General features: G+C 38.3%; 2 protein-coding genes across 5 annotated transcripts in view; one reads left to right on the top strand and one right to left on the bottom strand.

Annotated features, from left to right (window-relative positions):
- The window catches only part of GAL (galanin and GMAP prepropeptide), a 7,761-nt gene extending 6,886 nt beyond the window's left edge, over positions 1-875 (top strand). For both annotated transcript variants that reach the window (XM_021555105.2, XM_021555103.2), the window contains exon 6: positions 563-875. In XM_021555105.2, the coding sequence (XP_021410780.1) occupies positions 563-615 (53 nt within the window). In that variant the 3' untranslated portion in view covers positions 616-875. The remainder of the gene's footprint in view (positions 1-562) is intronic.
- Positions 876-30,119: 29,244 nt separating this feature from the next.
- On the bottom strand, positions 30,120-64,871 carry CPT1A (carnitine palmitoyltransferase 1A). 3 transcript variants are annotated; one of them, XM_021555115.3, is made up of 20 exons: positions 64,759-64,871; positions 52,256-52,336; positions 51,960-52,114; positions 50,835-50,974; positions 50,277-50,448; positions 47,066-47,167; positions 46,260-46,397; positions 45,319-45,396; positions 44,546-44,653; positions 43,658-43,745; positions 41,148-41,343; positions 40,405-40,593; positions 39,315-39,420; positions 37,457-37,573; positions 36,447-36,611; positions 35,884-36,018; positions 34,671-34,823; positions 33,504-33,608; positions 31,820-31,912; positions 30,120-30,356 (listed from the first exon to the last, which is right to left on the bottom strand). In XM_021555115.3, the coding sequence occupies exons 3-20, from the start codon at positions 52,098-52,100 to the stop codon at positions 30,270-30,272; spliced, it is 2,313 nt and encodes a 770-aa protein (XP_021410790.1). In that variant the 5' UTR covers positions 52,101-52,114; positions 52,256-52,336; positions 64,759-64,871; the 3' UTR covers positions 30,120-30,269. The 3 variants fall into 3 exon arrangements, with proteins under 3 accessions (XP_021410790.1, XP_077640362.1, XP_021410791.1); XM_077784236.1 differs by lacking the exon at positions 64,759-64,871 and adding an exon at positions 64,160-64,180; XM_021555116.3 differs by lacking the exon at positions 64,759-64,871 and adding an exon at positions 60,792-60,860.
- Between the last annotated feature and the right edge of the window lie 7,218 nt (positions 64,872-72,089).

The raw sequence follows: 72,089 nt of genomic DNA, 5'->3' as shown, positions 1-72,089 counted from the left end.
CCTTCAACACATTTGCTTAAATGAAACTTTACTGCATTAAATGCATTGGTTTAGATATGTTCCTTGGTGGGGGAAGGGGGAACAACCCCACTCATGGGATTCAGATTCAGGCAATAGTTATTCAGATTAGATATACCTTTTAATCTGCAAGAAAAAGGCAGCTAAGAAATACCATGGTAATAACTAAAAGTGGCCTTCATCTTTTTAAGTGCTTCTCATAAAGAGCAACATGTAGAATGGCAGCTCTAATTAGATAATATTAAGTCTTATGAGATGCTGGGATCCAGCAATATCAACTGACATAATAAAATTAATGTAATTGTTGTTCTGTCGCTGCTGTTTCTAAAATGTTGAAATTATATCAGGAAGATATTATTGACATTCAAAAGAATATACCCCAGTATTTTATAAATTAAAATATGACAACTTCAAAGATTTGTCTTTTATAATTGAGAAAAGTATTAAAAATTATATTACTGAAACTGGATTTCATTACTTAACTGCTAAGATAAATATGCATGTTTACATGTGTGTTAATTATCTCTTTTTTTCTGTTTTTCAGAGGTGGGAGCACTTGACAAGCTACCTACACCAGAGGAAGTGAACCAGTCTTGAAGAATGAATTTTTATTTTGTTGCAGTGTAGATTTAGACTGAATCTAAACAAAAGACCAAAATGACCTGAAGTTAAGAAGTATAGTTTGCACTTATCTGATAAATGGTAAACAATGTTCTGCCCTCTGGTTGGTTTGTTGGATTATTTTTTGCCTCTTTTTTTTCCCTTCCCTCCCTCTCCTGCGATGTCATTGTGTATAATTTTGCTTTGGTAAATATTTTCTGTAGGTAAATGATAAAATAAAAATAAAGAGCAACAAAGTTGTTTCATTTTAAAAGTATGTACATACCAGCACACAATGCATAATATAGAAAGCCTGGGGTAAATTGTAAGATTATACTGCATCTATACTCTGCAATATTAGAGTATAATAAAACATATATACACACATATATATATTTGGTACTTTAAATAACAGAAAAACAACTTCAGAGTGCTGCCATGCAGAATCATTTTAAGTCACAGATCTGTCAATACTTCTGTGCTTCAAGGAACCATTGCATCCTGTTCATATTTTCATAGACAAGACATAAACTCCTGTGCATAACAAATTTCGTATTATTCACCTGTACTACACCATTGGCTGGAGCATACCTTGATGCAATGCAAATTTAAGTGTTCTGTGCAGGTTTCCACAAGTCTTATGTGTGGTGTTCCCATGTCATTGAGAACACTGGGGCTGCAATCTCAATGGAGAAAAGCTCCTGGCTGCTGCAAGATTAAAAATACACTTCATGAGAGGCTTCACTCTGAGCCCAGCAAAGCACTTGGATCCATGTTTAAGCCATGCAAAACAGCTTTGATGTACGGGACCAGGATGCTTGGCCTGCACCCAATAAATGTCAGATCGAGACTGGGGAAAGGTTTGAGAGGTTACAGAACCTTAGAAAGGTTTTTCATATTCAGATGACTTTCAGCCTCTGCACAGTGCAATGAAATATCATCCTTTCAAAATGCTGACGTGCACTGGAGTGCACAGACCGACAGAAAATTTGCAGACCTTTATTATCTAATCTGTTTTTCACTTTCAGCATAGCAGAATTCTAAAATCCAAGCCACTAGTGTGTGCTTTGTACCCACCCAGCTATTCAGGCTGTGCTCTTCCTGTGATAGTCACTCAGCCTCTGATCTCATGTCTGATGTTCTCACTTTCCAAAGTGTGAAAACACACTTCATATCACATCCTGTGAACGTCTGAGCAAACCCTTCACACTATGATTTACTGGATTTCTTTTTGTTTTTTTTCAGAGTATACACTGCTAATATACATGCTGCTAGTTCAATGTTATTTGGCAAATTTATGGGCTTCCCAAAATGTGAAAAAAACCACCAAAATGAAGTTTAACCTCTGTACATTAGCATAGCTCAGTAAGTCCAAACTCTCATTTCCACCAGTAATGCCCACGCTTCTCACACAACCTTGAAATAGAGCTCACAAAAATCAAGAGGTTTTCTTTTCATTGACTTCCATGGACTTTGCTCATTGACTGATAAATCCAGGATCTATTTGAAGAATTCAGTAGCAATCCATCTCTGGCAAAGCAGCTGAATCTATGATCAAATAAAAGGAACTTAATTTTCGTTCATTTTAGAATTTCTTTCCTTTTAAAAAAATAAATTTTTAGAAATAATAGGATAGAATTAGAAAACAGTTATTACTTTGATCCAATTGGCATACCTTCAGCTCCTTAGAGTTGGAGTCATCCTGTTAGAACAATTATTCAAAATCCTGAAATTTGAAATTATTTGAAATAGTGGAAAACTCATAGAATCAGGAAGATTTACAGCACTGTCTGAACAGGGAAGCTCACAAGGTTTTACATTGTGCTGCACTGTTATATATATTATAGAAACCAGATTATTATAAACTAATTACCAAAAGCAGTCCACATACTTTCATTTAATAATTTCTGCATTCAAACACATATTGATAATATTCTGAAATACAGAAAGGATAAATTTTCAGCTTTTTTTTCACCCTTTTAATGCCTCTTATCTTTGCAAATATGAAGTGGGGAAACCACAGTAAGGAGTTCTTCTGGATCAATTTCAGAAACATTATTATTTTCAGCAACATTTTTATTTTATTAATTTTATTTTATCTATTAATATATAAATATATTAATAAATAAATATATCTTAAATCACTTAATCTCAAACATAAATTCTGCAAATATTTGTAATAATATCTCCATAATGAACCTCTTGGACAAACACCCAATAAAAATGTCCAATGTCCTTTAATCCACAATTTGAAAACAGGAAATTTCAATGGGGCAAATGGACAATAAAAAAATGTGACATTTCTATAGAAAATAAGAATTAAAAAATCCCCTTTTCTATATTATAGAATTCATTGCTTATTTGCATATATTCTATTCCATTGTCATGTAGGATTAGGTTAAACTTATATTTACACTACAGACAAAAGCCAAATAAAAAAACCCCAAAAGAGTAAGTATTTCTTGTAATGTTTGCCAGTGATATGGAATTATCCTTCATGCAAATTTAACTCTGACAATGAACAGAAGGCTTGCATGATGCTGAATGACTGGACAATAAAATGGGAGATGAGATTAAATGCTGATGCAAGCAAATTATGTACGCAGAGAAAAACAACTCTAATTTTACATGCACATACTGATGCTCCAAATTATGTCTGGAAATATAACTCAGACTCATTGTACACAGTCCTCTAAAAATGTTTTTTTTTTAAACCTCAACAGCAGAAAGAAAGTCAAAGGGAATAGTAGGAATTACAGTGAAAATATACCATTCCCAATTTTTCTACCAACCACAGTTCTGGAGAACTTTTTCACTGCAGAGAAAAAATCACTGTCAGGCCAGAAAAGCCATAGGAAAAAGACAAATATACAAATATATTTACAGTGACTTTCATACACAGAGAAACTGAATATGTGGGAGATTAATCTTAAATGTTGTGCTCAAAATGCTTTTTCTTGTAACTCAAGATATAATGATTAGATGCCAAATGATGATAAAATTATCAAGTAACACTTTTAAACTCCACACCCAGAAAAAGCCAGAAGGCTTTTCCATACATCTGTCGATGAAACTGTGGCACAGGACTTTGTGGAAGCCATAGGTTCTGAAACAGTTCTATTCATGAAAGAAAAGTCCTTCAAGGTTCAAATGTTTAATTAAATTTTTTTTCAGACCAAATTAGGTACGTGAGAGCACAGAACTATAAAACAACCCTTAGAACCTGTTCCAGGGATCACAATTAAACAAGACTCCTTCAGCTGCACAGAATCTGATGCCAGTTTACAACAGAAACTTGGAAGTCACATATATTTGGCTAAAAATTCTGGAGAAATACTGAATTCTGAGCACTACCTATAACAAAAAGCCCTTATAATTTTATACAATGTTTCACCTACCTGCCAGGTAGTCTCATTAAAACTTGTTTAAATGCAAATCGGTTCAGCATAAAAGGGGAATTTTTGGTGGCACAGCTGGCACAGAAGAGTCTATTCAGATGAGGAAGTCATCAGGGAGCTGACAGGATACATGTATTTTCCCACCTGTCTACTCATGTAAAGGTCAGACTGCAACATTAGCATAGAAAAATTAGGTAGGACTCAGAGTACTGAGGACATTTGTTGGGGTTTGATATTGGGGTTGCCAGAATCCTGCTCCCTTTTTCCTGAGGTCATAGAGAAGCTTGGTGTGATTCTGTTTACAAAAGATCCCGACATATCCTTAAGTGCTTTTTTGTATTTCCGAAGATATGAGGATATATGATATGAGATAGCATGTGAAGAAACACATTAATAACTCCCAAAAAAAGTGGAAAAAGTATTTTAACTTTATTTAAAATTATTTAAACAATATTTAATTCAAATTATTTAAAATATTAAAAATTATTTTAAAATTATGTGACACAAAATGGAAGCAAGTTAGAGACGTATTTTGCATTTTGCCCAGAATGCAGATTACCTCAGGAGTTTCCTAAGCTTAAAAGGGTTAACTGAAAGTTTAGACTCAAGTGTTAATAGCAGAACTATTTTTCACCAATACACAGAGTACATTAATGGTGCAGTACTTCTGTAACTATTTTGTGTTCTTTCACTTATTTTTAATAATAATAATAATAACTCTGATACTTAATTGTATGAGGACTGAGTGTGACCCAACCATAGAAAACTACAGCTCACTGATCCCTTTATTACCCAGATTCAGCAGCTGGGTATACAAATATAAAGTTGTTAAGGTTTTTAACACCTCAAAGCACTGGACATTTGTCAATGCATGTGCCACACTCAGAACTTCCCAGAGTTGAGCTGTGAAAAGCCAGAGCTGAACCAAAGATGGGAATTATTTTACCTCCTTGCTTGTAGAGGAGCAAAAATGGTATTAAAAGACTTATTCCCTAAAACGTTATCAAATTCCCTTCAGATTCTACTTACGCATTTCTAATTTAATTTATCTCCACAGAGTTTCTTCTAATTATGTATATATAAATCATACAGCCTTTCTGAGTGCTAGGAGACACGAGTCTCATATAGAATGCCTGCCTGAAAAAAATTCTAAAATACCTGTTACCATTCAGATTGGATTTTTTTACAGTTTCTGAAATAAATTTTGCCTATGTATCACTTACCAACACAAATATAATTAATTCAGAACATAATGCTTCTATAATTTCCCCTTCAAAAAGTTCATGAGATATTGCATTTCCTTGAAATTATTCTATTCCATTAAAAATCATTCTACTGGAAAATAATTGACCAGATTTATGAACATTATGGCTATTATTTACATTTATCAATATTAAAGCTAGCATTTCGTGACAAAACCTAAAACTGATGCTTCAATTATTTACATCAATATAAGTTCCTCAGTTACATCTTCAGGAATGCTCTTGGCTTACTATTCATTTAGATAATAAATAGGGAATCACACCCTGCTTCCCTAAGATCTTTCTGCAATTTGATTTTGTTACCTGATTCTTCTTCAACTTCTGATCTAAAAGATGGTAGATTGAGGAATCATTAGCTTTCTGACAGTTTTCATATCTGTTGCTCTTGGCAGCAATTAAAATCCTTCCTAAAGTATTCTCCAAAGGTTTCTGTGAGAATTTGATGCATGTTTCCTGCAAATCAGAGTTTGAGGACACTTAGATTGAGTAAGTGCTGCTAGAGCTCTCTACAGTCTCTGGGCTCTAGAAATGAAGAGGGCAGTTCTGAAAAATGAAATTTGAATCTGCTTCCTGCTAGCAGAGTGTGGGTGCTGGCTCTGGATCCAGAGCACCTTTTAAATGAGACATTTGGATTTCCTCCTTCAAATCAAGCAGAATGATCCCAGGCCCTAAGGCTTAGAGAACCAGTAGAAGCAGACAGGAAAAATAACCATGTTTTTACAGTTAAATGTTACATTTTTGCACCACTTTTCAAAAGTCAGTTTTGCAAATCGTGCCTGCTTGGCTTTCCTGCTGATTACCCACTTAGCCACTGTTTAAAAATAAAGCTCATCAAATACAACACAAAAGGGCTAAATCCTGACCTATGAAACTAATTGCAGTGGTGCTGTTGACCTCAAAAGTACATTTACTTATATTAGCTAAGGTTCGACTCCATCCAGTGCAGCAAAGTTATTAAAATAAATTAATTTTAAAAAATCTCAGATCTTACATAAAAAAAGTCAGAAATAAAATTATAGTGACCCTTATTCTATCAGTAATACTCCTTTCCTCCTGCTGTCAAGCATGCTGTTCATTAATTGCTACTGTCACTTTGTGCTATCAGAACCATCTACTGATTCCAGCCATTAAAGAAATTATACTCTGTATATTATTTATTTCATTTTACTTAATTTCATTTAGTTCAAACTATCTAACACTTTTCCCCCCAAAATATTTACACTTTTCTGTCTAATCAATTTTTATTTGAATTCCTTTTGCAGTGCACATTATAGATGGTATTTTATTGTTCACCAGAGCCCTCAACCATCTGTTTAATTAGACATAATAATTTTGTCATGTTAATCATTACTTTGATATTCTTCTCCCCATTCTAGCTATATTTTAGCATAAAACATAGTAATTTTCAAAAAATATTTTTTGTGACAGTGTTGATAAATCAGATATTGCCGACTGGATAAAGGGAAGAAGATGTAACTTGCTTTTTTCCTTCTATCATTTGTAGTAGTTATTAACCATAAGCTTTATTCTTCGCCTCAGTCAGACAGAAAGGAGGCTTTCCTTTGTGGGGAAAAAACCGAGTATTTTTTACCACACTACCTTTTGTGAATTCATAGTGGAGTCACATCTATTGATAGACTTGGGATACATTCTTCAGAAGCATTAAAGCAATAAAGGATTTTAATCCTTTATTTTTAAGAATGATTTGAGGATTTTTATTTTGGAGGTGTTATTTTGAGATGCAGAAACATACTTTATTGGATCCATTAGACTATGCAAAGAAGTCAAGTATTGGATTACCAATAAGATTTGAAATTTTAATTAGTTATATGAAATATGAACCATTATTAAAGCAAGAACATTTGTGCAACTATAAATTCAGCTTTATACACGTCTTAATCTTAGGATGGCAAAATAAATCCCCTCTATAGGTGAAAGCATGGAGAACACTAATAACTTATACTATCAAAGTTTTGGCTGTGTTGCTATCGGTTTACCTATTTCTCAGCAAAAATGAGATACTATCCAGCAAATAAAATGAACTCACTGACATCTCAAGGGCAAAAACCTGCCAGGAAAGTGTCAAGAGCAACGTGACTGCAGGTTCTGGGCCAGACAACACAGGGCACCCTGCACTGGCAGCCACAAGGCTCTGCCTGGGCCCCCACACCTGGCTGGGTGATGCAGGCATCACCAGAATTTCCTCTGAAATATTACAAGACTTTGGCACCATAATGCTTAAAATTGTGCTAGGGACTCACATCGCCTTCTGAAAACCTTACCCTTGTGCTATCCAGACTGGGAAAAATTCTTATAGGACTTTCAACTCCTGTTAGGGTTAATAATGCTAAAATCACATAAAAAGCTGAAATTATAGCCTGCAGCAGGAAGGACCTTCCTTTAGAAGAAGGAAGCTATGAATAAAAAGATGAACTCTGAATGCACAGGTGTGTTCTGAAAAGAGCCAGGAAACTCTGGTTTTGGTTATGGCATTTCCCTTCTGAGCTCCCTGCTGCCATGTGCCAGCAAAATTACATGGAGGGGACAGTACACTCTATTCCTGGCCTCATCATCTCTTCAGCTCTGCCTTTTCTACCAAGCAGTTTGTTGACCATGAACATGGGAATAATTTTTCCCTTAACTGTTACTAAATCAGTGTGTTTCAGGAGAGTTAATATGCCCTGTCTCACAATCCTTTTGGACTATTTTTTCCTAAAGGTAAAAAAAACACACCTTGCTAAACATTGGTAAGCTTCAGATAAGTTTCAGATATTTGGAGGATCAAGGTTTCTGGCTTTGTTTGTTTGTTTGTTTGTTTTTTTTTCTGATTTAAAATATTATATAGATCATGTTAGGGCTGTTTGTTCTTAATGCTTTAGTCTCAGGTTTTGTGCATGCAGGTGAAAGAAAAGATAAAGCAAAGAAGGTTGACAATTTAGAAGGCTGCAATATACTCCAGCACTGTTCTTCTGAGTGTAATAGATGGCTTAAATAGCCACAAGGTGGTAATAGTGTTCTTCATGGAAAAGCTCAGGCAAGCAGGGTTAACCCTACAGAGATGTCTGATTTGCTGAGAATGATAACTACAAAGAACAGGAGTGCCTTTGGAAACGAGGGGGTGAAAACTTCCAGCAGAACTCTCTGTGCTGGCTAAGAGAAAAATGCCCTGGCTCAGTGATACCCACTGACAGAAAAATGTGATTTAAAAAATGCCCTTGTTGTAGCACGACAAAGATTAAGTCAGGTGATAAAATCCACAAGAGTTGTGCAGCGGCTGTCTGGGTAAATTGCCAAAGTTTTAGTGAGAAAGAACAGAGAAAAAGCACTCATAAGTTCTGCATTAGAAATAAGTAAGCTTATAGCTTCTTCTGATTTGAACTAAGGTATAGTTAGTTTTCTTCTCAGTGGCTAATATGAGGCTGTGTTTTTAATCTCTGCTGAACACAGAGCTGATAATATAGATCTGTTTTTGTTATTGCTGAGCTTAAAAGTGCTTAAAAGCACAAGGAAAAAATCCTATATATATAAAATAGGTATTTATTTATATACATCTGTTTTATGTAAGGAAAACCTACTGATTTAGAGATTAATAAATTTGGATTCTTGGTCTTGTAGACAGTGTATCAGTCCCAGGCATAAATCAATTGTCTAATCATTCACACAAATCAACAGAAACATTGCCAACTTAGAACACTGTTCTAAAATATAGCATATGTCTGTGGACTCCAAGGAGCACCCTGGTGTTAAAGTTGCATGAAAAAAAAAAATCCAGATGATGGATGGGTGCTATATTCATGCAGAATAAAAATTGTGCCATGCAAAGTGACACTTCAACTTCTAATCACACATCTCAGCAATTATTATGTGGGCAAGCAATTTCATTACAAGGGTTTACTTACTCTAAGATGATACTTGAAGAATATTATTGCAATGCAATTTAAAATTTATTTCACATCATTTCACAGGGGATCTGTAATTCTTTTTGTGTTCTGCTTAACCCCTGCTAGCCACAGCAGACTTTACAGCACAGTGTCTACACAGGCCAGAACAAAAGGAAAATTATGAATTTAAATTTTACCATCACTTCTGAGTCCAGACTTTTAAATCAATCATACCATGTAAAGTCAAGGCACTATTTCCACAACTAGATACTATCTCCACTAAAAGTTTTAGAGTCAGGCCTTTTATCCTTGACCAAATAAAGAAGGATTGCATCAATTGCCTGTGATATTAGATTATTGAATCATGTGAGTAATAGTTCACTCATCTTCTGGCTGTCTGATCCATGGTGAGTGAATGCTCTTCATGCTCTTCAGTCCAAAAGGACTCAACTCATAAATTGCTGCCCATTTGTGAGGGAGTTAATTTAGTCTGAAGAAACAGATTTTGCAATGATGTGACTTTTATGCTTGTCATCTCTGCAAAAGGTAGCAAGTCAGTGGAAAAAAAAGCAAATCACACTATCTTGACCCACAGCAATTTTCTTTTGTCTTGGTATAAAGAGATTCTCTCTTAAGCATATAACAGGACAGAATTTAGTCTACTTTATCAAAAGGGGTTTCCTTTTTTTCCTCATCTCCTTAAGAAGACCTCATATATGCTGTTTCTCTTCAATCATATTTTTTTAAAGTCTTAATTATAATTTTACAACCTTTTTTCCTCTTGTGACTTCCCTGACCCATTTAAAGATCTTGGCTTTAACCACTCTGAGGTTTACAATACCTCTTTCTGCAGAAGAGGTAACAATGGCCTTCAAGCCTGTAAACAGGGAGAAAGCAGACTGCCTGCAGGGTGTCCAGCACTTGAATTTGAACCCTTTGACTGGTTCTCAGAACAAGGACCTCTCATTCTCAGGAGTGCCAGTTGCAGCAAGAATAAACAACTTTTAGGTAGAGCAAGGCAGAGTCAGACATCAGGACTGGGCAATGGGCATGCAGAATTGCACAGCACACCTTTTCTCTCGGGGATGGTACAAAACAAAAACTCCTTAACCCACCAAATTCAGTCCTTTGCTTTTAGTAACAGTGAGCTCACATAATCCCTTTGCTTGTTAATAAGATAGAGCTGCCCACATGTTGAGAAATAAGAAATGTTTAGCATAAGTACATTTAGTGTCAAATGAGTTGCATAGATTTGTATTACTGTGTGACTTAGTCTGTTCTTGGCTTCACTTTACCTGCTCAGCAGGAGCAGTGTGATTTGCTCCAACCTTAGGCTGCAAACTGTGAGCTCACACCTATATATATTTTCAGCTGGAACAGAATAAATATTCTTACTAATTTTCCCACTATCTGGTACAGTTCTGTGTTTTGTCTTTAGTATAAGGAAATTGGCAACACACTTACTTTTTGGTTGTTGCTAAGTAATGTTTATATGGAGTCCAAGGCTTTTTCAGTTTTCCATGCTCTACCAGCAAGCAGGTGCACAGAAGCACAAACAAGATAAGGGTGCCATAACCATCAGCAGGAGCTGCAACTTGACAAGAACAGGGTATGGTCTGCCTGCATGAACACAGAGAAAAAAAAATCCAACAAAGTGTTAAAAGACCCCAGACCAAAAAATTACCATTCCACCAAGAGGTACATGCATAGCTTGAAGAGCAGAGGAGAGGTGGGTACATGAGTTATAGAGGTATAATTGCCTTAATTATTTCTTTGTTCTGGGTCCCTTTGCAGAGGCACCCAACTCAAGCTGACCTGTACCATGCTATTAAATTATTTATTTTTATAAATCCAGTGCCTGGGATTCTGCTCCTGGGGACCCAGGGCCAAATCCATAAAAAAAGGAAGTGCACAAGGACTCAGGTCACAGCAGGTAAAGTCCTGTGGTGACCTGTGTGCAACTGCTCAGGTAGAGGCTTCTCCTTTAGCATAAATGTTATTCCTCACTGTGTCTACACGTACTCAAATTAGGCTACCTGGAAAAGGTTAAATCAAACAACAGCTCAGTGGAGTTCATTCAGGATGCAACATTTCTGACAGAGATTAAAGGGGCTGTGAGTGCCCTTGGCTCTTTCCTTATAAAAGCATATTCTGTATAGGTAAATGCCACATTGTTCTTTTGTGCAGCGAATACATTGGTATTGTGTCACATTGTGTTATTAAATTCTTCTTGTCCTGAAATGGTCATCCCAATAGAGATGCTGTGAAATAGCTAGTTCACAGAAACCAATTAAAAAAGTTGTGTCTTCCTTTGTCACAATTCATCTGATGTTCCTTCTGTATCCATCACAGTAACATAATCAACCCCCTTTCAATCCAGCATTAAGAGTATTAAAAGATAATTAACCTAAAGAAGAATTTATGAGTGGATACTGAGGAAAGTCCTGCCAATTCTGGGTAATAATTAGGTTATCATTAGTGTGTGGGATGGATTATCTGAGATTAAAGTTTTAATAAATTATCAAAGCTGTGACTTAAATGACCTATGGGAGCTTGTCTGGATAAATTGTTACAGATCACTACAGGTTGCCTAAAAAAAAAAAAAAGTCAGGAAAGAAAAAGAAGTTCTTTTCTTCATTTTCAGAACTTCAGCTAGACAGCACTTCTGTGGGAAATTTGGGAGAAAGATATTCCTGTATTTCCCTCACCTTTGGTATTTTTCTGTTGCCAGGCCTGCTAACAGAAATAAAAAGTTCTGAGTTTCACTTGCTGCAGTTAAGACATAGAAAGTGATCCCATTTTCACTATTTGCATATTTGTGTTCCATCACTGCACAGAGTACAGTGTACAGCACCTTGTGCATCAGCACACATCATCCTTAAAACAATGGGGAATGCCTGACATTTTGTCAACTTCTGTGTTATGATTTTTTTTCTTTCAGGTACAGATTATTTCCAGATCTCCTGGAGCCAACTACCATTAACTACTCTGATATAATGCATCTTGGCACAAAACCAGAAAAGTAGGTTAATATCTTATATGTAATTTTCACAAACTAATCTGCACATAAACACTGTGAGACAAAAATCTGGGAAGGACCAAGGCCACCTGAACTGAGATTTATATATTTTATGATCTTCAGCTATTTTACAGGCTAAATGCTTGGGCAGTGTTTGAATGGCAGAAGGGAGTGCCAGCAGATGCCATAGAATGATGAGATTAGAACACAGCTAAGCCCTACTTTTTATCTTATGTTTCTCCTTGTAATCAAGCTTTCAAAAACATAATTAATTGCCTGTTCTTTTACCATGAAACAGAACTATGCACCTTATTGCAGGGTTTAAAACACCAGTTCTGAGGCCTTTTAAGGCTACCAAGTAGGTAGGTAGTCTATTTTTTACAGCTACTTAAAAGAACCTACATGGTATGCAACCTTCTTCTTATATCAAAAAGATGCTTATATTATTATATTAACTGAAAAAAGACAAGTGCTTGTGAGTAATGATTGAGTGGAATGTGAAGTTTGCTGCTGCTTGACAACAGAATGTCAGTGAGTAGGCAGCCTTTCTACAAGTATCTTTAAAAGCAAGACATTTGAATTAATAAGTCACTTAAAGAACAGAGAATGCTACAGCTACTTCAGATATTATTCAGGTGGTATTTGCTCTAGAGACTGTGGATTATATCTGACCTACTGTTGACTTTTAAGATTTATGTACAATATCTTGGGAACAATTTCAAGGAGTGAGTGATGATCCAGCAGTCACCCCTGTAATTCTCTATATCCTCTGGTTTTTCAAAAGTTAGTCAGTCTTGCCTGAGAAGTTTTATTTACTACAATGATCTTGGAGCAGTTCAACTTAAAATCAAAATACTTTAAAGATGTATATACATTAATCCTGAGCTGAGTTTAAACAGCCATGGGATTATTTGTCAAAGCAGGATCATCCTTGACTAGAATTGAGATGTTAATAATGCCATATTCCAGTTGCTTCTTTTTCACTGGGACACTGAGTGCCAGGATAAGGAGTAAATCACAGTTGTAGTAGATGTCAGAGAAACTTTAAGGAATCGTAGCAAGTTATAATCTTCTCCACACTTTTGAATCATCTGTGCTGGCAGAAAACCAGTGCAGGCCAAGAGAGGTAGTCTAATACCTATTGCCTTGAACTGGCTACTGTGTTGATGGAGTAGTTTTCCTGAATTTTGTTTCTTGTTCTCATTATTACTAGATGACAGAAGATACACCTCTGATAATGATGGACAATATTACAAGCTTATTCTGGAGGATTTTTATTTTCAAAAGCAATTTTAAAAGAAAAACTCTACACAATTTACCAGTATACAAGCTACATATCCATTGCTTTTTATCATATGAAAAGTGAAATACTTTTCTAATGGTGTAAGTAGTTTTAACTACATGGGATTATTCACACTAAAGAGAATCCATTCCTTGGTTTGGTATGCTGTCTGAAATCTACAGGATAACAGAGGGGTGTCAGGATTTTTCAAAGTGGTCTGAATTATTCTATCTCTGCTGTGTCATGGTTTGACACTGGCACAATGCCAGTGCCCCCATGAAAATGTAACCTATCCATTGAATGCTGTGAAGTGGAATCGAGAACAGAGCAAAGCAGGCCCAAGCTTAATAACAGAAGAAAAACCTTATTAAGCTACTACTACAAAAGGGAAAAAAAGAAAGGAAAAAGGAAAAAAAAAAGCACACAAAGATCCAAATGAAAACTTTGCAAAGCATTCCTCCCCCCACCACCCAACTCCAACAAACCACAGTGAGACACAATCTGGACCCCAATCAGGTTTCCACCCTCCAGACAATCGATACTCAGTCCATCGAGGGAACAGAGTCTCTCCTGTGCCACAGACCCCCCAAGAAACACAGCTCCACATCCTGTGTCTCCATGTCACACATGGCACCGCCCGGAGAAAAGTTTGCCATGGTGACCCTTCTCCTTTCCATGCACAGTGCTCTCACCACCAATGCATGGATGGACAGACTGCTTTTAGGATTTTTCCTTTCAAGGATGCCCTGCCAAGAGGGGAGAAAACAACAGTTCAGTTTTTCATTGTTTGGGACCACAGTCCCCCCCATTTTTCCATTTCCCCTGGGGCCAAGGGTCCAAGAACAGAGATCTTCTTCTCTTCTCTTTTTGAGGACAGGGGGCACCACCACAAACCCCCTAACCTTTTCTCTGTTCACTCCACTTCTGTCTTTTCCCAGCTGAAGCAGGTCTCTTGACTCACTGGCATCCTCCCAAAACACAGTCCCTCTTGGAGGAGAAGATTGGTTCAGGTTGTGGCTAACACTGAAAAGTCCAGCCAAAAGCCACTCCTTGTCCCCCTCCCATCTAGAATTCCTCCTTCTAACATCCCAGGGTCCAAGGTGTCCCTCTTCCTCTCTTTCAAACTGAGGAGGGGAAGGAAAAAATTCACAAGCTTTCATTTCTCAAGGAAGGGTTAAAAGTCCGAACTCCCAGGATGGCTCGATGCCCGGACATCCAGCAACTCCCACACAACTGGGCACCTTGCAGCAGCTCCCCCAGCTCCTCCTTCCTCGCGGTGGAATTGCTGACAAAACTGCTGCTGTTTCTTTCTCTCTCTCCCTCTCAGGAGAGAAACTCTGGGTGGGGGGAACGGAGACATCCCAGATTTCTCCACCCTTCCATCTGCAGGGTGTTCCAGTCTCTCCACCCTGGGACCCACCTCAGTCAGGCCATGGGCCTTCCCCTCCCCACCCAGCCACAGCCAGGCAGGGGAGAGGCTGCACCGCGGCTGACCGGAACCAAAAAGAGCGAGTTCTCCTGGGAATTCTGCTTTTAACACCTCTGTGTTCTCAGAGGCGTGTCCACCTTCAATTGGTCAATATCCAAATTGACCTCCTCCTTCCGGAAAAAAATTATTTTCCCGTGTCAAACCACGACATGCTGCCAGTGCCAATCTGAATTCTCCAAGAGCGTAATTCACTAACCACACTGTGCTGCTCTCTCTCCAAAACCAGTGGTATTCTAAGAATTCAATTATTTGTTGGAAAAAAACCCCACCAAGTTTGAAGATTGTGATTTTTCTGTGTATCTGAAGTACAGAAAAGGCTGTTTCATGTACTTCCCACATCCACAAGAACAGCAGCAGCATGACAGCAGAAAACAGAAACAGCCCTGACAAGATAAGGATGCTGTGAAGCAGAGTAGATATCACAGAATCATAGAATGATTTGGGTTTCATCTCCTGGTATGGAGCCAGATAAATAGATGCTTTCAAGGCTTAGCAAGAACAACACCCCCAGTTTGTAAGAAAAACAGCTGAACATCTGCAGCAGCTGCTGTGCAGATGTAGGACCCAAACCCAGCACCTGCATGTCAGAGGAAACTTCTTGTTCTCAGTGCAACAATAATAAGTTAGGAAAAGAAATCATAGATACCAAGCAGTGCTCTCTGCAGATTGCCCAGGAAATACATGCATTTTTGGTTTTTTTTCTGGTTTGGGCTTTAGACTAAAAAACCTGAGTTCAACACCAAGGAAAGTTCTGAACATCAAAAGAAGATTTACAGTACAATATACACACATAAGCTGCTTTTAATAAAACAAAGCTTTCCTGATGTTTGCTGCAAACCTTCCTCACGCTGAAAATCAATAATTAAAAAAGTCAACTGAATGCAACTATTGTGAATCACAGTGTAGTTTCTTAAAAGATCAGAAAGTGTTAAATCAATTTGTTCCAGGATGAAACTTCATTTTAGATCATTAAAGTTACATTTGACAGTTATGAAAGCTAAAGGCTTACTAATATGGCTCATCTTTCCTTCTCCTTACATTATGCATGAGAAAATATAAGTAAATGAAAAGCTTATAGCTCTCCACATAATTTCCAAAATTGTCTGTGGGAAGCACCAGTATTGAAAATATCAGATAAATACATCTTTGCTGCCTTCAGAGAGCTTCCTTCCAAAACCTGTCATATGAGGCAACAATATTCATTCAACTCCATTATTATATTTAGCTTCTCTCTTTCCTGGGCCTATCACTCTCACATGTTTGGCTGCTAAAGGGAGTGAGGTGGCTCCATGTAAACACTGTCCTTGTGATCCCCTGACACAGCAGTTGAAAAATACCTTCTACAACACAAAATGTTCCCACATGTATTTTATCACATTATATTTAAAAATGTAGCTTTGGAGAGCTTCCTGCTGTAGTTACTGCCCACTGTTCCCAGTGCTGTTGGTATGTAACAGAAAAATACAGTATCATCTTCTATAATTTCTTGTCCTGTAAAAAATGTTTTTGAAGTTGTTACTCGGATCTCCTAAGAGTTCTAATTTGTAAACATTTTAAAAGAACCACTTCTTTCATCATGAATATTCCTAATAGATGTAAACGATACACAACAGTTGCTAAGATGCTAGCATAAAAGGAATTTAGCTCAACCTGACACATTCTCATATTCTGCTGTGTCAATTCAAAAATCAATATTTAGTTGCTAGACTTTACCTTTGTAGTGAAACCAATTTTGAGCATCATGTTAATGGGATGAGTTTTGCATATGATATATTGCAAGGTCTATTCCACAGCTGAACATTTCTTCTGTGCTCCAGGGCTATCAGCATTTCAACCATGGCACGTTGATCCTACAGAAAGCAAGGATGTATTTATATTATTCTGCAAGGAGTATTTATATCATTCAGCCCCCAGCCAAACATAAACTGCCACTCTCTCATGACCTGGTGGTACCCTCTGTCAATCAATTTTGACACTGCACAATGTCTCTGAAGAGATTATTTTTTCAATATCCCTCCTACAATATTTAGGTTTATAATTACTTAGCTATATTTACAGGAAATGGCCTGTTCTCCCTCAGCTGTTATATTAAACTTCTAATATTGTATTAAAGAAAATGTTGAATGTCAAGTTTCCCTTAAAGACATAAAGAGAGGTGAAAATTAAAATAAAAATCAAATTCTGTAGCACATAGTCTAATTAGAATCTGACCCTGGCATTCAGGAGGTTTGCCATTAAATTAAAAAATTAATACCCATTAACTTTGTATAAAAATTTACCTGTGTGAGTTTCTCTGGAATATCTGGAACCAAGAAAATTGCACTTTTGCATAATAAAATCTACTTCAAATACAGACATCTAATACTTTCAAAGTACACAACACAAACTCATTCATGTATTTCAAATACATTTCCTCCATACTTAAGGCATCTACATGCAAAAGATCTTTTTCCCCCCCTTTCTAGACTAAGATTTTATAGCTTCAAACTCTTATTTTGTTTCCATGCTCCTTTCAAATATGAAAACTTCTCCTACACCACATCAATAATGTAATTATACCTTAATGTTTCTCTTGTTACAAAGAATTGAAGCATTACACTGCCTTTTACCAGCTTCCTTGCTAGGACAGAATACAGAGGGATGTGTTTTTAGCTACAGTAATTACCTTAATTTTGTAGGAACATAAGATTGCTGTGTAATCGGCTATTACTAATGCAATTACTCTGAAGAAATGGCTCACAAAGAGATGTGTCAGGGGTGCTTCTACATCAGCACAGATTGAAGTAATTTAATAATGAGTCACATTTGGTCTCTGAAGTGGGTAATACTGAATGGCAAATATCCACTCTGTAATGAAGATTTATGGAAGCATTATTTTGGCATGTAGTTACAGGACAGCTACTGGTTTTGCAAATGAACTATACACCTCTTCTATTTCCAAAGATATAATTTATGTTCTAGTTGAGACCCCCCTGGGCTCAGGGTGCCTTTCTGTGAGGTACCTGGTCAGGATCTGGTATTTCTTATTCTTTCAAAAGCCCAAGTCAGATCTTGCTGAATAAATGGTGAGACTTTGTGTGAGTTATGGATTCATAAGTGACAGACTACAGGAAAACAAGGTGGAGGTATTGCCTCTCATCCCACTTCCAAGAGTCCTAACTTCAGAAGGCTCTTGACAACATGACTGATTTTATTATTCAGCATTCATTCCAATATTTTCCTGAGACAAAGCCATGGAAATCTGGTGAGTGCCTCAAACCCAGCCCATAACATGTGACACAGTACAAAAGTGAACTCAGATCTTTAAAGTCCCTCTTCAGCTCCTTAGCCACACACCACATAATTTCTGTCTGTAGTGTGCAAAGAACTAGCACATTTTTAAACTTATTGGCATGTGTCAAAAGGTCTGACATAGCTTAATTAGTTATTGACTATGATTGCAAAAAAACCCACACCATAGTGAATAAACACTATAAAATATGCCAGAGCAGGTTGCCACACTGCAGCAGCTGGAATGAAAACCATTTGGGTAAAGAGCAAGAGCTCACAAGTAGCTGCACAGAATGAGCTGACTTACCATGGCTCAAGCTCAAGCATTTGAACAGGGCTATTCAATATCTCCAGGAAGGGGATACACACTGCCTACATTTTGCCTCAGCATCTCTTAGTGGTCAGTACTTAGTGGTTCTAAGAATGACATAGCAGTGAGGTGAAGTATTTTTTTGGGTGCCATGGGTGACTAGTAGAAGTCCTGAAGTATGGGATTCAGACAAAGAAAAATGGCATCATCTACTGTCCATCCTTTCAAAATCCCCTGAATATGCCAATATGTATAGACACCCAAAACTTTGTAGCATGGATTTATTGTCTCCAGGAAATATGTTTTAGTTACATAATTTTTGAAGTTCCATTTTTAAATAGTTGAGGGTCCTGGCTCACACTGTCCTCTCTGGAAGAACATTTCAGAACCTTACTCTTTGAACAGTTAAGAAAACTTCCTTTCCTTTCCAAATTTAAGTGATATGTGTCCTTTAACGACTTCTAGTCCTCTTCAATGTTGATTTCCTGAATTCAGTTATGAAGAGGAAGCATATATCTTCTCAGACTTAATTTGCCTAGACTAAATCAAACTCCTCTGCTCTCTCCATTTAAGACATATATTCCATTCTCTCATTTGTCCCAGGAGACTTTGAGGTCTGCATCTGTTACAAATCAAGTTTATTTTTCATGAGCACAATGACCAGAAATGTACATGGTAAACCAAATGGAGATTTCCCAGCATTTTATAAAATACTATAAATATCTTCCTTCCTCTACTAAAAATTTACTTTCCAGTATTCCCTAGAACAGTATAAAGCTTTTTATTAGTTATATGATATGAACAAATAGTGGTAGCCAATGGTGACCTTTTGATTAATCATTTAATTCACATCTTTTTGCCTCCCCTTGCCTCAAACCAGTACAAAACTAATTCAGAATTAGTTTTTCTTACATCTTCCTACTTTGTTCTAGCTTACACTCCTGAGGTGTGTCTCTCATATTTCCATTTCCTTTCATGTTCCTCTGCATTCTGCTTTCTATTAAAATCTGGGCCCTTTTGACATTTACCTTTTTTTTTCCTGTCCACATATGAGCTTTTCAAATGGACCATGTAATGTAAAAAGAGAAGGGGTTTCCTGTCAGAATGTGTTACATTTGTTTATAATCTCTACATTGAAAAGGAAATATTTAATCCCAACAAATATTAAGTATCATTGACTAAATTTGATGTCACCTGGTCTAAGCAAGCAGGGACTAACTTCAAATGTAAATAAGAGGAAGGGTAGCTAATAGCAGCTTTCAATTTTAATGTAAATATCTCATGGAGTGGTTTGTGTTGAATTTTCTGTATTATTTAATTTTTTTTCCACTGTATTATTTCTTTTAAATTTTCCAAATTCCTATTTTTTTCCCACCATCATTTGAGCTCATCTGTCTTTTGAACTAGATTACTTGACACTTTATATTCTGGCATTGTTCCCTGATGTGTGTTCTCAAATAAAGACGGATCTGATGATGAGAACATGCTACATGAAATTCAGCTTTTCAAGGATTCTAAGTTCATCTTGTAATGTATTTATCTTTTCCTATTACCCCCAGTAATTTTAAATTTTAATTTATGCCACTAATTTCTATGTTTAATCCATGTTTATGTCACTAGTCCTGGCCCTAATTTCTTGTTTAGTGGCAATGATCCTACTGAAACTCAATCATACTGGGAATTTTAGGAAGTGGATTTCTGTTCTACACTAAGTAGCTTCTACTTCTAACAGATTGCTTCTGAGTTTTTCCTAATTTATCATATGGAAGACTGTGTTCTCACTACATAATTATGCTATATCAATTCTGCTGAATGGGTGCAGCAGGGAAAGGTTAAACAAAAAGTCTCTTACTCCATCTGCATGTAACAGTCAGATCCTGCCTCATGTACTTTAATTATTGTCTGACTTTGGGATATTGTATATTTTCATTCAAGTAAAAACTTTCTGAAATTAAATTTGGGGTAGAATGCTTCCTTGAAAGAATAAAAATTAATCATTCAGTGACTTGTTTTAAGCCAACATTCTGTAAAGGGAATGAATGACACTCCTACATTTCTTTATGTAAATATAATACAGAGGTAATGCTCAACTCTGTTGAGGCTAAAAATAATGTATTTTAAATCCTGTAACTAATGGAAAAAACCCACTGTATTTTTTTATACATGAAGCTGATACCAGTGTGTACTGTACATTTTTCTTTTTCCTTTTTTTTTTATCTTACTAGCTTTTTTTTTATCTTGCTTTTAATCACTCAGTTTCATGAAGTCAGTTGCTGTAACAATTACTGCAGTTGCAGTTTCTGCTTTCCCAATGGTGATTTTTGCAATCACAGTATTTATGATTAACCAGGCAAAATAACGACAATATTTTAACTGGTTTAAATTTTGAAATTTAAGTTCTACTCTTAGGCAGAATGTTCAGTGTCTACTAAAAAACCAGGTTTGTTTCTGTGCCATTTCATTGATCCAAATCTAGACACAGCTTTTTCTATATCAAATTTACGTTTTGTAAAATATACCTAGTCCATCAAAGAATCAAATCTAATTATTGTGTATACTTCTCTGTGCATATTATTCATATATGAAAGCATCAGCAAGGCAGAGAAATTTCTTTTTTATACACAGAATTTACATTCTACATAGGATTTTCCAAACATGCTTCCAGATTCACTTGTTTTTCATGCTATGGATTATATGAAGTCATTTTCAGCCCTGCATGAAATTCTGAGCTTCTGTGACACAAATCTACATCCATTGTGGATCTTTCTGTCTCAGGATCAGATGAATAATTTTTAACACAAACATAATGTTTGTCTTAAAGCACATGTACTGTATGTTTCATCTACACACTGCAATTAGCAACCTTTAAATACTGAAACATTTTTACTTACAGTTGAAGGCACTGAGATTTTGTGCAGTTATGTGGTTTCTTGGACTTTGTAGCCCCTAAAACAAAAGGTAAGCTACACAGGTTGAGGAAAAAAAAAAGAAAAAATATAACTACAAGGAAATTATTCTATAGTTTTAAAATGGTAAGTACTGTTTTTATCTTTTTTTTTAATTGCTGCTACCTAACAAGTCTGCCTCTTACTTAAAAAGGATCTGCACTTAAATATTAAAGGAAATAATTAGTGTTAAAATTACAGGCTAAGCACATGCTAATTAGATTTAGAAACATCTCAATTAAGTAAGATAATGAAATGTTTTTGAGGCAAATGAACTGCACAATTACACTGATATTAAGAAACCTGAATAAAAAGAAAAATGTGTAAAAAATCTTAATGGAAGAAAATATTCTCCTTTTTATTGTAGAAGTCATTGTGCTTTTGTTCACCCCAAAAGAGCCTTTATGAGCCTTTCTCAGAAACAGTGCAATTTATTTAATACCAAAGTTAAAGGTTCACAAGTGAAAAAAATGTATTTTTCTTACCAAAAATCTGTATTTTTAATTCTAGCAGATTTTCAAACCAGAAACCATTATATGCAGGAAGTATAGAGTGCCAGCTAAACCACTGTGTGGATTAGAAAATACACACAACTGTTACTTTTCAGTAACACAGCCTTAACAACTCATTTTAAAAAGAGGAAAAGGAATGTATGTTGTGCTTTGTAAGATTATAAAATTAATCTTGAAATTGTATTTAATTCATTCCCATCTGTGGAAAGAAGAAAACAAAAAAAAGGAGAACAAAGGGCAACTCAAAATCTGAAGAGAATAATCCCAAGAAATGTTCAATTCCTTGTCTTAATTCTTATACTTACTGTTGAGTAGAACAGAAAAAAACTCAAACAAATAAAATCTAAAGAACATATTCCCTCATGCTCCCCTTCAGGTTCTTTTCCCCTACCATTACAGCAAATAAATTATAATTTGAATTTTAAAGAGGAACATGACCTTTAACTTGAATGTGGCTTCTGACAAATAAAAGCAAACCTGGGGCATTTGCTGGGAGATGTCCACACTCAGCACCTGCTGCTGTTGAGAGCAGTAGCTGTGCTTGTGTGCTGCTCAGAGTGAAAAGGCCTTGTGCTTCAACTTCTATCAAAATAAAAGACTATATAAAATTATAATAATGAATAATGAAACAAAGCATGGAAAAATATTCTGAGGAAGCTATATTTAGGTAAAGAAATACTTATGTACATTAAAACTGAAACGCAAATATTTTGTTGCTGCTTAAATGAAAACGTGCTACTCCATGTAAATAGCACTAACTTTAGGACCTCAAAACCCAGGGTTTTTTTTAACAACTTGATGGCATTTCAAGTTCACATAAGTATCTAAACAGAACTGAGACATTCCAAATCCCAAGACTAAATAAAATCCCATAGCCCTGAAGGCTTCTCATTCGCAGAGAAACAGTGTCCCTTGGTGGCAAAAGAGGGTAAATGCAGAAGTATTCAGGGACTTGTGCTAAATGTGATTTATATGGAAATTTCGAATAATTTTAACATTTCCATCACTCTCATGTCGCTGGAGTGCCTAGCAATTTTTCAGTTAAAAAAAAAATATATATACGGTGCTGTCTCCATTATATTTGGCTCATCTGCCCTGTTCTTGCTTAATAACACAAACACAAGCAGTTGCAAATTAACAATCTATGATATACTACCTGACAGTATATTACCCGGAGAAATATAGAAATCTGTATCTATAAACATCAAATTATCTAGAGGCAAATTTCATTTTTATTGTACCTGATTGAATATCATTATTTTGGACAGGATAGTCAGGAATTAGATGAACTAATTTTAGCTTCTGTGTGCCACAACTGTTTATAGTAACTGTATTTGAGTACCTACTTCCAACTGGCAGATAACCTGGAATGAAAAACTAATGACTAGTTTTAATCTACTAAGATGTAGTTCCAAGCACATAATGATTTTCCTAAGAGTACCACCTATCCAATAAAGTTTCATAATCAGAGACTGGAATCTCTCAAATGGATCATGGTGCATTAAGATGTTTGCTTTTTCCCCCCTTAATTTCTGGAAACACCTATTAACATCTGAAACTGAACTCCTTAACATGCCATTGTAACACTTAATGTCATTTATTTAGTGGCGATTGATAAAGCAAGAGTCTTCCTTTGGATAAAGAAATCTTCACATAGTTTTTTCTGTTTGTTAAACAGCTGTTGAATAGAAAGTAATGTTTATATATATATATATATATATATATATATATATATATATAATTTATATATAGTGCTATTTTATATAAGTATGTAGAAGCACAGCTAGATAAAACTTAGATTGTCAGTTCAAGGAACCTAGCTTATTATTCTTGATATGGCACTTACTAAGTGTGACTTTCCATGCTAGCACAGTACAAATTAGTCAATTTTCTCTAGCATATAATTTTGCTATCAGTTACAGCATATAATTACCACAGGGCTGGAATGATTTCTGTGTGAACATCTGGATTCCTCTGCTATAATGTGCAATGCTAATAACTTGCAGCCAGACTTGAAAACGTTTCTACTCTGAAGAATTGCTGTCTCAGTAATAATACTGACTGCTTCCCTTACCTCAGCCAGGAATATAAAGTGTGCTTCAAAACCTACTTTAAATTCCAAACAAACACAATAGATTTTATAATTTTTCTGCATAAAGCATTTTTTTTAAAGCATGGATTGTATTCAAGTGTAGCACTGAAATGTGTTACACACAATTCACTAAATTGTGAATAGTCAATTTGTCAATGGCAGAATGATTTTTGCTTGTATTTCAAGTAAAAATAATCCTAAAGAATGACAATGAACAGTAACATACTTCACAGAAAAAATGGCATTCGGTGTTTTCAACACCAGGAAGCATTCTCTTATTTCTAAATGGCCCTGAAGAATCTAGGCAATAGTCACAACCAAGTATGTAAAAAAAGACTTAATCTTGAACTATATAAATTGACTGAGGATAACTGAGATTTAGTCAAAGTAAGAAATAGTCATCTGAAACTGGACTACAAATTCAGCTGTACCATAAATCAGATTGTTCCAAAATGAACAACTGTGTGCTGTGCCATTTCATCACAGATGTGGTACCACTTGCACTTACTGGAAACCAATCTTTCACTCACCTTACCAATCCACCAACTCATTAATGGAAATGGAATCTGAATCAGCCAGGAGGGCCAAGCCTGTCCTGGGGACATCAGGCACAGCTGGGCAAGGGAGGGGACTGTCCCCTCTGCTCTGCACTGGGGCAGCCTCACCTCCAGTGCTGGGGGCAGTTTTGGGTGTCACAATATTAAAATGAGCTGAAGCTATTAGAGATTGTCCAAAGGAGGGCCATGAGGATGGTGAAGGCCTTGAGGGGAAGCTGTGTGAGGAGCAGCTGAGGTCACTTGGTTCAGCATGGAGGAGACAGGGGAGACCTCATTGCAATCTGCAATTTTCTCCTGAAGGGAAGAGGAGAGGCAGGCACTGATCTCTTCTCTCTGGTGCACAGGGCCAGGACTCAAGGGAATGGCCTGAAGCTGTGTTAGAGCAGGTTTAGGCTGGATATTAGAAAAAGATTTTTCACCCAGAGGTGGCTGGGCATTGGAACAGGCTCCCCAGGGAAGTGGTCACAGCACCAAACCTGACAGAGCTCAAGAAGTGTTTGGACAATGCTCTCAGGCCCAGGGTGGGATTCTTGGGGTGTCCTGTGCTGGGCCAGGAGTTGAACTTGATGATCCTGACGTGTCCCTTCCAACTCAGCATGTTCTACGATTCTATGATTACACTGTCATCTTCCCAAAAGTTACACTTCTAGATTAAGCCTTGCTCTCAGTACACACTTTGACCTCTGAATAGACAACCTTAAAAATCCTGTTTACAAAATTCCAGTACCTTTCAGAAAAATCTTTCACAAAAAGCCCAAACTTCTATAACTTGTCTTGCACATACCTTGGAATTTATATGTGAGTATGGATTTTATATTTGATAAAGAATTTTAAGAGAATAATTAAGTTGTAAAGAACATCTCTGCATAGGTAGGGGATGCTGATGTTAGAGGCAGATTTGAATACTCAGCCCTGTTCCTATACATACACTGCAAATGGGAAAAAAGCTCAAATACCAATGAATCAGCTGCCCAAGGTTATTTGGTGCAATCCCACTTGGCAGTTTGGGTTCAGGTGGCCTTAGGAGAAGATCCCTTCCTAAGTCCTGAGCTGGAATCAGAATGTTCAAGGGGAAAGAGCCAATCAGACTTGAGCCTTGAGGACCAGAAATGGGCAAAAATTCCAGATGCCATTTTGCCTTGCTCCACAATGTAGGTTATCTATAGAGCAACATTTTTCTTTGCCTCTCATTTGTGAGCAAATCAGATAGGACAGTGTTTGAAAGCACCTCTTACCCTCTGGCACTTAGAATAAAGCCCATTTTAGACAGTCAATGGTTGGACAGATTATTCCAATTAGCATAAAACCTTGCCTGCATACTTACTGCTTAATCATACACAGAAGCACAAGTCTGAAGTAAACCACAGATATCACTGAGCAAATTCTAGTACATAAAATAATGCATGTCTTGGTTATAAAAAGATGAGTGAACTCCCTTGCAGCATCAGTAAAAGATTTTGACATCATTGCAGCATTACATTCTTCTGAAAGAAATAATACTTTTTTTTTTTTTTTCAGTAAAAGACTTGCTAGGAGAAACAGATTGGGTGTTTGATGTCTTTGAAATAAAAACATTTATTCTTACCTGCAACTGGAGATAGGAATGATATGAACACCTGAAGAAAAGAAACTTTTACTATTTTGTGCATTAAACAATTAGTTTTTAAAAAGCCAAATGACCAAACAAAACCCACAACTTGGTGACATTAAAATGGGAAGCTGCATATATTTTCATGACATACCAAGGCATATAAATGCTGTGGCCTGTTCAGCATTACCAGATACTGTTACATATTTTGAATATTATTTGTTTTTTCTGTTCAGTGCATTCACAACTATAATAGCATCACATTTAATACCTACATTTCTGTTTTCAAAGTAAACCAACCAAACAGAAAATGGAACAAAGACAGAAAACTCAGCTACAGCAGAGTTTTCTAGTTTCAAATTAGAATTTCTTTGAACTTGACAATTTGCTCTCCACCTGTGTGTGCTGTGCTTCCTCCTTACATAGAGAGCAGTTTAGGAAGGTAAGCAAGCAATCAGCTTTACTTCAACACAAATCTTTTTCACCTGATCAGAATTTTGCTCTAATACCTTTAAGAAAAAGGCAAAGGAAGGAAACATTCATATATAGTGTGATAAACTGTAAGGAAGCAAGCTGGTCAGAAAGATTTTTCTAAATTTAATTTTTAGCTCCTGGTACAGAGATTAACAAACTTTCATTGTCTTCCAACTTTCAAGAAAGTAACTGTTCCACCTGATCATGTCTTTATTATCTTATGACTGTTCCTTCTGGACAGAGAATGCTTGAAGCTGGAACACTGAAATTCTTATGTGGCATCACTACAGAAAAAAGAAAGTGGACACAATTTGATGGCACACAAGGGTGAATCCGCATGTTCAGCTCCTTTGGGAGATGAAATTCCTTGTAGGGAATTAAATGTGTTCATTAACACATTCCCTATTTACTAGAACACATGTTTAAATCACTGCTAAAATAAACGGAACACTTCACTGCTACTGTTCCTAACTGGATTTAACAACAATGGTTTCACAAGTCCTTATTTCAAGAGACTACAGCAAGGGAGCTGGGAAGAAGATATAAAAGATACTAAACATTGTTCTAAGTAGTGGTAATTGTGAAATTTTATTTTGTTTTTTGAAGTCACAGAATTAAGTAGAAAATAGAGACAAAAGTGTTGGATGTAAACAACTAACAACAGATGTAAAGTAACTAAACAAGATAAAAAAAAGTCTGCTACCTTAAATTAATACATTTTACATGAGACAACAATTGGTACAAAGGCTGAATTAGAACCATGATTTTCAAGGTCAGGCACACACTTCCCTAGTCCCTCAAAAGCCTCAAGCCTTAAAAGAATATTCAGAGGGGAACAGTATTAATCCCAAACAATGGAGTCCTGCAGATGGACTCCATGCTTTCTTAACTTCTGCCATGAAAGAGATGAAATAATAAATTTGAAAAATGCTCACTAGAGGTATATCCCACCAATTCAACACTGCTGTTTCATAAACAGAAAAAACTATTATCATCCAACCTGGCTCTTAGCCACCTCCTCAACCCTAAGTTTGATCTCCTAAATCATTAATTGAGAATCAATGATTCAAGGATATAGTATCAAATTAGTAGTTTTACTGGAATATGCACATTTAACTTTACAATAAAATAAACTGTACTAGAAGGTTCATTTAAATCTAAGTAATTTCAGTTACATTCCTATGGCTTTGAGCAAAAAAAACCCAAGCAGTTTTACTGTATGTACACAATATTGAACAACAAGATTTAAATTATTTATTAATAACCTACATTCACTGTGGATTTCTAAGATTTACATCCAAAAAGCATATTTTATTTACATGCTGCTGACATTTTAAAGAACAAGAAATAAAATATTATCTGTTCAGGAACTACATCTATTCCAAAATTTGAAAAGATACATTTAACAGCACAAAACATTTTAAACATTTACAATAAAAACCAGCTTTCTGTGCCAATCATACTTACTCTCCAAGAATGCAAAATTGCACTAGCTACAATTAGACCAGAAACACGTAAGACCTGAGAGTCAAATCTAAACTTTTTTTTTTTTTAAAGGAGATCCTAAAAGCTAACATGTTAATTTAAACAGACTGATCAGTGGTCAATTAAAAAAAAAAAAAAAAAAAAAAAAAAAGCCAACACCAAAAACAACCCCCAAAACCCCCAGTGCATCATTTCTGCAGTTCTAAAAATAGATCACTATAAAATTGTTGCAGTAGCTTGATAAGTGCCAGGCCTGCCAGATGCAGTAAGGCTTATTTCAAAGTGTCCTTTCCCACTCACTATACCCTAATCAAATACTGAATGTCTTTGATCAGTTCCTGTGAGGACTCCCACATTTATGTAAGCATAGAGTTGCTTAAGTATGCATCTTGGATTTTTGAGGGTTCTCAGCCCAAGCATACACACACAGGTGTTTTAATAGCTAGATCAAAGTAAAAATAAGCATGAAGAGGCATAGAAAGTTAGAAATACTGGCCAGAAAACATTCAAAGTCTCATGAGAAGTTTTATATCCACCCCAAGGGTCTTTTAAACTCAGCAGAGCTCAGGAGCATCATTCACCATATTAGTAACCATCATGTACCTTATATAAAATAATAATAATAAAAAAAAGGTTGTGCTAACAAGTACACTTTACTGCACTGCAGGATGTAAAAAAGGTACCACACCTATAAAGCCTGGGGAAGAGAAGCATCGTGCAAAAGTTGCTCCATTTGGTAGCAGCCATTTTATTGCTGCACTTGGAAACACCATGCTCCTTTTTGAGTGAAAAAGCTTTCCTCTCCCTCCCTGTATCCTCTAGCAACTGCTTGAGCAAGAGCATCTCCCAGGAGGGGTTTGTGAAAGCCATGATTTTCCCACTCTGGGGCTATTTCCCAAGGCTTTAGCAGCTTGCCATGCAGCAGTGGTCCCTCCAGGCAAACTGCAACCAGCCCACACGGGCAGCCTTGCTTTGCAGCCTTCCCAACAGGCTCCATTCAACTCAACACCTCCCAGGACCCAGACACCCGAGTGACCACCAATTCCACTCACCAAAACATACACATGAATATATCTGTTCATCCCAAACAAAGTCAGTCCTGCCCTTCCCTAAGGGTCGACCTTTGCAATTTATGACAGGAACATTTCATCAGAATTTTAAACCTGACTGCACCATTTGGCAACATATTCACGTCTGCTTATGCCACTTCATCCCAATTTGTAATTTGAAAACCAGATCTGCATTACTACAACCTTTCCTTTTTCACTACTGAAACCACTCCCAGCATATGCCTTTTCCCTGGGCTAAGGATCTTTGTTTATCTAAGGCACTTGCATGAACAAGCACACAGGTCCATTTATTTATACAGAAATAAAATCAATGTCACGAACAGGCTTGTAAGCAGTAAGAAAAATGTGGTATCTGCCAATGAGGGGGCACATTGTACTATCCAGTGGCTGGGTTTCTTTTTTTTTTTTTTTCTTTTCAAAAACCATAACATTTCTACAACTTGGTGTGTTAAGTTGGGTTACAGCAGGGATTTTTTGGTATGTTTTACAGAATTTACCTCTAAAAAGAAACCAAGGAAGGCAAATGGCACAAGTTTTGTCACTCATTTACATAAAGCAGCAGATACATTGAAGAACATTCTGCTATTAATACATAGCAAATCTAAATTTTCTAGTATTTAACTTGGTGTGTTTTATCCCTTTGATTCTGGAAACAAATAAACTAATTTAAAGTTAAAAAAAAAAGAGAAAGTGTATGCAAATTAAGAGAAAACTGCAGAAAGTTAGAAAATACATGACCTCGTGCAATGGCACTATGCTTCCTCCCAAGAAATATAGAAGATTTTAGAAGTCATCCTTTCTCAAAGTAAGTTCTTCCATACTACTGACAAAAAAAAAAATCCCAAAAACCACAACAAAAAAGACACATTTAATATACTGCTAAGGTTTTAATAGGTGATCAAGAAGGTGCTGACTCAGTTTCTTCTCCAGCTACTCTTCAACAAACCTTGCCTTGTTCACTGTGCAGAAGAGTTCTCATCCCACCAAGAGGAGATTGCTTGGCATCAAGAAAGCAGATCACTTTGTACAGTTTTTGCTAAGGTTAAATAAAGCCATGATGTCAACCATTGCTTTCTCAATGTTCTTTCCAAAGCGATGAGAATCCTTTAAAAAACAAACAAAAACCAAAACCAAATACTTGTACTGTCCATCAACAGACATTTTTCAGGCAAAAGAAGAAACTTTCTAATATATTGTAGTTTTGGAGCTTCTGGAATTCAGGCATCTATTTTACCATACAATGGGGATTTTAATAACAGAAATTTTAAAGCTTACAGATTAATCCAGGTTTATGCTAGTACTGACCAATGAGTTCTTCATTATGTGTTTACTTTCCTACAGTCAGAAATGGGATCATATCCTTTTGAAATCAGATGCATGCATAGCTTTCTGCTACTTTAAAATTGCAGGGTTTTGATATTGCTTTTCCTACAAGATTTTGCAAAAGCTCATTTCCAGAAAACAAAGGAGTGTTCAGTGAGTGGATGACTAATGACTAGGAAGTACTGAAAGAGCAGAAAAATTATTTTTGAGTTCCTATCAGAAATGCTGAATCATTTGGCATTGAAAAAAGAATTAGGAATGAAAATGACAACTTTCTAAGTGTAAACAAAACAGGAATTCGCTCTGTTTATTCTAAGCACTAGATGAATGGTACAAGAAAGAAATTAATATTACAAATATAAATTATTAGCTACATTACAGGATCTACTTCAATGACCCTACTAATATCAATGCCACACACACAAAATGGCTACCTTTTCCATATGGACCTTTGACTTGTCTGATAAGTAAAAAGAACAAAGTGAAATTTAAAGTACAAGCTAACAGGCATCTGAAGAACAATTTCAACTATGAAAAAAACAAAGTTGTATTTCCTAATATTTAATGATTAACCAGAAGCACTATGATCTCCTGGACAAGTTAAGGTCAAAAGAGGAAATCTAGGTCAGCTATGTAACCCTGAATGAACTCAGCATATTTAGTAAGGCCATAAAAATATAAAAGGGAAGGATGAATTGAACTCAAAGCAGTCCTCCACAACAGCAGCATATTCAACATATGACATGTACTATCCTCAAATAATGGGTGTAATTTTAATAAATTTTTGATTAATTATTTCTTAAGCACAGATTATAATTTATGGGTCAGCTTCATTCAGTATTACTTAAAGCAGGAAAGCTTAAATAGGTACCATTTTACTCTGTCTTTACAGCTGCAGCCTGAGACAAGCCAATCAAAATTGTAATTAGAAAAACCAAGATAAGCCCATCTTTCTGTTTAGGGGACACATATGATCATTTCACATGAGTTGCAGGGAACTGCACCTGTGTAAAGATGATCCTGGGCCACGTGGTTTTTTTTATGCTTGAAAGTGTAAGTGAAATAGAATATGGTATTATTGGCTCATGCAACTATTAAATTTATACAACTGGCGACAAAAAACTCCAACAAAGCAGAATATATTGAGAAAGAAAAAACACATTATTTTAGACAATGAGTAAAACAGTTCTATAAGCACACAGCAGAAGAGATTTATTAAACCATAGGAATGGACTGACTCTTACCGTCTCAGAACAAGATATTTTGCTGGAGACATGGAAGTGGATGGAATTTTCATCCAATATAATATAAGAAACACCATAACCATCATCAGCCACCTAGGGGAAGAAAGAAGAGAAAAACATGTTCTAAACTTTTTGTTTCTCCTTCATTCTCAATCAACTTATGTACAATTAAGAAGTTGTTGCAGTTTTTAAAATCAGTTGTAATTTCCTCAAGTAAAATTTCAACTTCTATATTTAATGCATAATTTCTGAAGATTGGCTCCACTTAAGGAATAGTTCTAGTCTCATCTGAAGTGCATGGAATAGCCATTTTCTGAATATTTGTCTGTAATATTTCCCAGCTTTAATAGTTTGAAATAAAATAGTTATTGAGGTATCTTTTTTTAAATAGAAAGACAATAGAAAGTCCTGGTCCTAAGCAGCTATACAGCTTCAGTGCTTAAGCAGCAAGGAATAACTTAGTTCAGTTGTAACCTAAACAATCAGCCTCCTGGGATCATTCTGCAGATGTAAACAAACACAGTGTAAAAGCCTTGCATTACAAAATCTTGCCAAATGCAAGTTCTCTTCTGACTCTACAGCAAACGTGATTCTGAACACCTGCATCACGAGCAGTGATCTGGTCCAATTTAAACATTAGTAGCATTAACTGTGCCATGTTTCAGACTGATGTTATATTGAAACTATGCCTGGTTAGCACAGTTTATCCTGATGTCACCCCTCTTCATGTCTTTCCTAACTCAAAGGATCACAATCTTCCATGTCCTTGCTGCCACTGCTGCTAAGCAGTCTGACAATCTTCTCACTCTTCTCACTGTTAGTGCTACAGAGATAAACTCTACGGAATGCTTAAAAAAAACCCTTTAAAACCAATAAAAACCACATGCATGGAAAACTGATGTACTGAATCTCTGGGCTAATACAGCAAACCAAAGCACAGTTTTTGTAAACAAAAACAAAAGGAAAACTGTTAGAAATCCCTGCAGCCAAAACCCTTTTCTATTGCCTTTTGGGCATTCGGAATACTGACTTTATACTGGCTTGAGGAAGTCAGTATCTCAAGAATGAACAGTATGGCCACAGCCAGGCCGCCTTGATACTTCAAGTCAAATTAATTCCAACTTCAAGAAGTGCTGAAAGCTGTATCTGGTTTCCTGAAAGTTTAAGAAGCCATAGACACATGACTGTATTCTTGACTTGGCCATTATTCACACTTAGGAAAGCAAGCAGAACAATGGAGGAATGTATGAACACATTTATTCATCAAACAGGAAATAAAAAAATAATCAAAGTATAAGTACTTTTACAAATCCCAACTTTAAAATCTAGTCTAAATAATAAGGCATTTGTCACTGTAATAAAAGCCTGATGTACAGAAGATCTGGGCATAGGCAATGTGATAAGAACTCAGCTTCATCAGATCTCTTTGCCATGGAGCCCTGTACCACATTTCATAACTGTGTATTTCTTTAAGAATAATCACTTCTCGTAGTGGGATACTAGAAAAAGGTGGCACAGATTTTTCTGAGCACAGCTACATCATGGGAAAGTATTAGGTACATGCATTTAAAAGCATGAGTTACACCTCTGATATGCAACAATGAGGGATTACAGATCTGAAATTTTTTGACTGGGGTCTTGGAAGTAAAACTCTTTAGTGGGTACTTGTATTTAGGAAACATACCGGTCCAAACCCTCCACCAGAGGATAACATCTCCGGGTTCTTCTTCAGATCAATGTGCTGCTGGGGTGTCTGACTTGTTGACAGCCTCCAAGGTTCTGACAAAACCTTAATTATATATGAAAGAGATGCAAACAAATAGAAAACTCTGTTTAAGATGGTGCAACTTTCTCAAAAACTAGTCAAGACAGCAAGTGTTGTAACAAGTGCAATATTGCTTTATAAACTGTCAGAAAACACTTTATAAAGCAATATTAAAGATACCTCTCATTTCAATGGACTGAAAAACTAAGAAGCTTAAATGAAACAGTTAAACTTGTCCTGATATGGAAACCATTAACATATGAGGAAGTGATGTCAATTCCTCAAAGAGGATAAAATAGGATTTCAACAGAAATACTACTTCAAACAAGATTACCTGGTCTACAGCCTTGTAACTTACACATAAAATGTCTTGTTTTAACAAGACAATTACTAGTCATATTCAAATCCCAGGAAGATCCTACATCAAGTAAGAAGCTTGTAAAATCTCTTACAACAGATCTTGAAAGTCTGTGGAAACTGTAGAAAGTTATTTTATTCTTGACTTCATCATATTTAGGAGAGCAAGCAGACAAATGTAAGTAGCTTAATTATGAGTCACGCTGGAAGACATTTTTTATTAACCAGAAAAAATGAGGAAGCGTGGTGTAATTATTTTTTTAACATCCAACCTTAAAATCTAGTTTAATTGATAATGTCAGAGTAATATACAATGACATTAATGCCATATACAGCTCCTTTAACTCTTAGTAACTTTAAAGGAATTTGTCAGTTTCACAAGAAAATTTTCAAAGAAAACAGCCTCTGTTGTACTCCCTTGAAAATAAAACCCACATGCAAAATTTTTTTCTTCAATACTATGTATTTCCTGCAATTCTAAGTAACATGTATTATGCTAAAAAGCTCACTGAAAGCATTCTTCTAGGTCTATCAACAAATGTATACATAAAGGAAAATGAAACCAACTCAACAATATATCAGCAGATGTTAAACAGCACTAGCTGCAATTTTACCTTTTTTCTTAAGAAAAGCAGAGCTGTACAAGTATCTTGAGCAGATACCACAAAAACACGAACTCACCAAAGGACTGTTTACAGCAATGAAGAGTTATCAATAAAAGCCACCTACTTCCTTGAGGAAAGGAGAATCTACAGCGAGGTACTTGGACACGATGTAAAGGCAGAAGAGGTGGCGGTCAATGCCAGCCCCGGTCATGGCAAGGCGATACAAGAGCTGATGTTTGTCAGCTGCCTGCCGGAAGAACTTCAGCGTGTTTTCTCTCTAACCAAAACAAAAAAAAGATTAAGAAAACTCAGTTAAGTGAACTGCATTATGGATGAAGGTGCAGAAACTAAGTTACAGCAAGGACTCTCAAGCCTTGAGCACTTAAAGGTCAAGTACAAGACAACTGACCTCCAATAGCTTTTCAACCTCGTGTATTTAATTTCAGGTAGTAGCAAGTGTCTGCTATTACCTGCTGTAAACTGCATAATGAAAACTAATTTGTATTTTAAGTGTTATCTAACCCTACAATCAAACATAGTTACAACTCAAGTTTACTACATTATTTATAGTTTCTATAGATACCGCTCTTAAAGATTTATAGAGAGCAAATCTCAACGTGATTTAAGAAAAACTGCCAGAGCAACACTTAAAGTACAGAGGTTCATAAATGCTGGTCATCAAAATCAACATATAGGAGCAACTACTTCCTTCCTGTGACTTATTCTTGCTTCCCTTTCAGAAAGGAAAGTTTAACTGAGATTAAGATTTGAGATTACTTTGAGGTTAAGATTAAGGTATGAGATTACTTGTTCTACAAATCTATGTTTGAGTTTTATAAGTCACAAAAATTTCACAAGTAATCAGAGTTTCCTGGAGTTCAGATACAGGTAAATAAGGTTATACTTGGCTAAGTTCTGCCATTCTGTTTTGGTATGGCCCAGATTTTCTTCTTTATTGACAGAAACAGAGACCTTAAGCAGCTCTTCCTTCCTAAAAAAACTGCATCACTCTAAATGCTTAAAAACTGTTTGGAGAGTTACATGGTTGCCTAGTGCCCTATGAATTATCACAGACTCTTAAATTGGCTGGGTTGGGAGGGTCCTTTAAGATCATCTCATTCCAACCTCCCTGCCATGGGCAGGGACATCTTCTACTAGACCAGGTTGCTCAGAGCTCCATCCAGCCTGGCCTTGAACACTGCTAGGAATGGGGTATCCACAACTTCTCTGGGCAACCTGTCCAAGTGCCTCACCACCCTAACAGTGAAAATTTATTCCTAGAACCCAATTCAAACCTACTCTCTCAATTGCACAAGGCACCAGCACCATGAACTTACATTTTCAGTTGGGTCTTCCATGGCTTGGACAAAACGACAGGACTCAACTGTGCAGGAACGAACCGTTTCGGTCCTGCCTTCTCGGAACAGGCGCGTCATGGACGCTTCATACGTTAAAGAAAACTTTCCCATATCCTTGAAAAAGGGACAAATAAGAACTTAAAAGTTTAGATAGACTTGGCCTCTCTTTCTTAATCAACAGTCCAAGCTAAGCACACAGGCTATGAATCACTCCACAAATTAAACTCAACATTTAAGTTTTCAGTAGCCCACCATTAGCCCACTGACCTGAAGATAATAAAGGCAAAAATAAGATTAGCAGCAGGATTTGATAAACACTAGCAGAACAACCAGACTAGCAAGGACTACACTGCGCATTTCATATTCAACCTTCTTCTGTTTATAAGAGAAGCTAAATGTTGCTACACTGCTCTTTTCTGACAGCACATTACCAACCTTGTACAAAGCAAGTGCAAGATCACTCTACACAGTCATGTTTTAGTCACAAACATGTTGCACCCAGCCTAATGAGGCTCTGTAAGGCAGAAACAGTTTGTTCTTACCCGATAGTGAGCGAGCTGCAGGGCAAGCTGCACGAAGGCATCAGGGCTGGTTTTCACTTTCTTTATTAGTCCTTTCCCAAAAGTATCAAAATAAAATGAACAGAAGTCCACATCATCTGCTAGAGCCACAGCAGTGCTCAGAGACTTCTCAATCACTTCTTGGCACTTAAACAAACAAACAAACAAACACACACCTGTATGTATATAAACAGGTATTCATGGTATTTGAGAGAACTATTGAAAAAGTACAAGTATTTTTAACTGTTAAACAGGAAATGCTTGCCTTTATGCATGCCAGGAACATCATTACCTAAATAATTTTCCTTTACATCTTTGCTAGAAAGTTAGAATTCAAAAAACTAATTATAAAATAGTACACATCCAAAAATAACTCTTATAAAACCCACCAGGATTAAAACTGTTCAGATCAGGAGAATATAAAAGAATGGCCTACAGTTACAGAATGGCATTAGTAATGTGGCTTCCAAGCTCCCATACATGCTTAATTAAATACATCACCAACCATTAGCTTTATTCAAAATTTAAATCCAAATAGGTGGTGGCAGTTTTTCTGGAAACTCAAGGCAAAAAAAAAAGAAACAACTTAGAAAAATCAAATCTTATTAGATGAACACAAAAAAAAGACAACTATTCTAAAGGAACTATTAGACAAGAGTATTTGTTGTGACAACAGTAATGAAACCTCGGCAAGTAAACATTTTTTTTAATGCAGTCACTATTTAAAAGAGGTGGCCACTTATATATACTGCCAACCAAAAAAGCTTCTAGAAAAATGTAGGCATTTCCCAGTCAGAATTTTTAAAGACTGAGATCAAAATCCTCTGATTTTCTAAGCAAACTCAGTAATGGCTACAACATGAAGTACACAACCTACAGGACTCAAAGGAATTTAGAACTGATTTACAGGGTTATCAATAATTACATAAATGATTTGACCACTGGGGAAAAGAGACGTTTCTTTCTCATACCACTAAATCTTATGTACTTACTTCTTCTGGAATGTCCCATTGCAGTTTGGTAGGAATGGGAATATTTGGATTGGTATCTCCTTTGCAATGCCCATCTACTGAATAGCCCAGTTCAAGACACTCAGTTGCCATCACATTCTGCAAAGAATGATACTGCTTCAGAATTGCTTCAGAACTTCTTCAACACATTACTACTGTCATGGAATTAGGATTTCATTGTGAAAGAAATATAACCTATTTTCCCTACATAGTGAAATAAAATATACAATCCATTTCCAAATACTTAAAACAACTGCAAGTGAAGCCCCCAGTTTTACAAGAACACCAGATGTGCACCAAACATTTATTCAGTTACACTGGTGCATTTTGTTAGATGCTACTGATTTAATAAAAACCTTTTCAATTCAAAACCCACCTCAAACTAAATAGAAGTAAAAAACTCAATTCAGTCTTAGACTTCACTATCTTTCTTCAAATTATATTCTAGAGAATTTCTTCAAGTTTGTTATTTGTCAAAGCTTATTCATCAAGGAATAATTTATTTCAGAGTAGGTGTAAGAACGCAATTATTTTAAAGATTTGTATCCCTTTCAAAACTGCAGTTTATTTTACACGTGCACTAGAACTCCTGGTGGGAAAGAAGCATCTTTCCAAGATGAACAACCCAACTTGAAAAGATATAAAAGGCCCTGTCTTAGAAGATATCAAGCATCCTCAATGCTAAAAAAGCATCCAGAAACAACCATCTCACATACAAATACAAAGAATTACCAAAAGATTTGAATCTGCTCAATATGGAAAGAAAAAGTGTGATGATTTATTCCTGATCTCTAATTTTATTTTCTCATGTCATGTTCTGACCAGTAAGTGAAAACTATAAAATAAAGCTTAGTCCATTCAATTCTAAACATAGAAATCTGTAAAGAACCAACTGACAACTTTCTAGAAAATTAAATCTTATTTCAGTCATCTTAATTCTTAGCAGAAAATATACCAACTAATATGAAATACAGATACATGAATTAGGCATATAATATCATTCACTAAAAGCAAATTAAGTATCCCTCATTCATTGAGATAGTCTACACTGCATTTGCATCTCAAATCAGTTTGACCTTCTTTCTTCCCTGAGTGGAGCATGTAATGAAGCCTATTTTTTTGTCCTTATAGACAAGGCACCACTTCTATAAAAAAACTCAGAAATTACTTGAGGGACCAGCTAGACTCAAGACCCATTTGCACAAATACATACAAAATCAAAATCAAATGTTTTTTGAAATAGTTTTAATTGATTTGAGTCACGTAACTGTTTGCAGGTTTAAGCTTCAAAACAAAAAAGGAAAAAAGTCAAACAGGGTTTCAAGAATTAAACTATGCATACAATGAATGCAAAGCAAAGTGAATTTATTGCATTCATGGCAAATAAATACAAGAGAACATCAACAGCATATCAGTCTGCATCTTAGCAAACAATGCTTGGACAAAAATTTAAACTGTGTATAATTTTTTAAATTTTAAAAGTAAGCATGGGAGTTTTATAGCACAAGAAAGCTTAAGAGCTTTAGAAGAATGTACATACAAAAAATCCAATGCCATATCAAAGAGGCAATAATCTGTGGATTTTAAACATTAAAGAAAAGATAGCTAGGGAGCTGTATCACTTTTCTGTGAAGACATCTAAGCTTACTAAAATGCTGTCCTTTAAAAAACAGCAGCTTCTTAAGCAAGGGTTTGGGATCTTTTTCAAATTCTACAGTTGCTGTAGACATAAGGCCCACAACGTGAATGCAAGGGATTGAAAGTTGCTGCTGACCTTCAGGGCTGCTTCAGGCCCGTACCACATTATTTTCTGCATTAGCTCTTTGTGCCAAACACCTACCTCCCACAGGTGTCCAACAATAGGAGCATCTGCCCAGGAGTGCTCTGCATTCAGACCCATTTTGGCATTTTTGAATACTATAAGAGTGAATGTCTTATCAAACCACCTACAAAAGAAATCAAGGTTTCTTTATGGTTTTGTACATTTCAAAAGCATTTTTGTACTGTAACTTCCTCTCTCTCCAAAATTCACATTCAAATGCACTAAAATTTATCCTTTTTATTTAAGAACATTTAAATAGACAGAAGTTTGAACCTTGTGAAGTTCAAAAAGGCTAACTACAATGCTCTGCACCTGGTCAAGGCAATGCCCAGTATCAACAGACTGATGCATGATGGATTTAGCAGCTCTGCAGAGAAGGACTTGGGGATGAAAAGTTCATCATGAGCTGGCAAGGTGCACTTGCAGCCCAGAAAGCCAATCACGTCCTGGGCTGCTTAAGAAACAGCTTGGTCAGAAGGGTGAGGGAGGGGATTCTGCCTCTTTGCTCCCCTCTGGTGAGATCCCACCTAGAGAGCTGTGTCCAGCTCTGAGGTTCTCAGCACAAGAAGGATGTGGAATTGTTATCTGGGTCAGAGGAGAGTCATGAAAATAGCAGGAGTGCTGGAATACTTTTCCTGTGAAGAAAGGGTGAGAGTTGGGCTTGTTGTTCAGTCTGGAAAAGGCTTTAGGAACACGTTCTTGCAGCCCTTCAATATATAAGGAGGGTTTATAAGAAAAGCTGAGAAAGACTTCTTATCATGGCTCATAGTGACAGGACATGGGGCAACAGATATAAACTGAAAGAGGGTAAATTTAGATGGGTTATAATGGAGAAATATTTTTTACAGTGGGCTGGCGAGACACTGGAACAACATTGTCCAGAGAAGTTGTGGATGCCTTGTCATAGAAAATGTTCACAGTCAGGTTGTTCTGGGCTTTGAGCAATCTGATGTAGTGAAAGTTGTCCCTTTCTGTTGGGGTTGGAACTAGATGAAGGTCCCTTCTATGATTCTAAGGAATTTATCAATTTAAAAGTTATCATTAATTCATATGCATTAGCCAAATTCTAAAAAATAGGAAGGCATTTTCCACAGTGTCAATACTGCACCTGTCATAACATTTGCCATGGATCAGTGATTTTGCATATGCATCCAGTGACCTCACTGGGTCCTCTTTCCTGTACCCCTGCTCCATGTCATCCAATGTCACAAAAAATGCTGCTTTCTCAACAGCATCTAAGGACTGTTTGTTCTTTCCACGGCTAAAATAAGCCTGTCGAGCCTTAGCCCATGGTACTCTGTAAAAAAAGAAAAATTGGTTTATAGCCAGATTACATAGATTTGTCAATATTTGATTACCTTTAAAATCACTATGAGACATTCCTCCTACTTCTGTGGAATTTGACAAAGCTACTTTCTTTGCATTTAAATTATGAAAGCTGTGAAAAAGCTCTGACAATACTTGTGCAGTGGAATCCTAGGAACCAATTCAACTCATCATCATACACGTGCAAAACTTCATCCTCAGAAATTCAACATTTCTGCACATGCAATACCTACAGCATAGATCATCTACACTTAAAATTAAACAAAAGAAAGTATCTATTATACTGAAGAAGACAACAGTAAAAATAATAATCTGCATATAGGATTGCCACTGCAAAATTTTTAAACTCCACAAAATTACAAGTGACTGAAGCACTGTTACACATTATCAATATACAACATCATTGACCAAGGTACAAACAACTGACTGAAGGCTACTGTAAAATTCTAAAGCCAATATCCAATGATTATATTATGCAATGATTTCTAAATACTTAACTTATTTAAAAAGTAATAACCACCATACCTATCTCCTGCAGTAAGAGCTGCAAGTTTCTCTTCACCAGGCTGAGGTTCTGAATCATCATCAAGAATTCTCTGTATTTGCTGTTCAATCTCTCGGGGTCTCAGCAATCTGCCATCATGGTACAGCCACACTTTGAAGTAACGGCCCTTGTGATACACAACAATGTGTTTGCTGTCTTTCACATGCTGGAGGGTATCTAGAATTGTAATCACTTATGTGAACACAAAGCTGAACTCTCAAAACACTAATGCACTAAATAACATCAGATGCCTATTGCATGCACTACAGGTTATTTCAGCACTCCATGGTATTTCTTCACAAAGATGCCCACATGAAACAGTCAAATACCCAGATCTGACAATCATTTCCATATATAGCACTATCCCTTTCCACACTGGAGGCCACTATTAAGCAACTAAATCTGTATTTCTATATGTGAAAAATGAGCACTAGCTGTGTGGTCTGATGAAGCAGCCAGCAAAGAACATGCCAGATGAGTATCTAGAAAGGTATTTTTAAATCATTTGGACTCAGGTGTTAGACAACTCATGGAGAATCTTAAGAAACTCAAAATTTATACCACCAGCTTTTGTCTACATTTGTGCTGGCAGATGCACAGTGAATATTCCATATATGGCCAAAACATGTAATGTTATGTGAAGCAGAAAACTAGGCCACATTTTTTGCCTCATTTTATATCTACTTGGCTTAACTGGGATAAGCCAAAATTTAGTCATGAAGGCTTTGCATCAAACCACAGGTGAAGTCATTCACTCCACAGAATGTTTTGTCAAAAATCATGACTATTTAACAACTGCTCAGGTGACAGGATACAATGTCATCAAGATTTTATCATCAATAATAGGAAGACAATTTTTTCCTTTTTTTTTCCTTTAGCAACTGTAATATATATAAAGTAATTGAAATCGGGGGATAAGGAGTCAAGCTGCTTATGAGAACGTGTGAAAAATGTTTTTGGAACTCACTTAGACATATACAGAATGCTTTTACTTTAAAGAAGACATATACAGAATGACACAATTGTTCATCCTTTAGAAAAACAGAAACAAAGAAAAATGGAAAAAGTGTAATAGGAAATGTGAAAAGCCTAGGAGGAACATATAGTCATTATTATTATATTGACTGTAGTTTAATTTGAAATACTTTAAACAGGAGAAACTGAGGAGAACCACTAAGATATACAGGATGTATTTTAATCAGGTGCCAGTAAGAATGAGCCACTCCCACGCTTCTGTGTAAAGCTCATTTTAACTCAAAGAAAACCAATGTTAAATGCAAACTGTTTATACCTTTTATTTGATTGACAAGAGGGAAGGAGCAAGGGTTGCACTCTCAGTACTTGAAGTACTGCAGTATTCTAAATAAGAGTAGCTCATAGACTAAGGTTGTCCAAGAGAGATTTAAAAACCTGCTCGTCTATTTAAGCGACTGGTTATGACACAGAGTAATGACACCAGGGATATCCTTTTCTTCAGTTTGCAGATAAAGCTGTCTGAGGCATAGCTTGAAAAAAAATCCTCAACAATCTAGCAAAGGCAGCAGCAGAACTGAGAGAAAAGTCCTTATCTGGCACATGCACCTACTGCTTTACTCACTATCACTTCACCCACTTATCCAACTCCTTACAGCAAATGTCAGCCCTCCAGCAGGGAAGAGTGGGCAGATCCCTGCACCTGTTTAGAAACACTCTGTTTTGAATTCTGTAGTTGAGTTGGAGTAACAGGTTTGAAGGCAGTTTGAAACATTAGAATGAGTTACAGCCTCACAGAACATAAAAAAAAAATCCTGTCTTCAAGTGGCAGCCTGTACGTGCATTCCCAAAGGAGGTGAGTACACAATAACTCCTGCTCCTGTTTCACTGTGATGCTGCCACAACGATGCACTGTTGGGTAAACAGGTGAAATCAGTTCTAAGAGACTCTTCAGCATATGACATGATCAGAGAAGCCTAGATACAGCTTAAGCTTCTGTAGGAAAACACACCAGCACAAGTCTCCACTAAAATCAGCTGTGAAGCTCTCAAAGAGTGAGGATATGAATAGCAATGTTTTCTTCCACCTGCTGATTACAAATGATAAGCTCTTGTAGATGGAATCTGACTCCACATACAGTGATGAAACTTAGGAAAAACAAAAAAAGGCAACAAAAATATGCCACTTCTAATATGAAGACCTCAAAAATCATCTTGAGCTTGGAAAAATAAGTAAAGATTATTTACAAATTCAGAAACAGGACAGAATATTATCTTGCAGTTGTTTTTTTTAATTTAAGTAAAGGAAAAAAACCACTAAAAAAACTTTAAAATCTCCTTAACATGAAAAATATCTAGGAACTCTACAGCAATCCATTACATCCTGAGTCCTGGAACACAGTATTGATATACACTTGTGCCAGTCAGATCTTTATCTGGAAAACTATATTTTCAGTAGAAAAGACTCCAAGCCCTGAATTCTATCAAGGTGCTTATTTTCCTTGGCTGGCCTTGCTTACCTGATTCCTCTCCTGGGATACGGGAAGTATTAAACATCCTTTCCCACTGAGCTGAGCAGAGTGGAACAGTGGATCCCATCAAAAGAATCTGTGAAGGAAATGTACATTAAAATGTAATGTTGCATATACAATTAGAAAATTAAAAAGTAAAGAAAAGACTCCAGGATCTGGTTAAACAAAGGATTCAGAATAGTAAGATTTGGAATACATTAATGTAGTGTTGAGTTTTTTCCTCCCTGTTCATGGTCTTTCCTTAAAACTACATGGAGAATATTCCAGAACCATTATTTTTTCCCCTTCTACCAAAAACTCACCCTCCATGAGGGAAGACTGAAGCTAGCTAGCACCTGAAATCTAAAGAGTTCCCCATGGGTAGTCTGGATGCAAAACTTAGACATGCAGCATGCATTACCCCTGAATTAATTTTTTAAGCTACTTATGCCTGTGTAGGAACAAAAGTTCACATTTCTCAGACTTGTAGTTCTGTACAATTAACCACATCCCTTCAATGATCTTGAAAAAAACTTGTTTCCACAATATTTGTTTACTACAATACACAGCCATTGGATAGTACAGAAACTCAAATGGGACTTGCCTATCCTAGAAATTATGCAACACAGGATGTTATCATCATAAGCTTCCATTGGCCCACTCTTGGTGGCCTCCAGACCTTTATCCCAACCATTCTGTATTGTATCCATACAATTGTATATTTTTGACAGTTGGTAGTTTCTGCCCATGTGCAATTCAAGTCATAACCAAGACAATTTGGACCACAAAAATTCGTAAGAGTAAGACATTCCTCTCCTCTCCCATTCTGAGAACTGGTCAGCTTCTCACAGATTGTGCTGGAAAAAGATCAAAAGCCATTTAAATTGATATACATACTGGCTTGATTTCTTGTCTGTCTAGTTTTTTCCGATAGAGCAGGATGGCATGGATAACATTACCAGCTCTAGCTGCCTGCAGGGTTGTGGGATATAAAGAAAGGAAGTCCTGTAAAGTAGATAAGAATCATAAGTTAATGATTACCAGACTACATTAAAAAAACCCCAAACCTGATAGTACTTCTCATCCACGTACTTAAAAGTTTGTTTTGGACAATGTAGAAAAGGCTTTAAAATTTATGAAGTGCACAAGTGCAGTGAGCTGATGAAACTTTTCTTCAGTAGTCACAATCTCCTTAAACATTATTAATCATTTGAATAGAAAAGACAATACTAGATAAAACTCGATCCAAGACCATCATATCTTTTACTTTTTTATTTTCAGTCTTTTATAATTTTACTCCCTGTACATACATTTGCTAGTATGAGCACACACGTTCTTTAGCTGTGTTACCCATGAAGTTTTGCATGGAGCTTTTGGAGGATTGCTCTTTATAGTCAGGACAAAACTGTTTAAGTAATTTCTGCATGGGTTTGCCAAAGTGGCAGCTGTGCTAGGCTTGTTAAGATAGGTGTATGTGTCACAACTTTAGTATGTGACGCACTTGAAGGTACCTGAAGACACTGGCTGCAGGTTATACCAGAAGAAAGAAAAACAAAGGTTACATCCTCGGTAGCAATGGATTTCTAAGCAGAAAGACTCCATGAAGTAAGATGCCTGCCAGAAATGCTAGAGTTTCTAAGCAACATAAGGTGTTTATAGGATTTACCTACCATTGCAAAATAGTTGCTATTAACCATAATTGGTCCCCGTCCTCTAAGGTAGATATATTCTTCCCACCAATCACTAACCTGCAGCAGGAAGGAAAACAAAAGCAGTAAAATCTCATCATTGCCACAGTTTATGTCTTCTGTATTGATGGCTCCACAAGGCAACATTCCATCCAGACGCGAGAAGGAAACTGCTAGTACGTAAAAAGACAGTAATCCCCGCCCTGATAATTTCTATAAGACTTCAGGGAAAACAGGGGGAAAAAAGGGTAAGAGAACTAAATCAAATTCAGCTATATCTCTCTGATAAGGTTTCAAAGAAGTCATGATCTCCATATAATATTTAAAATGTACCAGATCTCCTGAATGCTTTACAGCCTTTGCCAGAACAGATTAGGCTACCTGGGTAAAAGTACATTAGATAATATATCAGGAAGGAATTGACATTACAGTTCTCACTATGATATTGACGGTTGGATTTTTTTGTTAAGAAAAAAAGGAAAAAAAATAAAAGATAGCTCAACAACTCAATTGATACAGCTCTTAATTTTTCTTATATATGCCTCAGCTGCTCTATATATTATTTAAAAATTGCTCTAAATCGTTCTTCTAAACTACCTGGGTAGCCAGGCCTATTATTGAGTTATCAAGCTCAACAAGCAAATAAACAAACCCCAAAAGCTATCATAACAGTAAAATATTCAAGAATAACAAAACACAAAAAAAGGATTAATTTTTTCAAGTTTCGTTAACCTTTGCTCACCATACTGTTTACCAAATCATATGAATTATTTATATGCAAAATCACACATACTTAAAGAAAATATTAAGAAGTTTCAATTTCCTTCTTTTACATTTAAGAAATAATGGAGTTTAAGCTAAAAATAGCACCAGGGAACAAATAATGTAATTTGAAGTACTGAGCCTCCTATTTATCTACTTACATAATTGGTGGCCCACCAGGATTTTAGCTTCAAATACCACTGAAGCCTTGGTCCCAAATTAAAAGCAAAATCTTGTGCAAGACCCTCCATTCTTTTGAACTTTTCATCATCCATAAGTGGTCGAACTGACTCTAGATACTAGAACACAAGAAAAGAATTTGCATCAGTACAGGAATTTCCATTCCTACATAAAACACTTAAACAGTAAACAAAGATTATCCAGTCTCAATCCATAAGGCTGTAAATACCATGTTTTTAAAACAAGAGTATATGCTCTTCTACATGTCTGCTGAAAACTTCAAAAAATAAATTATTTTTTCAGACATTTGTGAGCAACACACAAGTGGAAAAGGTAACTTTTCTAAATATTTCCCACTGCAAAGGGTAAGGCATGCTGCTTCTTCAGCAGCAGACAGATTTTTTTTTCTCTTCGAAAAACCAAACCTTCAGTTTCTGTGACATACTGCCATATTTACCCACTTTGCTACACGGTTTTGTGTTGTAACACACACATTTAATAACACTGTACAAGTGGGGAGCATAAAGTGTGCTTCAAACACCCTAGAAATCACAGGTTGTGGCACAGCCTTACAACAGGCATCATGTCATCCAGTGTGAATCACACTGGCTTCAAACTGCCTCCAGTTTCACTGGTTTGTCACAGCCTTTATTTTCATTTCCATGAAGTTTGAATCTGTTACACCACATTAATACCACTACAAAGTTTTTCATGAGGCATGGTGAAAACACCCCAAAAGGCATCTAGGTAGGGACTCTGTGTTACTGAAGAAAATAAATGTACATACCCTATTAACTGTGTCTTTAACAGCTGGAACTGGCAATCGTGGTAAAGATGTTTGGAAGCTGTATAACATGGGTTTACGCCCTGAGAAAAGTTTTACAAGGGTCTGAAGAAAAGCAAAAACAAAATACACACACCACATTATTAGGTTCAATGGAAGAAAAATAACAGAGTAAAATGTGTAATGTAACTGCCAGTCCTTTTCACTGGTAAATTGTACTGTGCTAGATTTAGGAAGCTGCCCTGTTGATCACAGGTTCACAAGTAAGATAAAAGGCCTTGACAGAAACTAATTTCCTAAAGGTTAAACAACATGGCATTGGATGAGCAAGATAGGCATGGTCACTTCTGACTTCCCAGTCATCATCCTGTCACAGACAATACTGCTATTTATGTAGGGCACACCTTGATCTCAATACAAATACAGTTACTTAGCACTTCTTTTCTTCATATATTCCCCTCTGGGAAGATTAAAAAACTCACGTCTACCAGGTGACCTTTTACTATATTACATAGTACACACAAGAAACATATCTAAGTTGTGCTTCAAAATACAATTATCATCAAGCCTCTGACTCAGCTAAGGTTTCTAGGTAACTACAGTAATCTTTAAAAATAATAATTATGCTTTTGTATCACAGTTTAATGTTTTCCAAAGTTACAGTTCAACATCAATAATAGGATCGATGCTACAGGGAATTAATTCAAGCATGAATCAATCTCAGGTAGTCTACTGCATGATTTGAACATACCAAATTGTGCAGGCATGCTAGTGTTACACTCAGTGCTTGTGTTACAAAAAAAAACCCCAGCAATGAAGCAAAAAAGCCAGAGAGAACTTAGCTTCAGATATTAGAAAATCTCCTGTGTTCCACAGGAGAGTGAAAACAGAAGCAGCTTTTCTGTCCAACACTACTTTTCAGTTGCAGCACACGCTAAGCTGAAATTCTAGACCATGCAACTTCTTGGCTATTCATGGAAGGATTTTGACAATGCTACCCTATTTCAGCGTGAAAGTCAAGTGACTTGACTTTCCAACAACTCAGTGGAACTTTCACTGTCAGAGTGTAATTTTGGTCCAATACACAGGATAGTATATATAAGCAAACAGACAAGATAGAATAAAACAGAGGATGTCATTTCACTACTAAATTCTGGAAACTCCTAACAAACCTGTTAGAATGCAAAGCTTTTCCTTCCTCAGCTTTCTGGGTCAGCACAGCTAGAGCAGACAGTTTTAGGCAGCACAAAACAACTAACAATTTCAGAGTATTACCAGCAACAAAGACCTCCCTGCAAAAGGATCTGTATCACAGCCATCAGATGTACATGGGATGCACCACAGTGGTCTGCCAATGAAATCCAGTTGTACTTCAGGACAAGATAATTTTGGAAATAGGTGGGAAAGAAAAAGCTTAGCTTTTCATCTGGAAATTTAATTTCATACTTGGAGACAATTTTATTCCGAAACTCTTAAGCCAGAAAAGGCTAAAATTGTTTTAAGAGAGTACCTGCTCAACTGACAAAAACCAGCAAATACATTTCACAGTATTTATCTCTAAAGAAAACTGGCAATAGAGAATTTATAATAGCTTGAGACCAATAAAGTGCTTTGACAGACACCCACATTTCATTACAACTCTGATTTCATATGCAGACATAGCAAATAATGTCATTCTAACATATGTTGCATCCCTTCACATACAATTACCACGTTTTAATTTATTTTTTAAAATGGCAACTAATATTTGGATTTTCCCCTAACACTGATACAGGAAATTTGATTTTACAAGGTGAAATATGCTGATTAAAAGTGCTACCAGACTTCCAATTAGTCTGAAAAATCACTTTGTACTGTGACTGAAATTAAGAGTTCAGGTTTTTGATCTGCACGATCATTTGAAGAGACAACAGCATTACAAAAATCTAGAAAGCTAGGGTAGTTGGAGCTGTTTCACTAGTGAAGTCAGTCTTCTCTTTTGCTAGGTCTAGTTAAATACACCTTCATAATAGGTATAGATGAGACACTGCTGGCCTTACAACTTCAGTCTTCTGCACTTTTAAAGCATATACAATACACAACAAAATACATATGTAACATATATGATAGACAAAAATTGCTAAATACAATAGGCAACAAAGCATGGTAAGTAGCATTACAGCTCATACTGTTTTAAGGTTGATGAGGCAATATTAAGAGTTTTGAAGTATCTATCTGGTAGGACATGCTGAAAACCAAGGCAGCTACAGTTCCAAGCAATTAAAGAAAGCCTTACCATTCAGAGCCTGGACTGTACCAGTTTGGGTCATGAGGCTGCTACCGCTTCCAGGAGAAACCATCAATTAGAAATTTCATTTGTACCAGACAAACATTAAACTCTACTTTAGTGTACACCATTCGGGATACCTATCCTTGAATAGCTCCCATAGTAAATCATGACCTGTGCTTAGTTTAACACACATCTGTTAATTTTTGAGGCCTCGGGGATTAATTTTATCACAGTATAGAAATGAAGTTATTTCTACTACAAGACAGATAAAAGTGAGATGAAACAACCGAGTCCAAGTAGCAAAACCTCACTTCATCTCTTGCAGCACAATGCTGCAAGACATCTGTTTCCTCATTTTATACCTATCATATCTTTTAAGCATCCTTTTCCAAAGCATCACAACAATCCACAGGAGACATACTAATCTCACCTTATCCTTATGTGAAAACTGCCTAACACGCTACCTATGCCTTATGCTTCTTCCCCAACTCATTTTGGAGGCTTACCAATAAATTGGTTGAAAGAACACTCAGCAGTATTTTCTTCAAGCATAAGAATAATCTTATAATAGATGACTAGAAATCCTAACATTACAACAAAGAATTAGGGGAGCACTTTCTGTGAGGACAAGATTCTTTGGTGCTGCAGCTGAAGCTCCTCAACTGTACTTGCACATAGAGAAAAAGGAGGTATTAAGTCACACAGGCCCAAGGCGTTGGACCATTTAGAAGTTATTCTTGAAGTGTTTACTCTTCCTTCTAGAAAGCCACAATGAATAGTTTCATTACAGCATTGGAAGGGTCACAGTAGAAAAAGCTACCTAACAGCCTCCTGTCCCATGACACAAAAAACACAAGAAAGAAATGAAACTACAAAATTTTCTTTTAAGGCTTTGAATACTCATCAGTTAGAAGTTAAGATGAAACAAAGCAAACACATCCTTACCATCCAAAACTTGGTGCCAGCAGTAACTTTCCCATATTCAGAGAACATCCAACCGTGGTAGGAGAGCAGCATTTTCAGGGAGTAGCGCATTGTGACGATAAGGGCAACCCAAAGCCCTGTGCCAAAAAGTACTCCACTCACAATGTTCTGTGTTTGGTTTGACATATAGCCACTATTTAAAACAAAAGACAGCATATGCCAGTTAGTGTCCATTTAAGTTCCAAAGAGAAGCTGCTACTGCAAACATAAGTCTAATAGTAGTACAGACAGGCCTCACACAAACTTTATGCCTGCTTAACCTGCTTTCATAAATTCCTTTCCAAACACCCTTTCATGCAGCAACATCAAAGGCCATAAAAGTTCCCAAATACCTAGAACTACACAGCAATACTGGTACAACCTCCCTATTTCATATCCTCATACAGGTGTTTATTTGGCTTGTCAAGTCACAAACATACTGTTCCAAAATTGATACAATTTAATGGGAATAGCTTTAAGAGTAGCTGCAAATAAAACTGATTTCCCTTTAGAGAAACATCAACATTTCAGTCTACTTACGTTGTATCAAGTGTTCGGTTGATCTTGGCTATTATTCCTAAGGAAGGATCAATTTTAGCATACATGGTTGACATCACACCCACAACTACAATAAGCCAGCTAGATGGGCTAGCAGGGTAAACACCGGTGATAATTCCATTCTGGAAAGAAAAGCCTTCACATAATTTTTCATACCAAAGTGACTGACTTCATATTACCATGGAAAGAAACAAAAATCAAAACATTTAAGTCACTTAGTTATAAAAAAGTAGTTAAGATTATCCATCATTTTCTTACATGAGATTATCTCAGCAGTAGGGAATGGATTTACTTAAGTTTGATTATTACAGAAAATTGTAACAACGATATCAACAATGAAAAGAACTTTACATTCCCTTGTAGACACCACTGATCCTGCTGCAAGTCTTACTAAAAATACTGAAACTATCAACTCTAAAACAAATGACACTTCGATAATTTCAATTGACACTGAGTTAGACCCTTCTACATGAATACATGGCAAAAATATCCTACCAAACAAGACACTGAGAACCAGAATTAACTTTTTTTATACAATTTAAACAGTCCTTCTCATAGCTTTTTAAGAAAATTTTAATAAGATTTCTGTTAATATGTTTATGCTTTTGAAAGAGATGTTGAAGATAATCTGTAGTTTATGTAGATTGCTACTAATGAAACAGGTATGTACATTATAATCCCATGAACAAAACAATCTTCATCAAATACCTCATCAGAAACAATACTACTTAGCTATAATAGTGTAGCCTTGTACCTCTAAGACATATGACACTAAAGATCACAGCTAGTTGTACTTTTGACTTCTGCTAAAAGATTACATTATTACGTGGTGCATTAGGAAGAGAATGAAGTCAGTTGATTTCTACATCTGCTTCATCTTGCTTCCATAGAATAAATAAGAAGTATGTACCCTATCAGTCTTTACAGTATCATCCTGTGCCACCTTCCTCAGTACCCCTTGTCTTAAATAAAACCCCCTAAGTCTTTCACAATGAGAAACCGTATTTACCATAAAGGGAAAAAAAAGTTTTCCCTAAAAAAACTTGAATAAATTAATAAAACATTAAATAACCCAGAAGTTTGGTGGACTGGACTAGTTTAGCATACCTTGAATCTGATGAACTTCCTCTTCCATGAATAGACACCCGACAGGTAAATCTGTTTGAGTGCCTCATGGCTCATGCGCAGGTCAATCCCATCGGGAGTGACTGTAAACTGAAAAGCTACTGCCTGATGAGCTTCCGCCATTTTCACAGAGAGTTCTGGCAAAAAATAAAGTTTAGAAATAGTATTTCCTTCTTGTTCAGAGGAACTAGGACCTAGTCCACTTCTAGCAAGATAAGGCAAATCTTTGCCATGATTTTAGCAAAGATTTCCAAGTATGAAAATTTTATAGTACTTGCCTTTTCCTTTACAGGTTCTGCTTGCACTTCAGTCTGAGTGTCCTGAAGGTTAATTTAAGGCACCTCTTTTAACCAAAACAGCTGCAAAAGGAAACAAAACACTTGTGTAACTCAGGCATTTTGGCAGCATCACAGATAGCTGCATATCACCTATACACACAACACATAAAAAAATCAGAGCAGAACAGAAAGTGAAAGCCAAAGCATTTAGAAAATCATATGACGGGTACAGAGCATCTTACATTTCAAAGAACATTCAGGAAATGTTTTATTTAAAACAAAAGGTATCTAAAGTTTTCACCTCAGCTAGAAAAGTAAAGCCACTTCTGGCCATATCTTCTGCCAAAATTTCTTCCATATCCTAATTTCAATATGATTACTCAAAGCAATAAGAGGCTATAGTCCCCGTGGCTCTGTGCTGTGACTGGCAAATAACTGCAAAAATCAAAACTGTGCAGAGTTGAGGAAACCAAATCACAACTGTCAGAAAAATTACCTCCCCAAAGAAATCTGAAACTATGATGGAATTTCATGGATTTGCAGCTCAGTTTAACTGCCCAAACAAGTATCAACAACCATGCCAATATAGACAGAAGGCAATTATACTGAGCAGCCACAAAAGACTCAAACCAAAACCACTGGAAGTTAAAACAGAAATGTAAACCCAATGTAGCCCCAAGAATCCCACCATGTGCCTGAGAGTTGTGTTGTGCAAACACCTCTTGAATTCTGTCGGGTCTGGGGCTGCATCCGCTTCCTTTGGGACCCTCTTCCAGTGCTCAATCATCCTCTGGGTGAAAAACCTCTTCCAAATACTTAACCTAAACTTCTCCAACAGAGCTTCATGCCTGACCATGCACTGGTCACCAGAGAGCAGAGATCAGTGCCACTTCTCTTTCCCTCACAAGGAAGTTGTAACTGCAATGAGGACTTCCCTCAGTCCCCTCTTCTCCAGGCTCAGCAGCGCGAGTGACCTCACCTGCTCCTTGTATCGTCTGTCCCCTCTAGACCCTTCACCATCCTCACAGTCCTCTGGACTCTAAGAGCTTTATGTATTTTATCATATTGTGGCACCCAAAACTGCCCCCAGCACTGGAGGTGAGGCTGCCCCAATGCAGAGCAGAGGGGACAGTCCCCTCCCTTGCCCAGCTGTGCCTGATGCCCCCAGGACAGGCTTGGCCCTCCTGGCTGCCAGGGCACTGCAGACTCAGATCCAACTTCCATGGACCAGGACCCCAGGGCCCTTTCCTGTGGCACTGCTCTGCAGCCTCTCATTTCCTAATCTGAACACATATCCAGGGTTGCCCCAACACAAATGCAGAATCTGGCACCTGTCCTTAGTTAAACTTGTTGGTAATTCTATAGCTTTTCTTTGTTCCCGTAATTAGCATTATACATAAACATCCTCGAAGTTACTCCTACTAATAATTGATTCAGAAAAATGATTTTGAGCACTTACAATTAGAAAGTAGATTTTTGCAGAGAGACTCTATGTATAATAGAGACCATCATGATTCCAAATTCAGTCTCTTGTCCAACTTAATTTATTAGCTTACCAAAACTTTCATGCATAGCCACAAAAACAGTATCTTCCTAGAAGTATGACTAAATAGTAGTGGAATTTATTACCCCATCTGTAGGTCAGGATTCAAGGTCAAGTTTTAGATTGAGATTTTCACTGGTAAAAAACACATTATTAATACCAAGGGTTTTAAAGTTGCACGGGCATTTCTATGTAAGCAAAATCAAAAGAAGTACAACTACTTTAACCTTTTTAAAGTCCTAAAAGCTAAAATTCACATTTTGTTTGCAAACCTAAAGCTAGTAATTAAAGTCTGGTAGACTCTCATCCCCTGTTGAACAGCACCTGAGGACTAACCAGTGTAATTTAGGTGGGCATTTCAAAAGCAGTTCATTATGACTAGAGTGCTCCTTCTCTAGTCTGTCAATACTCTACTTAATCAAAGTAATCCGAAACACAAAGAATGGGCGCCAAGGTGCAGGAGCAGACAACCAGGCACTTGGAATGCAGCAATAACAGTAGGCTTAGGAAAAAAATACACAATATGGAAAGAGAAGGAATACTCGGCAGATATGAATGATGTAAGTGCTGCTGCATGTCATCTATTAAGGTTGTTGACCAACAGGCATGGATTCTTTGCAATACTTAATGTGCCTGCTGCTGGACCAGCCTACAGTGATCCGCTTCTGCAACACAACTATTGCCTAATGGTAATTCACAAGTCTTGCAAATCCATCAGCCACTGTTCAGGTTTTAGAAGCTGGATGCTGGGTGAATCAAGGCACCTAAAGCTCAGAGTATCCTACAGATAGCATGCAATTGATTTATGTGTGTAGAGTCTGATTAGAATAACAAAGAAGAACAAATTAGAAGAACACAAACCAGCTTTGAACAACAGTTTTAAAAGCTTTAACACAAGCCCTGTGTTATTATATTATATATATTCTAAGTAGCATCAAGCATTAACAGTCAACCTGACATTTTAATAAATTAAAATTCAGCATTCTCATAAAAATAAATAAGCTTCATTAAGGAATATTTTCCTGATTCCCAAATGAAAAAAAATAATTAATCCAGCAGGAATTAATCCTGACTAAAGCAAACGAGCCCTGAAAACAAATACAGCCCAGTTCTAGCACTGTACTGCTTGACGTTAAGACGTGCAACAATGACACGGCTTGTTCCTTTTCATATTCTTTTCCTTTACTTAGGAAAACCATAAGCCTTCAAAGCTGCCCTGACTGTGATGGCTGAACACCAAAGGCTTCCCGGAGGCCGCTGCTCTGAGCACTTGTTTTGCTCCTGGAAGGCGATTCCATCCCCAGCCGCGGCGCTTCCCCTCGCTGCATTCCTGCGCCGCCACGTGCGCGCCAGCGAAGTGGGGGAAAGGGCGCGGGCGGAGCCTCGGGATTCCAGACCCGCCTCGCGCTGCTCCGGGCAGCGCCCGCATCCATCGCCCGCATCCATCGCCCGCATCCATCGCCCGCATCCATCGCCCGCATCCATCGCCCGGCGCCGCCGCCGCCGCGGGCACCCGGGTCTGCGCGCGTTTCTGCTGGCTGACCAACCTCGCTCCCAACAGAGAGACAGCAGCAACAGATCTGGACTTTCCTAGCAGCTTGGCAGAGCTCAAAGGGGGGAAAAAAAACACCTCAGCATAATAATTTCTACAACTAATCTGAAATGGCTATTTTCATTCCTTTCAGTGTTCTCTTGTAAAATTAATGTACCTTAAAAAAACACACACACTTGCCCATTACAATTTGATTTATTGATTGTTTGTGAGTTTTTCCTTTTATTTAAAGAAGAAAGCTTCCTGTTCCTTGCTCTTATCTGGTTTTATTTAAATTCAAACGTGCTGTAACAGTTGCAGATGTTTCTCCTTTTCCTTTTTCATACCTCTACTTGAGCCAAACTAAACCAAGCACAATTTTTTCCCCTTTGTTATAAACAAGCACTGCTATGCTAGATGTCACTTTTAAGTCAAGAAAATACTGCTGATGGTCTGCGAACTATGCTGCTACATCTACTATGCAAAACACATCCTCACGTTGTTATTTTCGCAGTTTCAGGACATTTACACCACAAAGACTTGAGGTTAAACTCACAGACCTCAGACTGCAGGTTGCAGACACTGAGCAGTCAGTGTTGGGCTCATATGTTCCTACAGTCACAGAAGGAGATAAGGGCTTCAGCTCTGGAAAACCTGATGCAGGATCCTTCCATTTAAGTCAGCATGCAAAAAGTTACCAGTGGTCGGCAATGTCCCTTTGAAGCACAGCCAAAGAACTGCTATGTGCATTTTAAAAAGTAGCAAGCCATGATACAAAAGCTAATTGCATAACAGCACACTGCACAAAACAAGGTATTAATTAATTCTTGAAGCACTCCTGGAAACGCTATTGAGTATGAATATTTTTATCCTTCTGTAGATTTCATACAGTTTACCTGGATTAATGGATATTGCTAAAAATTAATTGATAGTGCTAAAAAGAATAAAGTCACACCTATACCTCACAACAAATCAAAGTCCTAGGCTTCAAGAGGATGTCACTTGCTTCCTATACATTGCTTGGCTCATGAAATTCACCTTTTTCCCCATCTCCTTTTCCTCTTGAATAGAAAACCCCCTGTCCTTTCTCCTTAGGATTCTAAACATGTAACGAAAAGACACATATGACTTAAACACAGTTTTCACATCGATAGTTCCTTTTCCTACGGAGGAAGTTAACAAAATCACAGGAAAACTGAAGACCATGATGAAAGACTTAATTCTATGACTCTCACTTTCAATTGATAATTTAGTTTGAGCTTCTCCTCACAGGTCTCTGACACCTGTTTATAGATTAGCTTTAATATGCAGGGCATATGACTGTCAGTAACCAAACCAAGCCCACAAAACAATTCTCTCCAATTATTCTACTTGGATAATCAGAAAAGGACAGTTTTCTACAAAAAGCAATGGCTGCTGCATACAGTTTCTCTGAGAACATGGCTAGGTACCACCATACACAGGTTTGATATTGTTAGAGCTCTCAGACAGACATCCTTGGCACCCAAGCCACAGAGTGTTCATAGATGGTGGGTAACTTGCAGCATTACTGGTAGGATGGCAGCTCTGAAAGCAGAATTACCTGTATCCTGGCACTTCTGAATTCAAAATTACCCAGAAACACTCATAACTTCAGGCAGATACAAGGCACCACCAAGCAAGCAATGAGAAGCATTTTATGACAGTCTTTGTCTTCTGACTCCTGCCAAGTTCCTACTAGGCAAGCTTAGAAGTAAAAAAAAAAAAAAAAAAAAAAAAAAAAAATCAACAAACCACAACAGAAACTTGACCCTGAAGAATTCTTCATTTGTTTCTTATAATAAACTAACAACTTCAGATTTTAGCTTGACACTCTGGTTTCCAACAGAGACTGGTGAGGAGAAAAGTGTGACACTAAACTATTTAAAATGACATTGTTTAAGGAAGCTTTCAAGATGGGAAGTGGAGAAAAATATCAGATGAACGTAGATTAAACCAATTTTAATTAGTACATACTTAAAACTATATTACAATTTCCACTTAAAGCTAGAGACCTTGAATGAAGAATGGTTTTGGAAAACCAAGCAAGTACCCTAAAGTCTTGGTCTGACCCCAAACCAGTTTATTTAAAAGAGAAAAGTGAGGGGGAAGGAATCTATTTCTATTAACATGCAAATCAGTAAGAGTTACTGTTTGAATGTTAAAAGCAGACACAGAAAACTAGAAAATAATTCTGGAGCTCCCAAAAGTTATTGTAAAATACTTTAAGACTGAAACCTCTTTCAATAATGAAAAAATTGAAGAAATTTATCCAGTATTTTGCTGTCCACATATCAGATCTCCCTTCATGAGGTGAGCTTGATACAGCTTTTAAAAGAAAATAGACACCAAAAACATTTATTTTGTATGTTTAGTGATAACATATTTTGACACTTTAGAGTAGGTCACTGAATTTTAAGAGTCAGAGGGCAGAATTAAAGCCAGTATTTAAACACATGAAAAGCAGCACTGTGTTTGTGCTGAGACAATGACTAAGTATTTTCTCTCAGCTGTGTAAGCCATTACTATGGAATTTTGCATTTTCTATCTCCCAGAAAGCCAAAACTATGAATGTATTTTGTTTTATACAGACCACTAAAGAACTCTGTATGCTCAAATCTGTTGATTTCATACCAGGCATTAAATCAAAAGAAAGAGAATTCCAAACACTGGGATGTTTATCCAGTCTCCTCATGCATTATTTTACACGTTTCATTTGGATTTCTGTTATTGATGGTCCTGTCAGTCCAAGCCTTCAGTACCACCTACACAAAGTATTCAGGCGAAACTCTGGCAGCTGACTTTGCCTAGGCAATGTGCTTTCAATTAAATGATACACAGTGAAGCACAACAGTGCCAGTGCCAACATCCTCAAATAACTTCCTAGCCTGTTAGTTTGTTTCCACACTTTGCCACCTGCTACAGTTAAATTGACCCATACAGCAATCCCAGAAGTGGATGCAAAAGAATTAAAAAAAAAAAAAAAAAACCCAACAAAAACCTTCACCCACCAGAGGAAAAAACACCCAAACTGAAACTGCCAATGGATTCTCAAGTTCAGGGACTGAAACTGAGAGCAGTGGAGGATAAATTAAAGGTTTTCACTGCCATCCACATGGACCTTGAGAGGCTGGAGCAACAGGCTGAAACCTTGTGAAGTTCAATAAGACGTGCAAAGTCCTGCAGGTGGGGAGGGCTAACCCCACACACCAGAGACTGGCTGGAAAGCAAAGCTCAGCAGGAGGCACAAGAGGAAGGAAGGTGCCCTTGCAGCGAGGCTGCAGAGGATGCTGATGGAATCCTGGGGGCATTAGGAGCACTGCTACCACCAGGCTGAGGGAAGTGACTCTGTCCTTCTACTCAGTGCAGGTGAGGCCCCATCTCAAAAATTCTGTGCAATTCTGGGCTCCCCAGTGAGAGAAATGCAACGGAGAGAGTCCAGTGAAGAGCCGATGATTAAGGGCTTGAACTATCAAACTTGCAAAGATGCTTTAAGAAATTTAATGTAAGAGTTTTCATAAGATATCTGCTGCAAAAAATAAACTTAGAGAGTACTAAGGCCTGAACAAGAAATCTTGTGCTTCAATAGCTTTAAATGAACAGCATACCTTGAAATTCAAATGGATAGTAGCAGCCAAATATTTGAAAAGAGAAAGTTTTCTGCAGCTGACAAAAATATGCTAGTAGTCTGGAGGATGAAAGAAGCTGGATTTTGAAGAATGGCCCCTTTAGAAAATTATTAATCTCAGTTTTTCAATGTTACTTCAGTAATTTTGGTTACCTCAGTAGCTTTGCCTTCGCTGAAAAGCACCAAAGTGCCATTATACAAAATTTTCAAATGCATATTGATATTTTAAACACCACTACCTTGTCCAGAGAAAGTCTGCCAGTTTTAAGGCAGCAGATAGATTTCCAGAGCCAACTTTGAGTTCCCCATATTTTGCAGTGATATTGTGGGAAACTGTACAAGCTCCTAATAAAAAATTAAGCTTGAAATTCAATGTTACATGTATATACACCTATCTAGAGAAAACGATGACTGCTCCTATCAAATGAAAATGACTGTATTATCAATAATAAAATGGATGTGATTTCAGTAAAGTCTATGGAGCTTTTTCATGAGGTTTGCTCTAAATACAATAATTTCAGGCACTGAAGTATACACTGTACAGCAGCACCCAGCACTTACTCAGTAACTCCAGGTCCCATCCACTCTTGGGTCAGATAGTGGTGAGGAGCAGTCACTCACATAAATGCCAAAATTCTGCCCTACTGCAAGAGGATCGATAAGGTAATGCAGCTAACCAGGGAATGCCAAAAGGATGCCAAAAATGCTTTCACGTGTGTGCATGTGATACTCCTTTGATGCATAGTTGAACAAAATTAAAGCTATAGAAAAAGCATTCAGTTTAAAAGAAATCTAAACAAACAGCAAATTTGTCTAGAGTTCTATGGCTTCCAAAGGAAATTCAGGTCTTGTTCTATAGAATCTTCAGTAAACAACATAAAATATGCACATGAAACATGAACAAAAAGACTCATCTCTCATATCTGTTTCTTTGCTATTCCCTTATGTAATGGCACTTTCCTGTATGCTGCACTTATGCAAAAAGGTATCAAGATACCAGAGCCTCAAAAAGAGCAGTTTATTGAGTTTTACTTAGCTCATGTGACATTCCACAAGGTGCTCACTTCTGAACTTACTATAAAGATTAACCAGACACAGTGATTCGATTGAGAATTTCTATTTCTAAATTGCTTCTTTGCCTACTAACCTTTAATAATGTCTAATCATGCTTCAGTATGTAGGATGACACAGATCCTTGCTGCTTTTAAGTCTTACCAATAATCCAGCTATTTTACAATGACTAATCATATTTTACAGACACACAATCTTTAAGAGAAATATGAGAGGAGTGAAGCCAAATCATATTGTGCAAAAATTAGCCACAAGGATTAAGTTTACTCAAGGCTTCTCAGGTGAACCTAATGACTATGGCATGCAAATAAAATAGAAACCAAAGAATCACTCTCCTTTAAATACTGCATTAACATAGCACTGATGAAAACAAAATAAGCCTTACAGGTGTTCACATGACACTTAAGCTGGGACAAGTTCTCATCTTTGATTATTGCTAATCATTAGCACCAATCCTTCCCACCCTCACCTACAGCTGACAGGTGCGGTCTCTTGGAATTGCAAATGTCTTTAAGTATTTCTCACAACTAAGAGATGAACAAATGCTTGGCTCAAGCCAACGTAGAGAGCTGAATACATGTATCTGCCCAACTACAGCAACAGTGGGACCCACAGCAAACCTCACCCACAGGGGAGAGTTTGCAATCAGAACAGCTAAGTCTTCATAACTTGCAGCCCCATGGACAGATTACATCCTGACCTCAGCAGTTTTCCAAGATCACCTGTGGGTGAATATATTCATTACCCTCTGCAGACAGCTCTTTTGGAATCTTGGGCCAATTTTCTTATTCCCTTCCTCGGTGGTAAACTGGAGCAACAGGTCTATATGGATGGAAAGATATAATGACAAGGAAGCCAATGAAGTATACCCCAACAGCTGTCTTCCTTAAAAGCAGGCTTGAGATCTATTTGCCACACACAAGCCTTCTATCCCAGAAGCTCACTGCCCCTGGGGTCCTGAGTAAGTTAGGACACAGCACGAGGCAGACTCATTCCAATGCTCCTAGCTCCTACCAGACTCCACACTGCAGCAATGGCAATTGCTCAGCTGTAGCTGTCAAACAGAAAGTCAAGAAAAACAGTGTGAGCTTTGATTCACACACAGCTTTCAACTGCTCACAGGGGCTGGATCAGATTGGAACCATTTCAGAAAAACTGATGCCAATGGAGAAAATAGTCAGACAGTGGTTCTGAAGCACTATTTTCCATTACACTGAATAACACTGTTTACACTGAACATGTCCAAGATGGTGAGGAACTGTGGAGTGACTGAAAGTTCATGTGCTCCCCACTCACTTATTTCTGAGGGGTCCAGTAGTGACTGCCAGCTCCTGTGACAAGCAAGTTAATTTCAGTTAGGCTCAGTATTCAGTTTAAGACATCTAACCAAGTGTTGTTCTGCAGGCTTTAAACGCCCATTAGACTCAACACAGATGCCATCAAGAGTTCTCACACTGCAGACTGTTTTCACCCACACTTTAAAGAAAAAAGCCACAGTAAATTGTCTTCTCACCTGATTTGGAAATAGGCATAGCAGAGGAGATCTGAAAACAATCTGTTAATTAATTACTAGGCTAACCCTAAGGAATATTAATCCCTACAGTTTCTGGATCATATGATATCTCTCCCCAATAGCATGCTCCTGTAGAAGATGGTTCCAAAATGTACGCTTAAACCAATAAACAAACAACCCCCCAAAACCCCAACAAACACAAACCACCAACATTCTCCAAAATAAAAACAGAAAGTTGTATTACAACTGTTGGATTAATGCTAGGGTTTTTTTTTTTCCCTTATACAGGACATATTATATTGTCCCTAGGCCTCTTAGGTAATTCTAGCTTCTATTGCAATACATGTTACGTTGTCCACATCCCAGCAAGCTACATCCTCTGACCTTCTAGAAATCTGGAATGATCTAAGAGAGAAGCATATTCTGCTAAAACACTGTGCAGTTATCATATCATGCTGAAACCTCCCTCACCTCATAAAAACTAGGCTCTAGACCTGGGTATTTCTTTTTAACTACTATAAAATACATACCCAGGCATTTAGAATATACAGGTTGAACCCTTCTCTCTTTGAATTTAATGAGCTTCTGTGTTCCTGCAGTAAAGAAGAATTATTATCTTCCCTATTACAACAAATGTTTCTGGAGTGACAGGACTTTTACGAGACATAAAAGATGTCACATTTTAGGACTTAAAGAGATGCTGGAAGATGGGCAACACTATGCAGTGATGAGAAAGTAAACTGAATTAATTGCTCCCACAGTAGTTCAATGACAATTTACTGCACAATGTTGAAAGACTTCAGTAAGGTCTTTCGGCTTGCATGAGGCTCTAAGACTGAAGAACCGGTTCCAAAGATTTGCAAAAATATTTAAATTGCCATTCACACTACGGTTAACCCCGACTTGGAGAAAGAAGGTTCAGTCTTTGGATTGTGTTATGCGGAGTTCAGGACTATGATACAAGCATGCTGCACGGCAAAAACAATGGGTTTGGGACGTTAAAAAAAAAATACACAGTTTAGGAGTTTTGCTGACTAGCTGGGGTTTTATCAGTGGGGCGGGGGGGGGGGTGGGTCATTTGTTTGTGTTCTTAGTAGAAACATTTGCTTAAGTCGCCTTTCAGCGCAGGCTTTTTTGAGAGAAGACTTGGGATGCAGCACCGTGCCCGCCGCTGCCGGGGGGCTCGGGACCCTTGGCGGGGGCTCGGGACCCCTGGGGGGGGTCTCGGGTCCCCTGGGGGCTCCAGTCCCGTTCCCGGCCCCGCGCTCCCGCCGCTCCCGGCCGCGGGCGCGCTCCCGCCGCTCCCGGCCCCGCGCTCCCGCCGTTCCCGGCCGCGGGCGCGCCCCCGCCGGGCGCGCTCACGTGACCGCGGCCCAGAAGTGGGTGAAAGGTCGCGCCGCCGCGGCCCCGCCCCGCGCCGCCCGCGCGCCCCCGGCCGCTCCAGGCCTTTCCACGCGCGCCGGCAGGGCGCTGCCAAACAAAAGTTCCCAGAGGAAAGGACCGCAAGCGGTGAAAAGGAGCCAAGCGCACCTCTCAGCGAGCAGGGGAAAAGGGTGTGCTCAGCCGGTGCGATTTCTAGTCCGGTTCTCAGCGCTGAGAAGCCTCAGTAGTTCAAGGTTACACTTCTCTTGAACAAGGAATCGTGATTTGCTCCCAGGGAGAGGCTCTTCGACCAAGGCTGAAACGCCCCAAAATTTTACAAAGCACTCAGATCAACTTTACTGTCAAACTAAGTCACGGCTGTGACAGAGCCCGATACCAGTGTAACCATGTGAAGTTATGTTTCCTGCGCTGACAAAGTTCCACACAACACCACCTGTGCTATTGTAAAACTGGCAGTCATTAGCTTATATCGATATACTCACAAGAGGAAAAGAACCTGCTAGTTACCACAGAAGCCCACAACACTTGTTTTAGGTAGCATCCAGTCCTGATGGTCAGAAAAAGCATAAAGGATTTAGCAGATCTGGAAACTGAACACATCAGACGCTTGGGAAACATAATGAAAACATAATGAAAGAAGAACGAAGGAATTAGATCTCCATTTTCAGTGCTAATCCCCTACACACACGTGAAAAGGAAACGACCAGTTTTCTGTACTGTAATTTCCTTTGGACTGCAGATTGTCCTCTTAGTGCTGACAAACTGCCAGGTTAAGAGGAAGAATGAGGCGTTTGTGTTGGTCCTGCTTTGCACTTTTCTCTTTCCAAAAAGGGTGCTTCCTGTTACAGTTTCATCAACACTAGTACACATCTATTATAACTGGATCACAGCCCAAGTAATATTTTAGGTTCAGTTTTCTATTTTAAACCAGAGAACATAGAGCAAAGACCAAAGCTGTGGGAATATAAAGCGAGAAAATACAATTCCGTAATGCTGCGAGAATCTTGGTCTACCTTTTTACAAGAAGTCTAATTAGCATTCTCGTGCAGTAAACCTGTCACGCCTTGAACAAGATACTACATTTCCTGTGTCTGTAGTTCCACCAGTTTGTAGTGATTGCGGTTTTCATAGGTTTTACAGCCTGGAATCACACGGACATATAGACTAGTCTCTCATACACACACACAATAAATTCATTTCCGCACTTGAAAACCCACCACCGATGCCACGCCGCATGCACACTTCCACAGACGCGAAACTCCTCCCGGCTACGAGTCAAGCGCACGAAGCTGCGGGTCAGCAGTGTCACCTTTGTTTCGGCAGCGGCACAGATTCAGCCAATCTCCCGGTGTACCTGTGTCACACCGCTCCCTGCCCCCATCCCCGCCCTTATCTGCAGCGCTAAGGCGCTATCCCTCACACCGGGGCAAACCAGCACGGTGCCAAGGGCACCGCGCCTTTCCCGGGCTCTCCAGCGCCCGCCAGCACCGCGCCCACCACCCTTCCCTGCGTTCCCACCCTTTGCTCCAGCAAGGACGAGCCCCGCTTAGGAAGCAGCACCCGGCACACACGCACCACGGAACTTCGCGCTTGACCTAACGAAAACCATAATCAGGCTAAAACCGGACCGAGCGAGCCCGGCCGGCCGGCCCCGATGCTGCCCTTCCTGAGCCCGAGGAGGGCGGCCGGCGGCGCGCTGCGGGAGCGTCCCGGCTGGAGGGGGAGGGGAGCGGCAGCCCGCGGTGGCTCAGCCGCGCTCGGCGGGCACACGCCGCCCCGCCCCGCCCGGCCCGCCCGCGGGCCCCGAGCCGCTCACCTGCGGAGACCGGCGGCGACGGGCGGCGACCGGGCCGAGTGCCGCGGCGGGCGCTCGGCAAGCAGCGCTGGGACGGCGGCCGCTCCCCTGCACGCCCCGCGGAGGCGGAGCGGAGACGGGCGGGGAGGTGCCGTGGGAGGCGTGCGCTGCGCTGCGCTGCGCTGGGCGGTCGGCGGGGAGCCGCGTCCGCGGGGAAGTGTGGCCGTGGGGGTGGCGGGCTGGGGGTTCCCGCGACCCGAACCGGGAAATACGGTCCGTGTGGCCTCGCAAGCGTCCGCGGGAAAGGAGCTCCGGGGGCTGTGAACGAGGCGGGGAGAAACGTGCGCCTTGGAGGAGGATTGTGCGTGGGGCACCTGCTTGGTGGTGAAGGGACGGCAAGGAAAGCTGAGATTCGAACCCCCCGGCCCCTCTGTGAGCCCAAGGCTTTCCTGGGCTCTGGCAAGAGCGGGCTCAGATCTTAGAGCGAGTGCAGGTGGGGATGCGGGAGCTTCCCAAGGGAAGGCGCAGGACAGCAACATCTCTTCCTCCTGGTTCCCTTTGCTCGGGAGCCCTGGCTGGAGGGTTTTTCATTTGAATTTTCTATTTGAGCCTGGGTTCTGACTGGCACAAAGCATTAGGCGAGCGATATCCTTACGAGGCAGCGCAAGGGCAGAGCCCCGGTGAGGGTCAGCAAGAGATTCCAGTCCTGGCCCCTTCTGTGTGGGAGCCCCAGCACGGAGCCAATACAGCCCCCCATGGGAAGGACCAGCCAGCCCACTCTGCTCCAGCAAATACTGGGATTTGAGGGAAATTAGTACACTCAACATATCTCAGAAAAAAGTGACTACATTCTTTTAAAAATGCGAAATCACGGAAGTAATTAAAATGCACAGGTGCCAGTCTCAGGGCAGAATGGCGGTCAGTTTGAAAATGACTAGTTTTTGAATTTGTAATAAATGTGCCACTTTCAAGGGCTTGGCTATCAGATGCTTTGTTTGATATTAGCATGATAACAGCTGGAAGCCTGCGCTGTCCCAAAAGGAGATCATGGCCTGTTTGACTACAATGGTGTGAGTATGGAGTCTCTCCTTCGAACTGCTAAGAGCTGGGATTCCTACATTTTTCCCATGTGGGCATACCCACCCAGCCATGCAACCCTTCCTGCTGCAATTTCCAGGATGTGGCTCAAAGTTTACCAAATCCAGAAGCATGGACATTACAGACTATATCTTTCCCTTACATTGAAGATCATGCAACATCAATGAAAAGAAACCCCCACTTCTGGTCACAACTTTCCTTCCCTTCTAGTGTTGTATGCCTAATGATGCAATTTTAAGGTATTATTCTTTCAGAAGGAAACATAAAGCCTAGAAAAAAGCAAGGTGAGGAGAAGAAAAAGCAGAGGCATTTAGATCTAATATCAGCAGGAGGAGAAAAAAAACAAAATAATAAATCATCAATTGCACTCATCAACTGCACTCATATCTACATATGTCTGGCTAGGATAGGAATAGTGGATAGGAATCTAAGGTGGACAATTAATTCAGTGGGAAAAATCATGTGTGTTTTTCATTAGGCACAAAGGCAACCAAAAATGCTTTGTTAGGCACTTATTTATTTATTTTATCTTGCACATGCCTTTTACTATCGAGATATTTGTATTTAAAAAAAAAACCAAAACAACCAAAAAATAAGAAATTTGCCTTAGTTCATTCTACCAGTACCTGTATACATATCTTAGTTCCAGTCCTTGTTTTCAGCTACACATGAAATCAGGAGAGTATCAGTCAGCTGAGAACATATGTTGATGTTAATTATTTTGTTCTCCAAAGAATTATGTGAGCTGTAATGAATTAGGAAATGTCAAGACAGACTGCTTACTTTAACATGATTAAGCCCCCTGCAGATATCCTTAGTAAAGACATGAAAACTATTGCCAGTGTGATGACTGCAACTTAGCTAAACCTGACTTGGCTCTGTTGAGCTGGCAAGTGTAAACATCACAGATAATCCTGCGAGTAATTCCCACTGGTCCTGACACTGGCATCTAGGTCAGGCTGTATTCACCCTTTAACCTACAGAAGCCAGTTTGGTACTTCCATAAGAACAACTTAATCAGAACATTTTGTGCCTTTTATTGTGGCAGCATGCACTGCTGAAATGCCCTATCTCCTCTGCTAACTGTGTTTCTTCAGCTAAGGAAGTGATAAGGCAAAAGGTGATTTTGATGCCCATGCCTGCAACTGCAATTTTCTGCATGCCTGTAGCATGGCTTATGTTTCTGCAGCAACCTTGCACTACTCAGCAAAGTTAACTCAATTTTTTCCCTTTAATCAGCCTATTTTTAATTTCTAAAAAAACTATGACTATCATCAGCACAGACCACATGTGCTTGGTGCTGTAAGACTTATTGTAACTTATTAATTCTGATCCTTGTAATCCAAAGAAATCAAAATAATCAATGACAGATCATGATAATCTGTGTTTTGTCAGACTGAAATAATATCAGTTTACCGTGAAGGTTATGTAGTTCTTGACCTAAATATATTTGGTTATCTTATCCCAGGCCTTCAAGACTTTCTGGTTTCTGTACATGCAGCATGACTGCTTTGTAGCAGCTTTTCTTACTCATAATTTTTACTTTTGTCTATTTTTAAGATGTGGCAAAGTATTATACCCTAAACCTGGATCTGGTCTCGAAGTGTGGCTATCTACAGTGCAATTTTGTGTTTCTCTGTTTTGGTGTATTTTTTTAAAATATACTTCAGTTTCTCAAGTTGCTTATATCAAGCAGTTTAATATGGATAACAGAACTGAGCTACTCATTGGAACTGAATTATTCAGGATCTTCAGAGCGCAAATTTACTTGGTGCAGTCTCAGTTTCTTGAGCAGGTATTTTTCCAATTTGCTTGCTAGTGAAAACACCACTGAAGTTTCATTTTAAACAGAGCCAAGAGTACGTTGTTTTTTTTTTTCTTTCATGTTATCTCCCATGGCATTTAAAAATGAAGGTGTCCACAGTTAGAAAGTAAGCACAGGTAAGACAATGTTCCACAGTCACCGATATCCAGAGTGGCAGCACAAGGTGGTAGAAAATGAAATGAACAGCTCAAAAATGTTACTTCGTAACTTTGCACAGAATTGCATGCCAGGAGCCAAGGGTGAGGGCAACGCAGGCTGGACAGGAACCTCCCTGACATCTTCTCATGGCATCTGACAAGATGAGCAGGACAGGTTCTCTGGCAGCAAACTGGGCTGCCTGGATCATTAGATGAGTCTTCAGCAATGGAGCAAGTGCAAGGCTGTCAAGGTGGAAAAGAGCCAGATGAAGTCAGCTGCAGGAAGGCACTGAGGATGCGACTGTGTGCTTAAAAGCTGCTCCCAAGCTAAGCAGGGAGCCCCACTGGGACCCTGCAGAGCAGATTCTCCCAACAGCTCATTTAAAAACCAGACAGCTGCATCTTTTTCTAAGGAGGCCCAGTGGTCTGGCAGCCAAAAGCCCAGGAGAGGGGAAGGGAGAATATCCTCAGGGCCCTGACAATGTACACATATACCAGAGTGTGGTCTCACTAAATGCCCACATTTACCTTGCATGAGATGGTGCAGGAAAAATATTAATTTATTTGTTCTACAAATGATTGTGCAAATTAGAAGAGCTGTCAACTCCCTGGAGGGTAGAGAGGCCCTGGTGAGACTTTGACAAATTAGAGGCCAATCAAACAGTATGAAGTTTAACAAGAACAAGAGCTGGATTCTGCACCTGGGACAGGGCAACCCTGGTTGTGTGCACAGATTAGGAAATGAGAGGCTGCAGAGCAGTGCCACGGGAAAGGGCCCTGGGGTCCTGGTCCATGGGAAGTTGGATCTGAGTCTGCAGTGCCCTGGCAGCCAGGAGGGCCAAGCCTGTCCTGGGGACATCAGGCACAGCTGGGCAAGGGAGGGGACTGTCTCCTCTGCTCTGCACTGGGGCAGCCTCACCTCCAGTGCTGGGGGCAGTTTTGGGTGCCACAATATAAAAATGAGCTGAAGCTATTAGACATTGTCCAAAGTAGGGGCATGAGGATGGTGAAGGCCTTGAGGGGAAGCTGTGTGAGGAGCAGCTGAGGTCACTTGGTTCAGCATGGAGGAGACTGAGGGCAGACCTCACTGCAGTTACAGCTTCCTCCTGAAGGGAAAAGAAGGGGCAGGCACTGATCTCTTCACTCTCATGACCAGTGGCAGAACTTGAGGAAGCAGCATGAAGCTCTGTTGGGGAAGTTTAGGTTAGGTATTTCGAAAAGATTTTTCACCCAGAGGTGGCTGGGCATTGGAACAGGCTCCCCAGTGGAGTGGTCACAGTACCAAGACTGACAGAATTCAAGGTGTGTTTGGACGATGCTCTCAGGCACAGGGTGGGATTCTTGGGGTGGCCTGCACAGGGCCAGGAGTTGGACTTGATGATCTCTTCCAACTCTGTGCTTCTATGAAAAATGCTTCTATGAAGTCTTCACAAAATCCAGTATCCAGAAGGGACAAGATGTTTTGTCGGGATCAAAATATTGCAAAACTGTGTAGTGCACATTACTTACCAGCCAAAATAATTTGGTGATTTCATATACCACAAATACTGCCCATGCCTTGCCACATCCTCCTTCTTTTACACGTTCCAGACCCATCATGTCTCCCAAGCCCTCACTGGTATGAATCAACCATCTCATTCACTGTTGTTATACTGAGTAACACCAAGCTCTGCCAGCACGCTAATGTCTCAGACTTTGAGCTGGCTCAGTCTTTTTCCATTCTTAAATACTTTCTCATGAAGATGCAGTAGCAACTCAACAGATATTTAAACAGATCAGAGTGTCTTGCTATGTCTTGCACTGCTTTTTTTAACCACAACTAACCTCACTTGACTTGTCAACAGGGTTATCAGAGTACCCTGGGATAGATCTGGCACAGAACATATGGTGTGCATCTGTGGTTGCAACAACAGAAAGGTGTTTTGGGAAAATAAATATGCCCCTCTTCTCCTAACCAGGATCCTTTTTAGAACACTTTTAGTTTATTCATTTTCTTGAGTGAGACAGGCATTTTGTTTTTAAGAAATGGCAAAATGATCACTCAAAATGTGCCACAACTTTTGATGGGAATTTAAATCCAAGTAAAACAAGTGTACAGTGCTCTGTCAAACTAAATAGGCTTTACAGTTTATCTGCAAAGTGCAGGTGCCATGTAACAACCAAGCAACACATTATTGCTTTAGAAATTGAATCCTCTCTAGTAATTATCCATGGCCACTGTTATGTCCCCAGTCTCTGGTATTACTATGTAGAACAGCTGAGATATTCTCCCCTATTGTAGCAATACCTCCAAAGAGATGACCAGGGAACCAAGTGAACACAAGCACTAATTAATATCCATTGGGAAGTACACAAGTGTAGGTCTAAAACACTATTGACCAAAATGTCCATAAACTGAGCAGGTACCTAAGTTTTTTAAGGAAGGTTTAAATTTTTAATTAACAAACCATGAGTAGATCCCATTGGGATTTCCTAAAAGTTCCCGAGCATCTTTGGCAGAAGAGTGCAAAAGAAATTAAGTGACATCTGCATACTCAATGTTCCAAGCAATTCACTGTCTCTCCACGTTATTTTTAATACCTATTGATCAGTAAGACCAGAATGAAAGCACTGCTGTAGCACACAGAAGAGAGAGCCTTGCTGGGCAAGTTCATAGGGGATCCTTCAACTCAGAAAAATGGGTCAAGAGGCCATTTGGTGGGAAGACCTGCAGCAAGTGATAGAACTGCATCACATACAGATTTTTAGATCTCATGGTTTTCATTTCTCTCCTTCTGATGTTTCATTTCTTATCTGTTGCTTTACGTATTTATGGCTCCTGACTTTGTCCTTCACAGTCGCATTAGGGGAGGAATACAAATCTGACACCATTCTGGCTGTGAGAAGATGGGTGACATCCCAGGTCTAAAGGGCATTGCATACAAGCCTCGCAGCATGTGCCTAAGGTTATGTTAACAGTAGCAAAATGGAGCCTGGCCAAGCTTTGAATAGAAACTATGTAGCTGGAAGTTTTCTAAGGTAAGGGAAGAAGTAAAAAATACAATACTAAAGGTTACTGCATTAGAAAGGTTACTGTATTAAAGGTTACTGTATTAGAAAAAGCCACAGTGAATATTGCAACCTAATGGTGGAATGGTGGTTGTTCGTGATGCTCCCTGAACTCTGCAAAACTTTGAGAAAAAAACTCTGTGGCCTGAAAATACACATCATAATTTCTAGTAAAGACTAGAGGCATATTTAGACGTTATTTTAAGTTATTTAGAGGTTTGCTTTTCAGATTGGTGAGTCTGGCAGACACTTTCGGAAATATACAGTTATGTCCACTCCTAAAATATTTAAAATAATGTACTGTCAGTAGAAAATCTGTAATGCAGACTAACAGTCACTCTGAAACTGATAGCACAATTTTCCTTAACAGTTTCAAATGCCAGGCAAACTGAAGGGGTTCACATTGCAGAATTTTTTTACTCAATGGGCCACAGATACTGTATGTACTATTTTCTACTGCAGTCTCCTGGAAGCAGAACTGCTTGTTACCCACCTAGGTCTGCAAGGACAATAATATTAATTATTTTGACTATTTGCTTGACTTCTGGTGTACCAATTAAGTATCTTACAATAGTTCTCAGACTGGTTTCAGAAGTAGATTGAACTGCTGTTTAGAGACAAAACTTTAAATGAAGGAAGTGAGTTCAATTCCTTGTTACTCTAATTTACAGTCAGAGTATCAGCTGACTTCCTCCTTTAGTTCAAGTTAAGCAGAGGACATGGGAAGGCTGTGCAAACCTCATCTGTGCAGGTGGGGAGTTAGGAGGAGAAAAGTCCTTTTGTTTTACCTGGTTTTGCCATTTTAGACAATGAGAAATGCACAGGATAATACTACATGCTGAGTGGACTAAAAGGTTTGAAGAGGACTAAAAGGTTCTTCCTCTTTTCTCATAGTTTTTGATGAAATGAAGCCTCCAAGCCTTGCAACACTGACTAGGACTGCTGTTGGTTACATGGTGTTGCTGTGTCACTGCAGCACAATATTTCCCTTCAAACCTCAGTAATCATCTCTGCCTGCCTGACTGAAGCACATCCACTCATCTTCCCTACTAAATTTCCTTCTCACTCAAATATGTCTTCTTTAGTGTGGAGTACAGCAGTGTGAGGACATACTCTTCCATCCTGCCTACAGCTTTCTGATTTTTTTGCTCAACATTTCAGGATACCTCCCAGAAAATACAGAAAATTTGAATCACACCAGCTTTGTCCTAGCCAACTTCTCTTGGCATCTAGCCTCTGTGCCA

The sequence above is a fragment of the Lonchura striata genome, chromosome 6, assembly GCF_046129695.1.
Source record: "Lonchura striata isolate bLonStr1 chromosome 6, bLonStr1.mat, whole genome shotgun sequence".
Classification (NCBI taxonomy): domain Eukaryota; kingdom Metazoa; phylum Chordata; class Aves; order Passeriformes; family Estrildidae; genus Lonchura; species Lonchura striata.
The sequence above is the reverse complement of the archived record's forward strand: the minus strand, read 5'-3'. Positions and strand labels throughout refer to the sequence as shown.

Bases quoted from the DNA above. Each gene is read 5' to 3' on its own strand.
- CPT1A (XM_021555115.3), bottom strand. From the start codon at position 52,100: ATGGCGGAAGCTCATCAGGCAGTAGCTTTTCAGTTTACAGTCACTCCC. The intron at 47,168-50,276 runs GTAAGGATGTGT...GCTTTTCTTCAG, and splicing joins CTGGCACCAAGTTTTGGATG to ACCCTTGTAAAACTTTTCTC. The intron at 41,344-43,657 runs GTAAGCAAGGCC...TTACAATTCTAG, and splicing joins TATCCCAGGAGAGGAATCAG to ATACCCTCCAGCATGTGAAA.